Consider the following 67,589-nt stretch of genomic DNA (forward strand, 5'->3'; position numbering starts at 1 on the left):
CCAAATCATTCAATGATCCCTTACTATTCAATGTCAGAGGCCTCTATCTGGCTTCGACCACAAAATATTCAAAGCAACCTTTTAATCTTTGACGATCAGTTCTCTAATGGCCGATCCGACCCTTCTTTCTCATGGGTATCGACAAACGTTTCTAAGCATACCACCCACACACATTTTCCAGTGCACCGAGCCAACTGATCGCAATAAGATCTTTCATCTCATAATTCATACGGACTCAAACAGAGATCCCTACTCATCTCTGGCGTGATTAACCCTCTATGATTTGTTTGTTTTATTTCAAGCACTATTTCTCACCATAATCAATTGGCTGTTCATCCGTGAGTCTAATTCCTTCCTTCCAAGGTTACAGTCATTCTTTCAATTCACTAACGAGAAAAAACTCTCATTTAATCTTCTTAAGATGGTCCAAAGTCACCAAAATGAAAATGGAGTAAATGTGGTAATCTGGTAACTGAAATGACTCCAACCAAACGTGGCACAAGTCACATTTACGCCTCTATTTATTTACTTCTACTTACTCAGTGACAATCTATTCATCTGCTATATAAAAATTCAACTTATTAATACCATTGGTTTTTAAATCCAACCGATGTGTTGAGCACATAAACATTATTAGCTATACTCCAACGGAGTGCTCGATTACAGAAATATCTAAAAACCAAGAATGCAATATCTTTATCTATAAACATAAAAAACTTGTTTTTTTTTTCTTTTCTTTAGACACATGCAATTCTTTAACCTATCTCTTCTCTCACATAATTCTTTACATGAAGGGAAAGAACTCACGTCATCAGTTCATTCACACTTCTTGGCATTGAGAGGCACATCTCCCAATGATATTTCATACTTCCACAATTTCAGAGTCTTCTCAACAGACCGCATATCTCCTGCCAACCTGCAGAGCACTTTTGTTTACTGCACAACCATCATCTGCAAACCCGCAAAACATCTCTGTTTACATCTCATAATTTCTACTCTTGCAGAACTTCACAACAGTCCCAAATATAAAAGCAACCCAACCTGCCAGCTAAGGAGGGTGCATATCGTTCTCCCTCGATATCCTGGTGCAAAAAAACCAAGCCTCCAACACAGTTCATATGTTCTCTAAACCTAACTTGTACAATGTCACACTTTCCTGTGCAGCTTTACTAAACTCCACGACACCAAAACATTTTCATACCTTAACTTGTCCCATTAACGTTCTCTCGCTCGGAACAAGGTGCAGTATCCACCCTGATACCACACCCAACATGCTCTATTCCCATCTAGTGAAGGAAAGATCCTTCCAAACCAAGGCAATTTTTTTTTCAGTCCCTTAATGTGTCCCAGCAACGCCATTTTGGCTAGGGACCAAGTGTAACAAATGCTCCAACACAACACTCAACATATTCAATCCCCATTCCATGGAGGAGAAATCTTTCTCGACTGAGATATTTTTTTTTTTAAACAGAATAATATCAGCACCGTTAGTTTCTTTAAGACTCTCCACTGGACAGTTTAACTGATTTAACACTACTCTCAATTAGATCATGATTTCATTTGTCCCACATGGTCTTCCAACCCAACAACCCACTATTTCGTCCTCTACGAAAATCCTCGGCCAAATTACTTTCTATTCGACAGTTTAAATGCTTCAAAGCTATTTACCAAGCGATTACTTTCATCTTTTATGAAAATTCCCAGGCTAAATGATTTTTTTTATTCAACAGCCTAAATGTTTTAGTATCACTTCCAACCACTTTACCATCTCACACTCTATGAAAACTCTCAGGCCAAATGATTTTCTATTCGACAGTTTAAATGCTTTAACATCACTTCTAACAATTTACTATTTCACATTTCATGAAAACTCTCAGAGCAATTCTCTCCGGCTTCCTTGCCGCATTTCCATTACATTTCTTCATGCGGGTTGTTTAACATCAACAAGTCAACCCATTCTTTTTTTTTTTTCAAAAAGAAAATCACTTTTTTTTTTCAAAAAGAAAATCACTTTTTTTTTTTCAAAAAGAAAATCACTTTTTTTTTTTTCGAAAACAAAATCACTTTTTATTTTTCAAAAAGAAAATCACTTTTTTTTTCAAAAAGAAAATCACTTTTTTTTTCAAAAAGAATATTACTTTTTTTTTTTTCAAAAAAAAAATCACTTTTTTTTTTTATCACTTTTTTTTTCAAAAAGAATATCACTTTTTTTTTCGAAAAGAAAATCACTTTTTTTTTTCAAAAAGAAAATCACTTTTTTTTTTTCAAAAAGAAAATCACTTTTTTTTTCAAAAAGAATATCATTACGTGTTCTAATTCTTAATTTCCTTTGCCTTGCGATCATCCTCAACACTTTTCAAAGGAAATATTACAGTGTCTTTAAAGATTCAAGGTGAGAATGCTACACAACAATCACACGCATTATCAGTCCTCATCTAAAAAGAATTTTGTTTGAAAATAATACATTTCTATACAAATATTAAAATGACGAAACAGTTCCCTTCATTCTTTCTTATCCCCCCCCCAAAAAAAGGGAGCTGCCTAATCCCATTTATAAATTCTCTTTCTTCCTACTGTTGACTATAAATCTACATCATCATCTTCCTCTTGATTCTCTTAAATCATCACACTCTATCCTCCATCAAACTTGTCATCATTAGTGCATTGTGAGGCTTTTGCTAGTTGCTTGATGTTGAATCTGTGTTGCTTGATGTAGAATCTGTGTTGCTTTTACTGAGCCACACCATTGTTTGGACATCCAAAAAAGAACATCGCTGATAATTTCATCCTTAGTCCCAGCAGTATCCAGGTAATTGGATTCCTTTGGTATTTGAGGAAGTTGTCCATAGAGTTGATATCTTGTGTTGTCTCCACGAGATATTAAAAGCAGTTCTTTGCATTCTGGTGTACATAACATCCATTTTCTTCGATCTTTCGATGATAGTTCAGGTGTTACTTTCAATACAACAACCGATGTATGAGAATGAATTCCAATAAACCACGTTTCATCTTGGTTGGAAGATTTGATTTACAGATTGCGTTCATCTTGTTCAGTCGAGGTCAGGACTCACACCTTTAATTAACTCTCTGTGCAACTTTAACAAGATGGGTAAACACATGAACATTTTTTGGACAACTTATGGAAAAGATCTTTCCATGTGGATTCAGTGGAATGTTCTTTGTTTTGTTTGTGTTAAGAAAAAGCTTAATTTGCCATTTGCCATTCTTTCATGACATGACATAACAGTCTAGAAGGAATTTTGTTTAGTTGTGTCAGCAAGGTCATCAGCATAGCCTACATCAGTAATTTTCTTTGCAGGATAACTTTCTGCTGGAAAATGATTGGATCATTCTATCACTCCAGAAAATATCTCACTTCTCACATAATCCTTCACGTGTATAAGAGCCATATGTTTAAGATGAAGTACCGCTATCATATCTGGAAAGCACACTTAGAGTTCCTTTGTAACCTTGATAAAGTAGAAAATCGACTTTGCAATCTAGTAGGAGGTGATCTCTTTTCATCCCTGCAGCCTCTTTCATAGATAAAAGATGTTGCTAGCCTCTCTCTACTGTATTGTTATGTTCGTGGTAGGTGCTCGACTGATCTTCAATCACTCGTCTTTTTACAACCACAGCAAAGAATTTTCTTTTCTCTCTCTCTCTGTACCAAAAATCAAATAGAACTTCCATGAACAAAGTTTTTTTCCTAGAACATCCCATCTGTGGAACAAGATATCACGACTTCATTTCCAACCGACTACAGCATGATTTTTTTTCAAATCTAATATGAAAAAAAAAAAAAAATACTGATTGACCTGTCCTTTTGGATAATCTGATGTGATAGGTAAAGAAAATTTGAAAATTGTTTAAGAAAATGGAAAAAGAACTTGCACAACAAAAAAATAAGTAACAAACAAATCTGAAATACAGTGAACAGTGTAATATGTCTACAGCAATAAATTGACTTTGTTGTTAATCCTGTTTTAGTTTGGTGGATTTAAAGATGCAATGCCTAAAACTAAACGAAAATTCATTGAACAAAGTTTCTTTCCTAGAATTATCCATCTGTGGAACTCAATACTGCAAGACTGCTTTCCAGCTGACAACATGGTTGTTTTCAAGTCCAATATAAACAAGTTCTTGTTGATCCGTCCTCTTAAATAATCAAATTCTACCCAATTTCCATCATCACCGATCATCATGACACCCATTAACCTTTATCCACAAGTCACCTTCAGATCTTCATAAGCGGTGACTCCCTTGTATAAAAAACAATCTCACTCTTGGACAGGATTCAAAAAAGAGTCGTCAACCTAATAGGTCCTGAACCGTCAGCTAGGCTTCAACCTCTGTCCCATCAATGAAACACTGCATCCTTCTGCCTGTTTTACAAGTATTTTAATGGTAGATGCTCTGACAAACTACAAGCCCTTGTACCCCTCGACGTAAGTACCCCCGACAAACCCAACAAACAGCAAAATCCCACCCCTACACAGTAGAAATCCCTAGATGTAAGACGGCCTTCTACTCTAATAGTTTCTTCCCCAGAACTGCTAGACTTTGGAACTCCCTTCCAGATTCCTGCTTTCCCAACTGTACTGAAATGCAGAAGTTCAAGTGTAATGTTAACAGACATCTAGCTGCTCAGCTCCCTACATAGTACCCTTGTAACTTATGCCTCCGATAGTAGCCCCCTACATCAAAGTGGCACTGTGCCTTTTTTGGGGTGAAATTGTAATAAAGAATTTTTTTTAAATAACTTATCTTCAATAAAAATCCCAAATATAATATTCGGTAAAGAAAGTTATCAAATATTTTCGGTGTAAAATGAAAAATTTAAATCAATTTAATGAAAGAATTCTGACATATCAAATGATCAGACATTATGGCTGCAAGAGATTTAATAATAAACAGGGTAGGGACAGTGAAGGCTTTGGACTCTCCACGCGTATGACCCCAAAATTTACCCTATAAATAATTCATTTTCCAATCTGTCTTTTCAATCATGACATATTTTGATTAAAATCATTTTTTATTAAATTCTTTAAACATTTTTCATCGCATATAAATTTATTAGCTTTTTCAGAAAATGCAGATTTGATTCATTGTTTATTTTTGCGACATATCAAATCTTTTCAAGTTATTTAATAATAATAATGGAAAATGTTTTAAGCTTCAAGTTCTTTATATCTTCAAATATTTATTCATAGAGTTTAGTTTGGTTGTTTTGTAGAGTAAAATTGCTTCTGTTTTTGACTAATGCAGAACATGATTAAGTTTTACAAAGGAAGAGGAAAAAAGAACAATAACATCAATGTTTAGTGCATTTTAAATCTATACATTTTCTAGAATTAAAGTTATATTTAATCAAAATTGGAATAAGGATTCTATACATATGGTTTAGTATGATTATGTCTTGATTTTTATCTCCATAAGACGGTATAAAAGTGGTGCAAAACTATTCTGTTTGAGGAAATCATTTTACCCATCCTGAGACAGGTACTGTTCTATTTCTTTCTACAATCAGTAAATTATAAAGCATTTGGATAGAAAACAAAAAGGATTTGCTTTTATTTTAAATGAATTTCTATCCGTGTGTGTGTGTGTGTGTGTGCGTGTTCGGCTAAAACTCTGGAGCTACCAAATATATACCCACAAACTCTCATACCATTTGATTTCGTTTAACCTCGAACTGTTATAACAAAATGTGCTGTAATATTCGTTAGTTTGGTGTCAACAGGGACGAAATTAATGCATGTGGGGTCAGAAAAATTAATTGCTTTTTATTTTTACTAGAAGAAGAAGAAAAAGAAGAAGAAGAAGAAGATTACTTTCTTTAATTTTTACTGGAAGTTGTTTCAAAAACAACACTGAAACTATGCCAGTCAGTTGCTGATGACTTTTTAAAATTCTTTATTTCTATGAGAGAGAGAGAGAGAGAGAGAGAGAGAGAGAGAGAGAGAGAGAGAGGGGACTGTTCTCATCTTAAGTGTTATTCTCAGAATGATGCGACCAGTTTAACCTCCAATCTTCTTAAGTCGTATTTTTTTCAAACTTGAGAATCTGTACAGAATTTTGAATACTAAATCTTTTATTTAATCCATAGAGGCAGATTGTTCTCGTTTCGTCAACCAACCAAGCAGAATTCTTAAAAGGTAAGTTTTATTATAGTCATAGAATTGCTTGTACCCCCCCCCCAAGACTGTCACTAAGAACTGATAAGTTATCACTTTTATCCATTGTGCTATGGGTTCATGCACCCAAACAAGGTCGGAAGTTACACCAGTCGAAATGTGAAGATGAGAATAGAAGCTTGAATTGCTCTTCTATTTTGCTATCTGTGATCCTGGATAACGCTGCTGATCCCTACTAATACTGATATAATCAGAATATTCAATTGGCTTAGATTCGGGCTTTCAAGTTTAAACACACAAGAAGGAGGAGGAGGAGAAGTAGGAGAAGGAAAGAGTTTATTCAAACACTTCAGGTGATTCAGACTAGCTGACCACTTCAGTATTTCAACAATTTTCCCACTCATTTTGAAGAAGGTAGTTTTGTGCTTTCTTTTAACGCTAGGAAAGTTATATTTCTTTCATGTTTCCATCTGTTGACATTTTTTTTTCACTAACTTCACTACAACATTTCTGGTCTATCAAGGATGTCTGTCCCAACATTTAACATGTATCTGTCGTGTGTGGCAACACTAATTGTGTTGCTCATGTCACTCGCAAAAATATCAGCTCAGAAATTTGCCATCCCCCATGACCTAATACAAAAGATGGATGGAAAAGCACCGGTCAGGATTTTCACTAGTGACGAACTGAAACAATACACCGGCGGTGTCGATGTAAGTCTCCTTTTTTTCTTTTTTTTTTTTAATTCCTTTTCTTATCTGTTTGTAACTTAAAATTTTCCCCCTTTTATTTTACACATTCGCTACTTTTTTCCTTTCTTTTTGGGTAATTCTTTACAATGACTCCACCATGAAAAAAATCTTGGAAATCATAGATTGGTCAATATAGTTGTCTCCCTTGTCCCTTTAAGGGCCATGTACATTGTCCAAAAGGTAAACATTACTTCCCCTTAGGGGTCATGTGAACCAGTCCATATAAACTCAAGCATGTAGGGCTCGAGTCTCTTTTTCCATTCTCATTTCTTATGCTAGACGTTTACGTAATAACAAAAAGGCCCCAGATGGTAATCGCAGGCAAAAACCATTCCTCCTACGATGGAAAGAATTAAAACTGTTTGAGCCAAACATGTTCACTTGTTTCCAGAACACTCTACACATGAGATAAGTTCATGCAAAACACGTATTTGCAAATCTTCATTTATCTTTTTCCATTTTTACTATTCTTTATTACTTGCCCAAATAAAAATGTTTAATTAATAAACACGGTTTGTATTTCTTCAAAAACTGTCACTCTCAATTCAACTTATCTTTGAGTAAATTTCCTCTTTTCGCTCATGTGAAAATTGAACTTCCTTCATGTACAAAAAATATCTTGTTTAATTTTTGAGGTGGCTTTTAAAATTTCATGCCTTTTTAATAAGCAATTATTATTTTTTTAATTAAAGACTAGTTTATACTGGTTCCTCAAACAGTGTTGACATAGTATATGGGTATGTCAATTTCCATCTTTATGTCAATTTCCATTTTTATGTCAATTTCCATTTTTATGTCAATTTCCATTTTTGTCAATATCCATTTTTATGTCAATTTCCATTTTTATGTCAATTTCCATTTTTATGTCAATTTCCATTTTTGTCAATATCCATTTTTATGTCAATTTCCATCTTCATGTCAATATCCATTTTTATGTCAATTTCCATCTTCATGTCAATTTCCATCTTCATGTCAATTTCCATCTTTATGTCAATTTCCATTTTTATCTACATTCTAATGATTATGGCTTGTATGCAGGAAAATTTTTGTGAAATTTCATGGCAAAAATTTGGTATTTACATGAGAGAATAAGCAACTATGATGATGTATTTATGTATTATTTATTAAAAAAAATTGTTTTTAATAAAAATAATCTGCCTTCGACGACATGCTGAACTCTTTTTATGTCTACATTTTTTGAGGATTATAACAACAAAAAAAAATGTCATTTAACTGTTAAAAGCAATATATTTATGTTATGTTTTTAATATGTTATCTTCTTAACTTTGCAAGTAGTGACCCCAATGCAAGGATGTAGAACCGGGGCGACAGTAAACAGCCCTAACACACCATCAGGAAAAAGCAAGTTGATCGGCAAGTTTATCATAAGTCTGGGTCATTGGTTACCTGACTAGGGTATTAAGACAGGGCTTCCGTGTCTTCTATTCTCCTCTAGAGTCATACGAATCTGAATAGACTACACTTTGAAAAGAAAAGCCAAAGAGTTAATGAGCAGACAATATTATTGTTTTAGTGTCAAACGGAAAAGTGGGAAAAAAGAACAAAAGATCATGTGGTTAGATTAAACAATGATTGATCGCGTCCTTGTCGTATAGTCGGGGACTCAACATATTAGAAAAAAACAGAACTAACATGGTGACTAAACCCCTCTTATAAGTATATCACACACACACATACACACGCACACACATATCATAGGACTGCGCGACAGCTCTTCATTCCGACCAGACTAGCACATCCCCCTAACCAGAAATCGAACCTTCAACCATCAAATTGGTAATCGTCAATTTTATCTAATGGGATAAATGATCATATGATTGATAGAATATTAAGATTAATTAGTGGTATTAGTATGTATGGAGAGAGAGAGAGAGAGAGAGAGAGAGAGAGAGAGAGAGAGAGAGAGAGAGAGAGAGAGAGAGAGATATGTACACGCTTTGCTACATTGGCATGACAATGTTTTAATCTGTACTTATTTATAACTAAGTTCTTTTCAAGCATGAGGAATAATTGAAGGTATTTGGATTAACTCTTATTTTTTCTTTTTATTCTTTTGATTTTCATCTTTAATGTGATTTTATATTTAATGTGATTTTATATTTAATGTGATTTTATATTTAAAGTGATTTTATATTTAAAGTGATTTTATATTTAATGTGATTTTATATTTAATGTGATTTTATATTTAATGTGATTTTATATTTAATGTGATTTTATATTTAATGTGATTTTATATTTAATGTGATTTTATATTTAACATGATTTTATATTTAATATGATTTTATATTTAACATGATTTTATATTTAATGTGATTTTATATTTAATGTGATTTTATATTTAATGTGATTTTATATTTAACATGATTTTATATTTAATATGATTTTATATTTAACATGATTTTATATTTAATGTGATTTTATATTTAATGTGATTTTATATTTAATGTGATTTTATATTTAACATGATTTTATATTTAATATGATTTTATATTAAACATGATTTTATATTTAATGTGATTTTATATTTAATGTGATTTTATATTTAATGTGATTTTATATTTAACATGATTTTATATTTAATATGATTTTATATTTAACATGATTTTATATTTAATGTGATTTTATATTTAATGTGATTTTATATTTAATATGATTTTATATTTAATATGATTTTATATTTAATGTGATTTTATATTTAATGTGATTTTATATTTAATGTGATTTTATATTTAATATGATTTTATATTTAATGTGATTTTATATTTAATGTGATTTTATATTTAATGTGATTTTATATTTAATGTGATTTTATATTTAACATGATTTTATATTTAATATGATTTTATATTTAATGTGATTTTATATTTAATGTGATTTTATATTTAATGTGATTTTATATTTAACATGATTTTATATTTAATATGATTTTATATTTAATGTGATTTTATATTTAATGTGATTTTATATTTAATGTGATTTTATATTTAACATGATTTTATATTTAACATGATTTTATAGTTAACATGATTTTATATTTAATGTGATTTTATATTTAATGTGATTTTATATTTAATGTGATTTTATATTTAACATGATTTTATATTTAATATGATTTTATATTTAATGTGATTTTATATTTAATGTGATTTTATATTTAACATGATTTTATATTTAATGCGATTTTATATTTAACATGATTTTATATTTAACATGATTTTATATTTAACGTGATTTTATATTTAATGTGATTTTATATTTAACATGATTTTATATTTAACATGATTTTATATTTAATGTGATTTTATATTTAATGTGATTTTATATTTAATGTGATTTTATATTTAACATGATTTTATATTTAATATGATTTTATATTTAACATGATTTTATATTTAATGTGATTTTATATTTAATGTGATTTTATATTTAATATGATTTTATATTTAATATGATTTTATATTTAATGTGATTTTATATTTAATGTGATTTTATATTTAATGTGATTTTATATTTAATATGATTTTATATTTAATGTGATTTTATATTTAATGTGATTTTATATTTAATGTGATTTTATATTTAATGTGATTTTATATTTAACATGATTTTATATTTAATATGATTTTATATTTAATGTGATTTTATATTTAATGTGATTTTATATTTAATGTGATTTTATATTTAACATGATTTTATATTTAATATGATTTTATATTTAATGTGATTTTATATTTAATGTGATTTTATATTTAATGTGATTTTATATTTAACATGATTTTATATTTAACATGATTTTATAGTTAACATGATTTTATATTTAATGTGATTTTATATTTAATGTGATTTTATATTTAACATGATTTTATATTTAACATGATTTTATATTTAATGTGATTTTATATTTAATGTGATTTTATATTTAATATGATTTTATATTTAATGTGATTTTATATTTAACATGATTTTATATTTAACATGATTTTATATTTAACATGATTTTATATTTAATGTGATTTTATATTTAATGTAATTTTATATTTAATGTGATTTTATATTTAACATGATTTTATATTTAACATGATTTTATATTAAACATGATTTTATATTTAATGTGATTTTATAATGTGATTTTATATTTAATGTGATTTTATATTTAACATGATTTTATATTTAATGTGATTTTATATTTAATGTGATTTTATCTTTAATGTGATTTTATATTTAATGTGATTTTATATTTAATATGATTTTATATTTAATGTGATTTTATATTTAATGTGATTTTCTCTTTAATGTGATTTTATATTTAATGTGATTTTATATTTAACATGATTTTATATTTAACATGATTTTATATTTAATGTGATTTTATCTTTAATGTGATTTTATATTTAATGTGATTTTATATTTAACGTGATTTTATATTTAATGTGATTTTATATTTAACATGATTTTAAATTTAACATGATTTTATATTTAATGTGATTTTATATTTAATGTGATTTTATATTTAACATGATTTTTTATTTAATGCGATTTTATATTTAACATGATTTTATATTTAATGTGATTTTATCTTTAATGTGATTTTATCTTTAATGTGATTTTATATTTAATGTGATTTTATATTTAACATGATTTTATATTTAACATGATTTTATATTTAATGTGATTTTATATTTAATGTGATTTTATATTTAACATGATTTTTTATTTAACATGATTTTATATTTAATGTGATTTTATATTTAACATGATTTTATATTTAATGTGATTTTATATTTAATGTGATTTTATATTTAATGTGATTTTATATTTAACATGATTTTATATTTAATGTGATTTTATATTTAATGTGATTTTATATTTAACATGATTTTATTTTTAACATGATTTTATATTTAATGTGATTTTATATTTAATGTGATTTTATATTTAACATGATTTTATATTTAACATGATTTTATATTTAACATGATTTTATATTTAATGTGATTTTATATTTAATGTGATTTTATCTTTAATGTGATTTTATATTTAATGTGATTTTATATTTAATGTGATTTTATATTTAATGTGATTTTATATTTAATGCGATTTTATATTTAACATGATTTTATATTTAACATGATTTTATATTTAATGCGATTTTATATTTAACATGATTTTATATTTAACATGATTTTATATTTAACATGATTTTATATTTAACATGATTTTATATTTAACATGATTTTATATTTAATGCGATTTTATATTTAACATGATTTTATATTTAACATGATTTTATATTTAATGCGATTTTATATTTAACATGATTTTATATTTAACATGATTTCATATTTAATGCGATTTTATATTTAACATGATTTTATATTTAACATGATTTTATATTTAACATGATTTATATTTAATGCGATTTTATATTTAACATGATTTTATATTTAATATGATTTTATATTTAATGCGATTTTATATTTAATATGATTTTATATTTAACATGATTTTATATTTAATGTGATTTTATATTTAACATGATTTTATATTTAACATGATTTTATATTTAACATGGTTTTATATTTAATGCGATTTTATATTTAATGTGATTTTATATTTAACATGATTTTATATTTAACATGATTTTATATTTAATGCGATTTTATATTTAACATGATTTTATATTTAATGCGATTTTATATTTAACATGATTTTATATTTAACATGATTTTATATTTAATGCGATTTTATATTTAACATGATTTTATATTTAACATGATTTTATATTTAATGCGATTTTATATTTAATGTGATTTTATATTTAACATGATTTTATATTTAATGCGATTTTATATTTAACATGATTTTATATTTAACATGATTTTATATTTAATGCGATTTTATATTTAACATGATTTTATATTTAACATGATTTTATATTTAACATGATTTTATATTTAACATGATTTTATATTTAACATGATTTTATATTTAACATGATTTTATATTTAATGCGATTTTATATTTAATGCGATTTTATATTTAATGTGATTTTATATTTAACATGATTTTATATTTAATGCGATTTTATATTTAACATGATTTTATATTTAACATGATTTTATATTTAATGCGATTTTATATTTAACATGATTTTATATTTAACATGATTTTATATTTAATGCGATTTTATATTTAATGCGATTTTATATTTAATGTGATTTTATATTTAACATGATTTTATATTTAATGTGATTTTATATTTAACATGATTTTATAGTTAACATGATTTTATATTTAATGCGATTTTATATTTAATGCGATTTTATATTTAATGTGATTTTATATTTAACATGATTTTATATTTAATGCGATTTTATATTTAACATGATTTTATATTTAACATGATTTTATATTTAACATGATTTTATATTTAACATGATTTTATATTTAATGCGATTTTATATTTAACATGATTTTATATTTAACATGATTTTATATTTAACATAATTTTATATTTAATGCGATTTTATATTTAACATGATTTTATATTTAATGCGATTTTATATTTAACATGATTTTATATTTAACATGATTTTATATTTAATGTGATTTTATATTTAACATGATTTTATATTTAACATGATTTTATATTTAACATGATTTTATATTTAACATGATTTTATATTTAATGCGATTTTATATTTAATGCGATTGTATATTTAATGTGATTTTATATTTAACATGATTTTATATTTAATGCGATTTTATATTTAACATGATTTTATATTTAACATGATTTTATATTTAATGCGATTTTATATTTAACATGATTTTATATTTAACATGATTTTATATTTAATGCGATTTTATATTTAATGTGATTTTATATTTAACATGATTTTATATTTAATGTGATTTTATATTTAACATGATTTTATATTTAACATGATTTTATATTTAATGCGATTTTATATTTAACATGATTTTATATTTAACATGATTTTATATTTAATGCGATTTTATATTTAACATGATTTTATATTTAACATGATTTTATATTTAATGCGATTTTATATTTAACATGATTTTATATTTAACATGATTTTATATTTAATGCGATTTTATATTTAACATGATTTTATATTTAACATGATTTTATATTTAACATGATTTTATATTTAACATGATTTTATATTTAACATGATTTTATATTTAACATGATTTTATATTTAACATGATTTTATATTTAATGCGATTTTATATTTAATGCGATTTTATATTTAATGTGATTTTATATTTAACATGATTTTATATTTAATGCGATTTTATATTTAACATGATTTTATATTTAACATGATTTTATATTTAATGCGATTTTATATTTAACATGATTTTATATTTAATGTGATTTTATATTTACATGATTTTATATTTAATGTGATTTTATATTTAATGCGATTTTATATTTAATGTGATTTTATATTTAACATGATTTTATATTTAATGCGATTTTATATTTAACATGATTTTATATTTAACATGATTTTATATTTAACATGATTTTATATTTAATGCGATTTTATATTTAACATGATTTTATATTTAACATGATTTTATATTTAATGCGATTTTATATTTAACATGATTTTATATTTAACATGATTTTATATTTAACATGATTTTATATTTAACATGATTTTATATTTAACATGATTTTATATTTAACATGATTTTATATTTAATATGATTTTATATTTAATGCGATTTTATATTTAATGCGATTTTATATTTAATGTGATTTTATATTTAACATGATTTTATATTTAATGTGATTTTATATTTAACATGATTTTATATTTAACATGATTTTATATTTAATGCGATTTTATATTTAATGCGATTTTATATTTAATGTGATTTTATATTTAACATGATTTTATATTTAATGCGATTTTATATTTAACATGATTTTATATTTAACATGATTTTATATTTAATGCGATTTTATATTTAACATGATTTTATATTTAACATGATTTTATATTTAATGCGATTTTATATTTAATGCGATTTTATATTTAATGTGATTTTATATTTAACATGATTTTATATTTAATGTGATTTTATATTTAACATGATTTTATATTTAACATGATTTTATATTTAACATGATTTTATATTTAATGCGATTTTATATTTAACATGATTTTATATTTAACATGATTTTATATTTAACATGATTTTATATTTAACATGATTTTATATTTAACATGATTTTATATTTAACATGATTTTATATTTAATGCGATTTTATATTTAACATGATTTTATATTTAACATGATTTTATATTTAACATGATTTTATATTTAACATGATTTTATATTTAACATGATTTTATATTTAATGCGATTTTATATTTAACATGATTTTATATTTAACATGATTTTATATTTAATGCGATTTTATATTTAACATGATTTTATATTTAACATGATTTCATATTTAATGCGATTTTATATTTAACATGATTTTATATTTAACATGATTTTATATTTAACATGATTTATATTTAATGCGATTTTATATTTAACATGATTTTATATTTAATATGATTTTATATTTAATGCGATTTTATATTTAATATGATTTTATATTTAACATGATTTTATATTTAATGTGATTTTATATTTAACATGATTTTATATTTAACATGATTTTATATTTAACATGGTTTTATATTTAATGCGATTTTATATTTAATGTGATTTTATATTTAACATGATTTTATATTTAACATGATTTTATATTTAATGCGATTTTATATTTAACATGATTTTATATTTAATGCGATTTTATATTTAACATGATTTTATATTTAACATGATTTTATATTTAATGCGATTTTATATTTAACATGATTTTATATTTAACATGATTTTATATTTAATGCGATTTTATATTTAATGTGATTTTATATTTAACATGATTTTATATTTAATGCGATTTTATATTTAACATGATTTTATATTTAACATGATTTTATATTTAATGCGATTTTATATTTAACATGATTTTATATTTAACATGATTTTATATTTAACATGATTTTATATTTAACATGATTTTATATTTAACATGATTTTATATTTAACATGATTTTATATTTAATGCGATTTTATATTTAATGCGATTTTATATTTAATGTGATTTTATATTTAACATGATTTTATATTTAATGCGATTTTATATTTAACATGATTTTATATTTAACATGATTTTATATTTAATGCGATTTTATATTTAACATGATTTTATATTTAACATGATTTTATATTTAATGCGATTTTATATTTAATGCGATTTTATATTTAATGTGATTTTATATTTAACATGATTTTATATTTAATGTGATTTTATATTTAACATGATTTTATAGTTAACATGATTTTATATTTAATGCGATTTTATATTTAATGCGATTTTATATTTAATGTGATTTTATATTTAACATGATTTTATATTTAATGCGATTTTATATTTAACATGATTTTATATTTAACATGATTTTATATTTAACATGATTTTATATTTAACATGATTTTATATTTAATGCGATTTTATATTTAACATGATTTTATATTTAACATGATTTTATATTTAACATAATTTTATATTTAATGCGATTTTATATTTAACATGATTTTATATTTAATGCGATTTTATATTTAACATGATTTTATATTTAACATGATTTTATATTTAATGTGATTTTATATTTAACATGATTTTATATTTAACATGATTTTATATTTAACATGATTTTATATTTAACATGATTTTATATTTAATGCGATTTTATATTTAATGCGATTGTATATTTAATGTGATTTTATATTTAACATGATTTTATATTTAATGCGATTTTATATTTAACATGATTTTATATTTAACATGATTTTATATTTAATGCGATTTTATATTTAACATGATTTTATATTTAACATGATTTTATATTTAATGCGATTTTATATTTAATGTGATTTTATATTTAACATGATTTTATATTTAATGTGATTTTATATTTAACATGATTTTATATTTAACATGATTTTATATTTAATGCGATTTTATATTTAACATGATTTTATATTTAACATGATTTTATATTTAATGCGATTTTATATTTAACATGATTTTATATTTAACATGATTTTATATTTAATGCGATTTTATATTTAACATGATTTTATATTTAACATGATTTTATATTTAATGCGATTTTATATTTAACATGATTTTATATTTAACATGATTTTATATTTAACATGATTTTATATTTAACATGATTTTATATTTAACATGATTTTATATTTAACATGATTTTATATTTAACATGATTTTATATTTAATGCGATTTTATATTTAATGCGATTTTATATTTAATGTGATTTTATATTTAACATGATTTTATATTTAATGCGATTTTATATTTAACATGATTTTATATTTAACATGATTTTATATTTAATGCGATTTTATATTTAACATGATTTTATATTTAATGTGATTTTATATTTACATGATTTTATATTTAATGTGATTTTATATTTAATGCGATTTTATATTTAATGTGATTTTATATTTAACATGATTTTATATTTAATGCGATTTTATATTTAACATGATTTTATATTTAACATGATTTTATATTTAACATGATTTTATATTTAATGCGATTTTATATTTAACATGATTTTATATTTAACATGATTTTATATTTAATGCGATTTTATATTTAACATGATTTTATATTTAACATGATTTTATATTTAACATGATTTTATATTTAACATGATTTTATATTTAACATGATTTTATATTTAACATGATTTTATATTTAATATGATTTTATATTTAATGCGATTTTATATTTAATGCGATTTTATATTTAATGTGATTTTATATTTAACATGATTTTATATTTAATGTGATTTTATATTTAACATGATTTTATATTTAACATGATTTTATATTTAATGCGATTTTATATTTAATGCGATTTTATATTTAATGTGATTTTATATTTAACATGATTTTATATTTAATGCGATTTTATATTTAACATGATTTTATATTTAACATGATTTTATATTTAATGCGATTTTATATTTAACATGATTTTATATTTAACATGATTTTATATTTAATGCGATTTTATATTTAATGCGATTTTATATTTAATGTGATTTTATATTTAACATGATTTTATATTTAATGTGATTTTATATTTAACATGATTTTATATTTAACATGATTTTATATTTAATGCGATTTTATATTTAACATGATTTTATATTTAACATGATTTTATATTTAATGCGATTTTATATTTAACATGATTTTATATTTAACATGATTTTATATTTAATGCGATTTTATATTTAATGTGATTTTATATTTAATGTGATTTTATATTTAACATGATTTTATATTTAACATGATTTTATATTTAATGCGATTTTATATTTAATGCGATTTTATATTTAATGTGATTTTATATTTAACATGATTTTATTTTTAATGCGATTTTATATTTAATATGATTTTATATTTAACATGATTTTATATTTAACATGATTTTATATTTAACATGATTTTATATTTAACATGATTTTATATTTAATGCGATTTTATATTTAACATGATTTTATATTTAATGTGATTTTATATTTAACATGATTTTATATTTAATGTGATTTTATATTTAACATGATTTTATATTTAACATGATTTTATATTTAATGCGATTTTATATTTAACATGATTTTATATTTAACATGATTTTATATTTAACATGATTTTATATTTAACATGATTTTATATTTAACATGATTTTATATTTAACATGATTTTATATTTAATGTGATTTTATATTTAACATGATTTTATATTTAACATGATTTTATATTTAATGCGATTTTATATTTAACTAGATTTTATATTTAACATGATTTTATATTTAACATGATTTTATATTTAACATGATTTTATATTTAACATGATTTTATATTTAATGCGATTTTATATTTAACATGATTTTATATTTAATGCGATTTTATATTTAACATGATTTTATATTTAATGCGATTTTATATTTAATGTGATTTTATATTTAACATGATTTTATATTTAATGCGATTCTATATTTAATGTGATTTTATATTTAATGTGATTTTATATTTAATGTGATTTTATATTTAATGCGATTTTATATTTAACATGATTTTATATTTAACATGATTTTATATTCAATGAGATTTTATATTTAATGTGATTTTATATTTAATGTGATTTTATATTTAACATGATTTTATATTTAATGTGATTTTATATTTAATGTGATTTTATATTTAATGTGATTTTATATTTAATGTGATTTTATATTTAACATGATTTTATATTTAATGTGATTTTATATTTAATGTGATTTTATATTTAATGTGATTTTATATTTAATGTGATTTTATATTTAATGTGATTTTATATTTAACATGATTTTATATTTAATGTGATTTTATATTTAATGTGATTTTATATTTAATGTGATTTTATATTTAATGTGATTTTATATTTAATGTGATTTTATATTTAACATGATTTTATATTTAATGTGATTTTATATTTAATGTGATTTTATATTTAATGTGATTTTATATTTAATGTGATTTTATATTTAACATGATTTTATATTTAACATGATTTTATATTTAATGTGATTTTATATTTAATGTGATTTTATATTTAACATGATTTTATATTTAATGTGATTTTATATTTAACATGATTTTATATTTAATGTGATTTTATATTTAATGTGATTTTATATTTTACATGATTTTATATTTAATGCGATTTTATATTTAACATGATTTTATATTTAACATGATTTTATATTTAATGTGATTTTATATTTAATGTGATTTTATATTTAATGTTATTTTATATTTAATGTGATTTTATATTTAATGTGATTTTATATTTAACATGATTTTATATTTAACATGATTTTATATTTAATGTGATTTTTTATTTAATGTGATTTTATATTTAACATGATTTTATATTTAATGTGATTTTATATTTAATGTGATTTTATATTTAATGTGATTTTATATTTAATGTGATTTTATATTTAATGTGATTTTATATTTAATGTGATTTTATATTTAATGTGATTTTATATTTAACATGATTTTATATTTAATGTGATTTTATATTTAATGTGATTTTATATTTAATGTGATTTTATATTTAATGTGATTTTATATTTAATGTGATTTTATATTTAACATGATTTTATATTTAATGTGATTTTATATTTAACGTGATTTTATATTTAATGTGATTTTATATTTAATGTAATTTTATATTTAACATGATTTTATATTTAACGTGATTTTATATTTAATGTGATTTTATATTTAATGTGATTTTATATTTAATGTGATTTTATATTTAATGTGATTTTATATTTAACATGATTTTATATTTAACATGATTTTATATTTAATGTGATTTTATATTTAATGTGATTTTATATTTAATGTGATTTTATATTTTACATGATTTTATATTTAATGCGATTTTATATTTAACATGATTTTATATTTAACATGATTTTATATTTAATGCGATTTTATATTTAACATAATTTTATATTTAACATGATTGTATATTTAACATGATTTTATATTTAATGCGATTTTATATTTAATGTGATTTTATATTTAATGTGATTTTATATTTAATGTGATTTTATATTTAACATGATTTTATATTTAATGCGATTTTATATTTAATGTGATTTTATATTTAACATGATTTTATATTTAACATGATTTTATATTTAATGCGATTTTATATTTAATGTGATTTTATATTTAATGTGATTTTATATTTAATGTGATTTTATATTTAACATGATTTTATATTTAATGCGATTTTATATTTAATGTGATTTTATATTTAATGTGACTTTATATTTAATGTGACTTTATATTTAATGTGATTTTATATTTAATGTGATTTTAACATTAACGTATAACATGATTTTATATTTAATGCGATTTTATATTTAATGTGATTTTATATTTAATGTGATTTTATATTTAATGTGACTTTATATTTAATGTGATTTTATATTTAATGTGATTTTATATTTAATGTGATTTTATATTTAATGTGATTTTATATTTAACATGATTTTATATTTAACATGATTTTATATTTAACATGATTTTATATTTAATGCGATTTTATATTTAACATGATTTTATATTTAACATGATTTTATATTTAATGCGATTTTATATTTAATGTGATTTTATATTTAATGTGATTTTATATTTAATGTGACTTTATATTTAATGTGACTTTATATTTAATGTGATTTTATATTTAATGTGACTTTATATTTAATGTGATTCTATATTTAATGTGATTTTATATTTAAAGTGATTTTATATTTAATGTGATTTTATATTTAATGTGATTTTATATTTAATGTGATTTTATATTTAACATGATTTTATATTTAACATGATTTTATATTTAATGCGATTTTATATTTAACATGATTTTATATTTAACATGATTTTATATTTAACATGATTTTATATTTAATGCGATTTTATATTTAATGTGATTTTATATTTAATGTGATTTTATATTTAATGTGATTTTATATTTAATGTGATTTTATATTTAATGTGACTTTATATTTAATGTGATTTTATATTTAATGTGATTTTATATTTAATGTGATTTTATATTTAATGTGATTTTATATTTAATGTGACTTTATATTTAATGTGACTTTATATTTAATGTGATTTTATATTTAATGTGATTTTATATTTAATGTGATTTTATATTTAATGTGACTTTATATTTAATGTGATTTTATATTTAATGTGGTTTTATATTTAATGTGATTTTATATTTCATGTGATTTTATATTTAATGTGATTTTATATTTAATGTGATTTTATCTTTAATGTGATTTTATATTTAACATGATTTTATATTTAATGTGACTTTATATTTAATGTGACTTTAAATGTGATTTTATCTTTAATGTGATTTTATATTTAACATGATTTTATATTTAATGTGATTTTATATTTAATGTGATTTTATATTTAATGCGATTTTTTATTTAATCTGATTTTATATTTAATGTGATTTTATATTTAATGTGATTTTATATTTAAAGTGATTTTATTTTTAAAGTGATTTTATATTTAATGTGATTTTATATTTATCATGATTTTATATTTATCATGATTTTATATTTAACATGATTTTATATTTAAAGTGATTTTATATTTAATGTGATTTTATATTTAAAGTGATTTTATTTTTAAAGTGATTTTATATTTAACATGATTTTATATTTAACATGATTTTATATTTATCATGATTTTATATTTAACATGATTTTATATTTAAAGTGATTTTATATTTAATGTGATTTTATATTTAAAGTGATTTTATTTTTAACATGATTTTATATTTAATGTGATTTTATATTTAATGTGATTTTATATTTAAAGTGATTTTATTTTTAATGTGATTTTATATTTAATGTGATTTTATATTTAATGGGATTTTATCTTTAATGGGATTTAATCTTTAATGTGTAGATTTCTTTTTACATCAGTTGATTTCAATTTATTTAATTTTAGTTTGTATTTATTTCTAAATTTATTTTAACTTTATTTTATTTTTATCTAATTTTGTTTTTTTAATCTTGAATTTGTACATTACATATAATAAAAATATGCTTCTGTATAATGATAGATTCCTTCGTAAGTGCTTATATATACATATATAATAAATGAAAGATGAGGAATAAAATTTATATAACATTATCATCAGAATAGTAAGGAAAAGTAAAAGGGGAAAATTAAGTAAAAAAAAAGAAAACACTTCTTCAAGCCATGGAATTTTGAAGGTAAATGCTTCACATCAGAAGAGAACAAGGGTAGGATTATACAAAATGCAAACTGGCTTAATATCATGTAGGTATCAAATGAGAATGTAGGAATACGATATTATTAAATAATTAAAAAATATGAAAAGTACGTACAATATATAAAAGTGAATCAGAAGGGTAGTATATATATAAAGGTAATATTAAGAAGGAAAATATGAGTCATTATGAAATGATGATCATTAAAGAAGAGCAAATAATAAAAGAAGAAAGATAGATGAGAAAGTGGAGAAAGAAGGAAAGGAAGATAGAAAAAGCAAATAAGGGATACAGAAATACGCATATAAATAAAATAATTTGGAAGTGAAGAAAATAGGATCCAACAACTTGAAAAAAGTTTTTAAATAATTTGGAAGTGAAGAAAATAGGATCCAACAACTTGAAAAAGATTTTAAAATAATTTCAAGTGTTCAAATAAAAAAATAAAAATAAAAAATAAAACAAATTTATATAAGTTCAAATGAAATCTTTAGAGTAGAATTCCGGAAAGCGAAGAATATGACAACTGTTTACAAATTAAAAAGAAAAAAAAATGCATGGAGAATCAAGTCTATATAATAAATTCGTATTCCTGTCTGTTTGTTTGTTCACAACGTGATTAATATATACAAAAGGTCCATTACTTTACTATTTCATTTATTTCTATATATAATTTGATTCTTACAAAATATACGATTAAGAGGTAACCTCATTTGCATGTTACATTAAGAAAAATCGATTTTATTAAATAGCTGTATGTTAGTCACCGTTTATAGCGAGAGAATTGTTTTACGTGTTTTATTCAAGATTGTTATTCAGAGTTGATTTATATTGATAATATATTTAATTTATTTTGAATTATTATTATCGACATTGATTTATTTTAGAAACCGGAAGTCTCAAACGTTGGTTTGTGTGTTTATATATACACTAAAAACTTTCGTTAGTCGCATCGGTACCGGGTCGAAACCAGTACCATCTGAAAGAGCGATGCCTTGGTTGCATAATATCTGAGAATTAGAAAAATCAAATTAATTCTGTTGTGGACAACTGAACCATTTCTTGCAAGGGAGGTCACTTTTTGCAACGCCATTTTTGCAAGTCACGTATTCATTTATGATTATAAACGTTAATTTTTCAGAGTCATGACGTCATTAGTTGTGATACAATTAGCGAAAGCGTTTGTCACTTACCATTTTCCTTACTTTCCCTCTTTCGCATTTCAGGTTCGAGCCTGCCTACGCAGTTATTTATTTATTTTTTTGTGGTTTCATGGACACTCGCTGTTATTTTTATTGAAACCAAAGTTGTATTGATTAACTTTTTTAAAGGGGAGGGGTTCCAGGTTGTCACCTAATTCTTCCGTTCTTTTCTGGAAAGGTTGCTCAATATCCTTAGTATAGCAATTCTGTCTAAACTGAATTTAATGTCCACCCAAGTTATGCCTGGTATCCATTTATATATATATATATATATATATATATATATATATATATATATATATATATATATATATATATATATATAAACCAACATTAACGTATAAATATATGCACATGTGTAGAGAAGCACTTTAAGTTGACTTATGCCTGCTAACTCCCAATATTATTAATATTATAAAGCTATTTTTACTGGCTACAAACCAAATCGAATTTGTTCCACGAGTCAGAATTCCTTATATACTCAGTTTTAACTCTGTAGACTAACAATTAACAGAGTAGTTTGATAGAGAGTGTTCCTCACTTAGATACACAGACGGACAAACAAGTTATGTATGGATGTATATATATATATATATATTTAGAAACATATACATACACACACATATATATATATATATATACATACACACATATATTCATATATATATACATATACAGTGTCGGCAAAAAGAAAGTTTGCACTTGTAATTTTTTCAAAAACTGCAAATTTAAGCTAAATTTAATGTAACTGTTTAAACAAACTATACCTCATTTGATTGGCCTTTTATTCTTCTATAAATTTTACCTGTTCATATTTGACTTTTAACTGAAATATTTTAGTGGTCACGTTAATTTAAAAAAATAACTTAAAATTGAGGAGGCAAAAAGAAAGTCCACAGCAACAAATTCTCTTACAACCAGCTTAAATTATCGCCCCTAAATCAGTTTTAAATATTTACCAACAGGCAATAAAGCATCTCTAATCGTAATTGTTGTCGTTCAAGGTTATACAACATAACATTTAATCTATATGTCACGATTTTCTCTTAGTGATCGTCAGGAGCTCATTAATCTCCACCTTTCTGGCTTATCCAATCGAGAAATCGGCCGCGGATTGAAATGTGATGAGAAAATGGTACGAAAGACTGTGCAAAAGCACCAAAACACCGGCAGTGTTCATGATGCCCCTAAATTTGGTCGTACTAGAGTTACTTCTAACAGGGTAGACAATGCTATCAAGATCCGCAGCCTAAGAAACAGATTTGAAACACTCCCCAAATCCAACAACAGTGCAATCTTGTTAAAAAGTGCCCTCTTTCTACTGTCAAGAACAGATTAAAGGAATTTCATTTGCGAGGATATGTTGCAAGAAGCAAGCCAATGATTTCTGTAAAGAACAGAAAGCGCCGTCTGGACTTCGTCAGATACAATGACGATCATGACTCTTCATATTGGTCCAAAGTGCTTTTTAGCAACAAAAGCAAGTTCAATAGGCTAGGCAGTGATGGTAGACAGTACGTCTGTCGGAGGAAAGATGAAGAATTTAATCCTAGGTGCTCATTTTCAACACTGCAAGGTGGTGGAGGTTCAGTTTTGGTGTAGAGCATTATTAATACCAATGGTCCAGGTTTGCTTGCAAGGTCGAATTAATTCAACAAAGTACATTAATATGTCAACTGAGCATTTTCTACCCTACTTTGGTCGGAATTTGGATGATAATCTCATTTTCATGCAGGATAATGCTCCCATTCACACAACTGGCAATGTCAAGAGGTTCCTGGAAGAGCATGATATTCCATGTTTGGATTGGCCTGCACAATCTCCAGACCTAAATCATATCGAAAACGTATGGCATTACATCAAGCAACAGCTATGCAATGATAAAATTTCAAATTTGGAAGAACTTTTGACAAAATTTAAAGAAAAGTGGAATGCCCTTTCTCCGGAATATTGTTGCAGTCTAATTCAAGGAATTCCCAAAAGATTGCAGGCTGCCAAATTGCAGAAGGGCTATGGTACTAAATAATAACTAGTTCATTGTGTTCCTGTTGTATTTGTGTTGCATAAATGACACTCACCAAAAGATTGGAAAGAAAACTAGATGGCACATATACCTGTATGCTACGAACAGTATTAAATATATCTTGGCAAAATCATCCCACAAAGCAGCAACTTTATGGCAACCTACCTGCCATATCTAATACTATCAGAGAAAGACGTCTACAATTTGCTGGTCATTGTCTGAGGAGCAAGCATGAATTGGTGAATGATGTATTGCTATGGACTCCATGGCATGGACGCACAAGCAAAGGACGACCTCGATCCACATACACCAGCAAATAGCACACAATGCCAACTGTGAACTTGAAGATCTGAGACAGCTGATGGAACACAGGAACTCTGGAGAGGAAGAGTCACATTGGTCCGGGCAAGGAGCCCGTCATGATGATGATGATGATAAATGTCCTAAAGTTACATTTAAATAATAATTTTCCATTGTGCGGACTTTCTTTTTGCCTCCACAATTTGAAGTTAGTTTTTAAATTGACGTGAACACTAGAATATTTCAATTAAAAGTCAAATATGAACAGGTAAAATTATAGAGGAATAAAAGGCCAATCAAATGAGGTATAGTTTGTTTAAACAGTTACATTAAATTTAGTTTGAATTTTCAGTTTTTGAAAAAATTATTAGTGCTGTCTTTCTTTTCGCCGCCTGTGTATATATATACACACATATATATATATATATATATATATATATATATATATATATATATATATGCATTTATATATACATATATATATTTACATACATATATACAGTGGGTATGTATATATACAAATATATGTGTGTATGTATATATACATATATACATACACACACACAAACATATATATATATATATACAGTGGGTAGCAAAAGTATTTGGTACATTAGTATTTTTCGTATTTCTCAAAAAATAGCAAGTCAATTTGAATGAAATTTACACTCAATCTTTGAATACATATTATCTATCTAAAAATATATGGAAATAAAGATATACATATCTTATAGTTGACAAATATTTATTAACGAAAAATCAAAATACCCATATACAAAAGTATTGAATACATTCATTAATCTTTAATTAAATATTGTCGGATCTACCTTACAGCCTTCAAACGTTTTCCATAACTGCCTACTTGTTTCACACAAGCATTTGCTGGTAGTTGCAGCCATTCTTCTTTGCAAATTTTCTTTAATTCTTTGATATTCTTGGGATCTCTTGCATGCACCCTTCACTTCAAAGTTTTGCACATATTTTTTCAATGGGATTTAGGTCGGCTGACTGGCAAGACCACTGTAGAATACCATAGAACACCAGAATCCCATTATCCTTGAACCGTTTCATAGTTATTTTAGCTTTGTGCTTGGGATCATTTTCTTGCTGGAATATAAAGTCACGGCCCAATCCGAAATCTGCGGCACTCTTGTAATAGATGTGTTGATAAAATCCTCGTGTATTTTTGCTGCATTCATTTCCCTTTCTATGATTTCCATTCCTCCAACACGATTTGCAGAAAAGCAGTCCCAAATATCACACTTCCACATCGAATGTTATTAGATGGTTTAAATTCTGTGCCTTTTTTCCTCCATACACGAGTGCACATGTTTCTTCCAAAAAAGCTCATTTTTTGTTTCATATGACGAAATAACTTTATTCCAGAAGTCATCCAATTCACATTGATATTTATAAACAAATTTTAAACGATTTTTCACATATCTAAGACTAAAAAATGGAGTCTTCCTCGGTGATTTACAATACAGTTATGATTCAATGATCTCTTGACTTGATTGTATCCTTGCTTACTTCAATACTTGCTTGCTGCAAATCCTTCTGAATTTCTGAACAAGTCAGAAATGGTTCTTTCTTCACGTTATGAGCAATGTAACATTAAATTTACGAGGCTGACCACTTCTTAGATGATTTTTGTATTACCACCCGTTGTTTTCCACTTTCTCACGACAGCCGCAACTATAATCACCACCAAATTTAGTTCTAAAGCTATTTTTCTGTACCCCTTTTCATCTTTATGCCTTGCTATTATTTCTTGGCGTATATCATTAGTCAATTCCTTTGTTTTAACCATTTTAAAACAGTAGAGAGTAGAAAACGCATTGTGGATGCGTTATCGGCAGCTCCTGTTACTCTCGCTTCTTCTTATTTATCCCTCAGTCCTCATTTTTTAATGAGTGATTTTTCTGACAAAGGGAGAAGAAAAAGCTGTTTTCTAGGTTGGCAGTATTTTGCGCGAACAGTTGGCAGAGATGGCGGAAATTTTCTGTTTCTATGTCTATCCTTGTAGCCATGTCACTAGTAAGGGTGCTGGAGGTAAACGTTTTGTCTGGGCTGACGTTATCCGCCTGATAGTCAGGGACCCGAACCTTAGATTAACCACTAAGGAGGCTGTCCTATCAGCAGGTGCAAAGTACTGGGGCTGCTGTATTGCCATTTGGTGAATGGATTCTGGACCACGCAGTAGCTTCTGGTGGGGCCTCTCGATGTCATACTAGTGGGTAATTGTTACGGCTTTACCTTATCATTAGCTAAAAATGAAAAAAAAAAAAATTCTTCGTTTCTTTTTCTCTCTTAGTTTCCCCTCTCTGTTCTGCTCTAAGTAAATCTGACGACCTAGTCCACAAATTCCAAAATTTCATCATAACAAGTTTCAAGAAAAAATACACAATTAAACCCGGTTCTCCAACTTCCAACGTAGACCCCTACTACCATGTCTCCTTCTCCAACATCAGGGGTCTACGTTCTAACCTTCCAGAGGTTGAAACCCAATTACAGGAGACTAAACCAGACCTTCAGCTAACATTCACGTATGTGGAGACTTCAATGTTCACAATGTCGAATGGTTGACCCACTCAAACAAGACCGATGATGAGGGGAGGTTCTATCATGATTTCTCCATTGCTTATGACCTCACTCAGATTGTTCAGGAACCCACCTGTGTGCCCGACAATGACGGCCAGTATGCGAGCTTACTAGACCTTTTTCTCACAACTTGCCCTGAACTATGTTCAGTTTCTGTTCTGTCGCCTCTTGGATCTTCCGACCACTCTATTGTATCAATTAAGATAAAAATGAAATGTAATATGTCCCCAGACGTACCTCTCCATCGTACAGTATATCGATACACTAAGGCTGACTGGGATAGCTTCCGTACATTTATATCTGATCTACCTCTGCATTCCATGTTTAAAAAGGATGTGTCCTCTATAGTATTAGACCTGACGGAATGGTTAATTGTAGGTATTGACCGTTTCATACCCTCGAAAAAGTTTCAGCAAAAACCTAACAGCCAGCCATGGTTCTCTCCAGAATGTGCTGCTGCCATTGCGCACAGAAATCACTTTTTCCACTGCTTCCAACGTAATAGATGTATGGAAACTAAAGCCGCTTTCAGGACTGCCAGCAACCATTGTAAGAAAGTAATAAAGAACGCTAGAGAGTTGTATGCTCAATCTGTTAAGTCCAAAGCAGCTGAGCAGTGGCTTGGTTCCCACCAGTTTTGGCAAATAGCAAACAGAATCCTGAACAGAAGCGTGTGCTCCATCCCAACTATTATCAATGGACCTGAGGTAATCTCGTCAGCATCAGACAAAGCCAAACTCTTTGCCAAGAACTTTGCAGCTAATTCTACCCTTTGTGACCAAGGCCGCCAACCCCCAATATTTCCTCCTGTATCAGAAAGCACGCTATGTGATATACGTATATCTGTACGTGATGTTGCCATGCTAATCAAAAACCTTGATTCGAGTAAAGCAACTGGCCCTGACGGTATTCCAATTATAGTACTCAAAAAACTTCAACCAGAACTAGCGCCCATACTTACAAAGCTGTTTAAACGTTGTCTTAAGGAGAATAGTTTCCCATCTCCCTGGAAAATTTCATCAGTATGCCCTGTATTTAAGAATTCAGGTGATCGCTCATCCCCCCTCAGTACAGGCCAATAAGTCTCCTGTGCGTCATGAGTAAGTTGCTAGAATCTGTGTTAAATACAGAAGTAATCAACCATCTCAACAAAAATAACCTTCTTAGTGACACTCAATATTGTTTCCGTTCTGCTAGATCTACAGCAGATGTGCTTACAGTTATATCTCATAGGATTAGCAAATCTCTCGACGGAGGCCACCTTTCTAGGGCAATTGCTCTTGACATATCTAAGGCCTTTGATAGGGTATGGCATAAAGGTTTACTTCATAAGATCTCTAGCTATGGTATTGCTGGAAATTTCTTCTCAATTATTAAATCATTTCTTCTGATAGGTTCTTAAGAGTAGTAGTTGAGGGGCAAAAATCAGAAGCTCACAGTATTAATGCCGGTGTCCCTCAGGGGTCCATCCTGGGCCCAACTCTTTTCCTGATCTACATTAATGATCTTCCAAATCACATCCTTACATCATTTGTAGACATTTATGCTGACGACACTACCATTTATGGTAGCACATCTAAGACAGTAAACGACCAAGTTCTCTCTGATTCTCTCTCCTCTGATCTTGAGCACGTAGTACAATGGGGAAAGGAGTGGCTGGTTACTTTTAATGCATCTAAAACCAAGCTTCTCTCTTTACATCATCAACATTCTGATCCACATCTGGCATCAATTGAAATGAATGGCTCTCGTCTTCAGGAGGCCTCAAGTTTTGACAAGCTTCTGGGCTTGACCTTTACTCCTGATCTTAAATGGAACACGTACATCAAATCTGTTGCCAAGGCCGCTGGAAAAGTGGTGCCATCTTTCTATCGATCCGGTAAATATCTCGCTGCTGATGCTATTCTCTATCTATATAAGAGCCAGGTACATCCAAGGATGGAATATTGTTGCCACATCTGGGCAGGAGCTGCTAGAAAGGACTTGTCCTGCCTTGATAGAGTTCAAAATAGACTTCGTAGCCTCGTAGGAGATGTCCTTTTCTCTTCCTTGCAACCTCTATCTCACAGAAGAGATGTTGCGAGTTTGTCTCTGATGTATCGTTATTTTCATGGAAGGTGTTCAACTGAGCTTCAATCTATCGTCCCCCCTCGCCAAACTTTCACAAGAAACACTCGTCTAGCTGTACACACTATCAATAATTCCCCCCACTCTTTATCTGTGCCTAAACCTAAACGTAAATTCCATGAACAAAGCTTCTTTCTTAGAACTGCACGCCTGTGGAATTGTCTTCCGTTTTCCTGCTTTCCGGCTGACTACAATATTATTGTTTTCAAGTCTAACGTAAATAAGTTCTTGATGAGCCGTTCTATATAAGTTATCAAATTTACCAAATTTTCATTACTAATGATTACTATATTGTCCAATGTCTACTGTACACTCTTTAACCCTTATCCTTGAGTGGCCTCTTGGCCTTGATAAGTGGTGATGCCTATGTAAAAAAAAAAAAAAAAAAAAGGAATGGAAGCGGCAACATATGCAGTGTCTGAGAGCTGTTATCAACTGACCTGTAAGGAGCCGGAACCTGCAGTGCCTTCTCATTGATTGAACTATTGTAGCAAGATGAAATGACTGCTTAAGAATGAAATTTGACCGTGTGTTAACTACATTTGAATATGAGTAATTTGATTATTTGTTAATAAATATTTGCCAACTAAGTATGTCTCCATTTCAGTTTTATTTTTAAATAAATAATATCTGTTCAAAGATTGAGTGTAAATTTCATTCAAATTAATTTGATATTTCTTAAGAAATACGAAAAAAAAACAATGTACCAAATAATTTTGCTACCCACTGTATACACACACACGTATATATATATTGGAATTGTCACTTCTTGCTTTATTGTTGATTATTTTCCCATGTAGTTTTTAAAATATTCTTTTGTTTTTGTTATTTTATTTAATCCGTTTTATAATTTGGTTTTATTTGATTATTTATTTATTTATTTATATATATATACATTTATACACACATACAAGTCATATATATATATATATATATATATACACATACAAGTTATATATATATATATATATACATTTATACACACATACAAGTTATATATATATACATTTATACACACATACATATATACATGTGGAGATATGATCAAGATGGATCAATTTCTACCTTCTGTGGGAACGAAGGTGACTCTTCAGATCAGCCCTGCTCTTACAGAGGTCACACTTTAGCTGAGATTAAGGGACACCAACCGGTGCTGCTTTACTGTGGACGGTCATATGACGCTTCAAACCTCCAGTTGATTTGCAGACCATATAGCAAATAGAACATTTGTGTTCCGCAGTGTATTCCCCATCAAAGAAAGACTGATGTGATCGCTTGTGACTAGCTAGACTGGTTTCAGATAAAGTTATTTTACCACAGATCACAGAGATGGTTCAGCACAGAGAAAATAAAGTTATTTTACCACATAGATCACAGAGATGGTTCAGCACAGAGAAAATAAAGTTATTTTACCACATAGATCACAGAGATGGTTCAGCACAGAGAAAATAAAGTTATTTTACCACATAGATCACAGAGATGGTTCAGCACAGAGAAAATAAAGTTATTTTACCACATAGATCACAGAGATGGTTCAGCACAGAGAAAATAAAGTTATTTTACCACATAGATCACAGAGATGGTTCAGCACAGAGAAAATAAAGTTATTTTACCACATAGATCACAGAGATGGTTCAGCACAGAGAAAATAAAGTTATTTTACCACATAGATCACAGATGGTTCAGCACAAAAGCCTCTGACAGATTTTTCTCCCGGATATCACACTTCATTTTTGTATGTTCATATATTTTCTTCTCAAAACTATCACAGCCATGATAAACCATGGAGCCCAACTTTTCACGATCACTAGAAGCACTCTCCCAGCTAAACACATCAATACCGAGAGCTTTCAGATTATCCTTGATGTTGTCCTTAAAGCGTTTCCTTGGTTTGTGTTGTGAACGCTTTCCTTGCATAATTTCACCATAAAACAAATGTTTCGGTAATCTCTCATCATCCATCCTTGTTAGATGTCCAGCCCACCTCATCTGGTTACGTATAATCAATTTTTTAATGTATTGTACGTCAGCTCACATGAGGACATCCACATCATGTGTAAAAGAGTTCCACCTGATGCCCAGAATGTGTCTCAGAAATTTCTGGTGTACGCTCTCCATGACTTATGTGTCTATCATAAGTTGTCCAGGCTTCAGAACCATAAAGCAGAGATGGTAAAATACAAGATTGTATTTTAATCTTTGTACGATGAGTTATACGTCTGTCAGACCATACTCGCTTTTCTAAGCTACCAAAAGCCTTAGTGGCATGCTGTATTCTATAGTTGACCTCAGCATCAAGGGTTCTGCCTCTGGCAAGAGTACTACCCAAATACACGAATGTGTCCACCACGGCAAACCTCTAGTTGTTGAAAAAATATTTGGTTCTGCATATAAACTACCGGGGGAGGTGTGACCATGACCTTAGTCTTGTTATGGCTAATAGTAACACCAAATATGCACGGGCCCTGAAAACATGCCCATGTTACCCTGCATGTCTCTCTCACTATGGGCCACAAGATCAGTGTCATCGAACCAGGTGCTGAAAGACCCTCGTAGAAGCATGAAAACGACGAAGATCAAAGACTTTACCTGTGGTTCTGAAAAGGAAATAAACACCCAGAAAACAACATTTAAAGGCATAGGAACGCACAGTTGCAAAATAAATAGAAAAAAGTGTAGGTGCTGGTATATCACTCTGCTTTATGCCATTGTGAACTGAGGTGGGTTCTGATAGACATCCATTGAAGTTTAGGCAAGCCTTCATGTTAGTTTAGAGCTCCCTGAGTAACCATAGAAATTGAGGTGGGTATCCCAACTTTTCTAGAATCGTCCATAGGGCAGTTCTGTTCAATGTATCAAATGCGTTGGTCAAATCAACAAAAACCTGATAAAGCAGAACACAGTGTTTAGTACAGTTCTTCTGCAACTGCCGGGCAGAAAAATCATGTCTATGGTTCCTCTGCCCGGATGAAAGCCACTTGGACTTTCTGGAATGACAGACGGACAAATATAATTTAAACTCCTCACATAGACAGGCAGACAGACAAACAAGTTACTTATGTATATACATATATACAAATATACACATACATGCATACATATATATATATGCATATATATACATATATATATGCATACAAATATATACATACATATATATACACATATATACATACATATATATACATACATATATATACACATATATATACACATATATACATATACATACACATACATATATATACACACATATATATATATGTGTGTATCTAAATACATATATATATATTTTTTTCTTAGAACTGCACGCCTGTGGAATTGTCTTCCATTTTCCTGCTTTCCAGCTGTCTTCAATTCCAACGTGAACAAGTTTCTGATGAGCCGTTACACTTAAGTTAAAAAATTTACCGAATTTCAATTACTATCGATTACTATATTGTCCTTTTGACTACTGTACACTCTTTAATCCTTATACGTGAGTGGCCTCTCGGCCTTGATAAGTGGTGACGCCTATGTAAAAAAAAATATATATATATATACACACATATGTATACATTGCATATCAAATTATTAACGAGTTTACATTTTTTTAAATATTTAAGGACCAAGTGAATAAAAATCCATGAAACTTTGAGAAAGTACTTATGATATTATTCAGCTACTCCAGTCCGAAAATAATCTATATGCCACGACTTTCTCTTAGTGATCGTCAGGAGCTCATTAATCTCCACCTTTCTGGTTTATCCAATCGAGAAATCGGCTGCAGATTGAAATGTGATGAGAAAACGGTACCAAAACACAGGCAGTGTTCATGATGCAAAAGCACCAAAACACAGGCAGTGTTCATGATGCCCGTAAATCTAGTCGTACTAGAGTTACTTCTAACAGGGAAGACAATGCTATCAAGATCAGCAGCCTAAGAAAGAGATTTGAAACAGTGTAATCTTGTTAATGTTTTCATGTTGTCCATTTCTATCAGTTTTGTATGTGATGTTGCTTTAATGGAAGCTTTGGCATGGCTTAAACTTTGCCACTTATTTCAGAAGGCGACATGGAGTACTTGTCTACCCATGGTTCTTAACAACTTCACGTTTAATTTGGAGTAGAGAACGCTGTGAAACAACTCTAGATTTACCTTTATCAGCTCTCTTATGTACCTTTGTAGGGTACTTGACAAAGTTCTTCACAGTTTGATAGTACCTTCCTATGATTTTAGATATTTCGAGAGTAGTTTTAACTTTTTCTGTTCTGTAATAGGACTCTTTTTAGAACTACTCAATTCATCTTTACGACCCATTTTCTTGACAAAACAAACTGCCTTGTTAATAATTTGACACACCTTAAGAATTCCACTTTTGAATATAAGCGTTGTTGCCTGAAGAGGTCTCTAGTTACTAAAAACTAGAAGACCGAAACATGCTCATGAATGTGTACAAACAAATTATTGCTTATGTAAAGACAAATTGAAAATGTACCTTGCTCTACTTCCGTATTGAGCACTCTTGTATTAACCTCGTAATATTTCACTGGTTACTCTATCTTTGAAAAATAGCAACCTATATATATATATATATATATATATATATAAACTCTTTATTTGTTTTTACATAAACAGTAATATGTTGCTACACAGTCATGAGCATATTTCGGTCAACTAGCTACTGGTAATTAGAAACCTGGTTCCCTAAAACAACAACAAACTAACGCGGTCAGACAAGCTGTTTTTGATCTCCCCAACTGTCTGCCTGCAAACACGCATCTGCTCTTGGATTGTCGTCTTGTTCTGTGAGACGAATCCTCCACGAAGAATTGAAATTTTCTCCATGCAAACTGGTTATGGTGCAATGAAAATGTCAGGTCTTATTCTTCACAGCATATATATATATATAGCATTATATTGTGTATATATACTACATATATATAGTATATATATAGTGTATAATATATACTACATATATATAGTATATATATAGTGTATAATATATACTACATATATATAGTATATATATAGTGTATAATATATACTACATATATATAGTATATATATAGTGTATAATATATACTACATATATATAGTATATATATAGTGTATAATATATACTACATATATATAGTATATATATAGTGTATAATATATACTACATATATAGTATATATATATATATAGTGTATAATATATACTACATATATAGTATATATATATATATAGTGTATAATATATACTACATATATAGTATATATATATATATAGTGTATAATATATACTACATATATAGTATATATATATATAGTGTATAATATATACTACATATATATATATATATATAGTGTATATATACTACATATATAGCATGTATATAGTATATATACTACATACAATATATATATATATATATATATATATATATATATATATATATATATACTAGCAAAAGTACCCGTCGCCCGTCGTTGACTGGGTTCAAAAACAGCCTACAGAAAATGGACTCTGATTTATGAAAGTATGATAGCTTATGAAAAGGAAGGATTGTAAAGAGATAGCTTCGAATTTGGGGGTATCAAAACCAAAGCAAAATATGATGAAAGTAAAAATAAAATAGATAAACCCATAATTTATTATGCCATACCTGTTCACACTGAAACACTTATCACAATATTCTGTGGATCTATATTAAAAAACCTTGTTAAACTTTGTGACATATTTACATTCTATGGAGGTCAGGCACGAACGAACACCCCCTAATTTTATTATACCATATTTCTTCAAACTGAAACATAATTAAAGTATACTTATGCAGATAGATATGAAAAGTCTTTATTAAAGTTTGTGCCTATTTCTATTCTATGGAGGCCAGGCGCGAACGCAGATCCCAGAATTTTATTATACCATCCCTATTTAAGTTAAAACATACTTTCCTTTTCATAGCCTATCATACTTTCATAAATCAGAGTCCATTTTCATTGTAGGCTGTTTTTGAACCCAGTCAACGACGGGTACTTTTGCTAGTATATATGTATATATATATATATATATATATATATATATATATATATATATATATATATATATATATATATATATATATACGCACACACACGAACTTAGGGACACATACATCACACATCTAACTTTACATGTAGAGAGTTATCGCTAGGTACAAAATTCAAAACGCGTCTAATGATTTGGGCTTCTATTGTAATTGACTTTTTAAATGTTATGTTAACCATTGTTTTAAAACTGTTTACCGATAGTTTGTTTATTTTGAAGGTTTGAAACTACCATTCGTTATAGGATTAAAAAATAAACAGTAGACAATGTTGCATCGTTAATTTATCTTTTGTATTTATGTGTAGCTCATGTTTCAAATTGTTTTAATGGATATCTCGTCGTTTCCACGCGGCTACTTTTAATTATTTTCTTTTTACAAACGAATTTGTACGCAGGGTGAAGGTAACTCCGATATTCGAGATCATCATGTAGGAGAGTGTGTGGAGGTAGATATATGATACGGACGAACGTAAATATTTACTACCTTGTATAATCCTGCCTTGACAGAGTTGTAGAGGACTAGAGCATATAAATCCTAGTCCCGTTACAAAAGAAAAATAATGAAACGAAGGGAATTGAAGGAAACAAAAATTCAATTGATGGATAAGATAAACGTGTCGTTTATTTACTGTTGAAAGAATGAATGTTTTAGATATAACATGTGTTCATGTCCGCGCGGGTGTAACCATCGTTTGTTGTGGGACTGGTGGTGCTAGAGAAGGGTAGCACAGAAGGGAAGATAAGGGCAGACAGAGCCCTATCAAATGTGCCGAGAACGGACGGATCCCAAGGAGGCCTATTGTTGCCGGCCCCTATGTCTGCGGCGGTGGCTGGATACAGGGGGGACCTCTGATAAGAGGGTGCCCACTGGCTGAGGGCACTCCTGGCAGTGCATCACGAAGCCAGTGTCAGGAAGGGAGTTGGGGGCGACGGGAAGTTGCGACCCGCCAACTCTATAAGCACGAAGAGATGGATCAGAGAGAGAGAGCGCCCTAGGTCACGATGAAGATAGATTAGTTGGAACTAGGAATAGAACACCAGGGTAAGCTCTCGGACTAAATCTATTATAAGAGATACGAGAATAAGTCGACGGAAAGCACGAGTATCGGCCGCTTAGTTAAATGCTAGTTGTCTGGAATACGCATTAGTGGAAAGGAAAATCTAACAGGGATCGCATGTTAGGAAGAAGATAAGCACCCATAACGTTTCAGAAGAAAAGCACAAGAAGGAAGAATTCTTCAGAATGTCTTCTCGTTAATTCGAAGGACGCCAACGGTAGTGGTGTGCACGGGCGGAGGCAACATTCTGTAACAGTCAAAATAATTGACTGAAGGATCTAACAGTTGTAGGCAGACATGCCTGAAGGTCTCAGTCACAACAGGTGACTAGAGAAGAAGTGAACTCGGAGGTCGATAGAGTGGGCGATAATACCTATGACAGGTAGGGCCCTGAGAACTCTGGTGGTGTGGTCGCTTAGGGAAGATATCGGAAGTGTCCGATCAAGATGGAGAGCCGTGGAAAATGGGCAAAAAATATTAGCCTATGCAAATGGAGCGGTCTCTCCGTACTCAAAATGAACTTCGTGCGACACTTGTCACCCTTATCCAAACAGTTTTTGAACTCCTGAAAGAAGGAAGTGAGTAAAATTCGGCAGAAAAGCCGGGAGGTCTCAGTCAAGAATGGTTGACTGGAGAATAAATAGACTTGGAGGTCGACATAGACGGGCGGTAATACCTATCATAGGTAGAGCCAGGGGAGCTCTGTTTGGTGTGGTTGCTGAGGAAAATGTCGAAAGTATCTGACAAAGATTGAGAGCCGTGGAAAACGGGCAGAAGACATTAGCCTATGTAAATGGAGCGGTCTCTCCATACTTAATATGAAAATAGAGCAACACTTAAGCACCCTTATTGGGCGTTTTGCACACCTGCAGGAGGAAGTGTTAAAAATTCGGCAGAGAAGCCGGGAGGTATATCAGTCATAAAGGCTGGCTATACAATCCAAGGGACACAGGGTGTGCCCCCTCCCAAAATGCCACGGATGGGCATGCGCACTCTAGGGTTGAATGCCGCAAACATCCTCAAGTAATTGAAGTCTGTTGTCTGACGGTCCGCAGTGCATGATTTGAACCCCACGAACCACGAACCACGAACCAAAAGAGAAAGATTACGAGATTAGCCCTATAGGGGTTAGAGCTGAGGTAACTCCGAAAGAAGGTGCTTCTTAGAATAGTCGAAAAGGGACAGTTAAGACTAGAGTAGTCTATCGGAATCGCCTGGTTATGATTAGACAGCTTACAACATCAGTTGGACCACATAATTAAGCAGGAGTCAACGAGCGACCCTCCCAAGTGGGTAATGGTGGGGGGTTTGACGAGTGGAGTAGGGGTTATAGTAGTATTAGTGGTGGTGATGTGTTATTTGAAGAAGTGGGTGTATGGAATTGAGTGTTCGAAATGCCTCTTGGCGACCCATGGCGCCGCGGGGAGCGGCCCTGGTCAGGAATCACAAGGGGTCAGAATTAACCCAGCCCAGCCACAGACAAGAGACGAGGAACCGCCCCAAATCCACCCCTACGACAAGAAGCTGAACCTACAGAATATTTTTAAACACTATTAAGTGATGTCAATGTAGGACTAATTGCATGCTTAATGTTCCAAAACGAAGAAAAAAAAAAGAGACACTTTTTATTATTACCAATTTTGTTACACGAACTTTATACTTATGAAACCACCACTATGAACTGTTATTGAACATTCTGAGTTAAGGCAGTAGCCATTTATATGAACTTTCAACTTCTGCATGACATTTATTTTTATTTGTTTTGCATGTAATTCAGCAATTTCTCGCTTTCAGAGTAGGCCAGAATTGTGTTATGAGATGAAAGAATCTCTTTGAGTGTTAACGGACATGGGGCGCCATTATCCTGTGGAGAGCGTCGCCCCATGGGGGGGCGAATGTAACACTAAAGAGAGGCCACATCAGACCTGTAGGGTTGATGTGACGTTTCTTTTGGTTAAAAGTAATTTTTTGTTCCCGGACGATGATCGGGTGTTGAAGGAATAAAAATTATTAATTTTTTTTTTGTCAATAAATTCTGAGCTAAGTCTGTTGTTGAGATGGCGGCGGCAAAAGTGCCTTTGTAGCGAGAGGTTAAATCACATTCTAGACTTCAAAAGCGAAAAAGAATGCATAAAATATTTTAGCCAAAATACACAGGCGTTTGATCTGAAATGGCCGAAATCATAGTTGTGCAGGAGCCGGAGGGTTGGGGATTGCACACCCGCAATTGGCAAAACTATGAGCCAAGTTTGATCTATGAGTTTGACAGTTGAAAAGTCGGGTTGTTTTTGATCTGAGAGAAACACACGCAGTGACTCGGCATTATGTTTTAGAACAAAGAATAGGAAAAAAATGAATTGTCCGAAATTTCAAAACAATAATATGACGTATCGAGAATTGTCATTTGGTGAATCAGGTCGAACGAAAATTGAAGTTATGAAATATTTTGGCTCGGATGGGAAAATGTGTTGTCCGATAAGTTCAAAGCGACAAATGCATTCTTGGTCTTTTGACGTAAACAAAATGTCTGATATAATGGAATGGCAGACAACCAGAACTTAATTCAAAGATAAACTAAAATTCCTTTGAATTATCAAAGCGAAAAATGAGATCAATAGATAATTTTAAAACAAATAAAATCGCGTGATTTACTTTAAGTCAAAGGAAAAATAATTTTCCTGGATATGAAAAAATTCCATTAGTAAGCCAGGGAGGAGTTAAATAATACAACGTGTAAGTTGGGCGTTAATTAAAGGAGGAGTCAATCCAATTTTGGAAATGGACCAATGAAAAAGGGCCCTGTCGAAGTATAATCAACCAATGAGAAAAGGCCCCGTCGAATTATAATCAAGCAATTTGATTGGTCGATGACGCACATGGGTGTCGTCATCATTCCATAATTGTATTATAAAACAAATGAAAAATCAGAGATTAAGTAAGAGAGAGTCCGAGTCAGAGTCAAAGAGAGCTAAGTCGAGTTGTTCCGTCTCGGCAGAATCACCTCTCCTCTCTCTCCCCCTCGCTTGTTGCCTGATAACTCAACGCTTATAGCGTGTCGATCACTTAACGAGAATTACGCAAAGTCCGCGATACCGACCAGGTATTTCAACAACAGAAGCTCAGTTGTAGAACTAACTGCTTGCTTGAATTAATTGTCAACTATATGTATATGCTGTAAATACTTCTTTTATGAATTTCCGAAATATATATTATATTAACCAACCTCCGGAGTTTTGTTGCTGATGTGCGTTGATCCCTATATGTGTATATTTCTTTATTTGCCATTTGTGACACCGTATCCGTCAACGGACACCCAGAATAACTAGACGATCCACGGAGAACAGGCCTTGAGGACCGAGCATCCGAGAAGAATCCCCAACGCCTTAACGAAGAACTCACTGGGTGACGCGATGTACTAACGGTTGGCAGACCTGGTTGCCCAGTCAACATATCATAACTGTACCGACCAGGGTGCAGATCATAACTGGGCCGCGATCAGAGGTTCAAGGTCGAGTAAGACCACGTGCAAGGTCACAAAGATTATAATGAGCAACTTTAAATCATCCCATGTCAAGATTATAGTGAAAGAACTAGAACTAAAAACATATGGGCTTTTTGAAATTAACAAAAGTGGGGAACGATTTGTGGAATTGTGTACGGAAAAATGAAGATATTCCAATAAAAACATGAGAATCATCCAAGAATATAGAAAGTGTAAAGTTTCTACTTCCTTCAGCAATGGTCAACACTTGCAGTGGTACAAAACAGTAGTAAAAGTTTGAAATTTCCACGTTTTATATTAATTATGTTTCATATATATATATATGAATGATCATTTAAGTATCAGACGAGCCAAAGATGCGTTATTTGGATCATTTGAACAACTGAGAATTATTCGCATTATGTTTCGGCCGTTATAACCTCCAACCTTCTTCAGATATATCTTGTACTTGTGAATCTTTTTGTTGGGAATCTGCATGGAATTTCAAACTAAACCCTTTATTTATTCCACTGGTGTTGCATGCTTTCTTTTTTGTCAGCCATGACTGGGTAGAAGTCCAAGCAATTCGAAATTATATTTTGAGTGTCGCCCACATTGAGAAGTGAACCTTCAACTTCCAGAAGAGTGTAAATGTACAACTGAATTTTACCAAATACTTCAAAGTAAAATTGCTAAGGGAACGGAAGCATGCTACTACCGTGGGTTAAATAAAGAAGTATTTGAATTTTTAATTAGGAGGTGGCGTTCACATTGTGACCCAATACCTCTTTAAAATACGCAAAAGAAACTGAAAAGTGTGGAATATCCACTTAATGATATATAATAACTATTGTCAAAACTTAATGATATATAATAACTATTGTCAAAACTTAATGATATATAATAACTATTGTCAAAACTTAATGATATATAATAACTATTATCAAAACTTAACAAAATTTGGAGGCATCTGAATTTTTATGAAAGGCTTCCGTCTTCATATTTACCATCTAAAACAAAATATATCCCACACATTTGGATCCCTTATGCACGTGGTACAAAATTCATAAGGATCGGTTAATTAGTTTACGTTGAATCCTGTATGTGCAAATACGTGAACACTCCTAATATTATAAAGATAGAGATTTCTTAATTGTGTGTACATATTTTATCTGTTTCTATTTTTAAATCATTTAGTTCCGCAATTTTTATTACGTTTTCTTATGTCTTTTGTTTCTATTAATGTAATTTTTTTTTTTTTTCAGTCCGAGAAGCCGATATACATTGCAGTTAAAGGTGTTGTCTTTGATGTAACCAACGGCAAAAGTTAGTGTTTTCTTTCTAATTTGAGGTGGTGTGTGTAAGAGTTAATATAGTTGCACCGTGGTGATATACCTGGATAAAAGTTTTCATCCTAGATGTCGATAGTCAAATTCTGTTTTAAAAAAAAACTCCTGTCCAGTGTGATTTGATGAAAGTTCCGTATAACTTGATATTTCGGGAAAGAAAAAAAACCTTCTTCAGATGTGTGTTTAAGTTTAATTTAAACGTGACTGTTGCCAGTAAGTGATATTTGAAAAAAAAAAAAATAAATGAAATGCATTTGAAATCCAAATTATTATTCTTTGTTCCTGAATTTAATTAGTTAATATTTTCAAGACAAGGGAAGTAACTCAATTAAAAAGTAATCATTCATCATCATCATCATCATCTGTTTTTAGATTACTTGTTTCTAAGATTGTAATATGATGATGATGTTTTTAGATTACTTGTTTCTAAGATTGTAATATGATGATGATGGCGGTAACTTTCTGTCTCTTGGGGCAATGGCGTTTTGCACCTAGTCTGATGCACTACATCATCTGCTGTGGCTATAAAATCCAATTCTATATTTGTAGCTTCGGTGATACTTGCTGGAGGTGTGATCAGTGGTAGGGATAGAAGGAACGGCAGAGGGGGAATTTATCCTTTGTCGCCTGCGGGTTCTCTTTTCTTCCCACCATCTTTTTCTTTTCTCTTCTGCTGATTTGATGCTATTCTTGACCTTTGCTCACCAGGCAGTGTAATCGAATATCTCTGACTCAAGAGGTTCTGCTTAAATGCCAAAAGTTTTCAGGTCTCTCTTGCAATTGTCTTTGTAGTGCGTCTTTGTAGTGCATCATCTGGTTGGCCGTGTTTTTGGTATGAGTACAAAGTTCAATACTCAGTACCGTAAAGAAGAGTGCTCAGCATGAAGGCCTTGTACATTCTCATTTTTATGTTGAATGTCAGCAAGATGTTGTCCCACACTCTCTTGGTTAGGTGGGTCAAAGCAGTCACCGTTTTACCTATCCTCATGTTGAGCGCCGCGTCCAGAGGCATGTAGCTGGAGATAGTAGGTGAACGTATCTACCACTTCCACGGTATGGTCGATTGCATGATGATTGTCGGGGTGGTGTTGACATCTTGGGACATGATTCTGGGGTTCTTCAGGCTGATGGTGAAAACGAACTCTTCTGCAATGCGGGAGATGAGTCGCTGAAGACCTTTTTCAGTGAGATGTGAGAGCTGCATCATTTGCGAAGAGCATCTCTCTAATGAGTCCTGGCCGCACCTTTCAGTCGGACGAGATTGAATTGGTTGCTGACTTGTGGAATGCATAGAATAGGAGCAAAAAGATTCCAAAGAGAATAGGCGCCAAGATGATTCCTTGCTTCATGCCGCTCTTGATTGACAAGTGGTCTGAGGATGATCCACCGTGCTAAACAGTGCCCATATTGTGGAATGACATGATCATCTTCAGGAGCTTGAGAACACATTCAGTTCTGAGACTCGTTTGACTAACCAAATAAAATGGCTTGGTAAGTCGACGAAGGCGAGATATAACAGATGTCTCTGTTCACGGCACTTCGCGGCGACTGATGGAGAATACAATGTCGATTGTTGGTTTCGCCAGAATACTTGGTAAATTCAGTCAGTCAACCATTGAAGGCCATTGAGGACCACTTGTGCAAAGGTTTTATGTACAATAGTGTAGAGGGTGGTCCTGCGATAGTTGTTACAGTCACTGCAGTCATCCTTGTTATTATAAATTGTGACAATCCGCATATCCTGCGGTATCGTGCCTTCTCTTTTCCTGCCTTCACAATCTCTAGTGGAATTCTGTCGCTGTCTGGAGCCTTTCTGCAGGAGAGTGAGTCAATACTTTTCATCAGTTCATCGTGGGCGGATGATGAACAGCATCCCAATTTCTTTTTTTCGCGTTTAAATTATTTAAATAAACAATTGTTAATACTTTTTTTTTTTTTTTTTTTTTTTTTTTACACCGTTCATTTCCGTATTACAAATCAATCTACTTTAATCCATTGACAACCATAACAGCATTTTACAACGGTGATTTACCCACTGCCTTCCTTTTTTTTTTAATTTATTCTCCATTTTTTAATACACCTTTCTTAAAAACATTCATACATTTTCTACACTACCAACATAAATAAATAACCCCGAAATGTTTTTTTAAAATTACGTTACAAATAAATAATCAACGCGACAATAAAACGTATTGTTTTACTGTGTACGTTTTCAGCGTCCCAATTGTTTTTTTTTTGTGTTTAAATTAAAAGATGTATCAAAATTTGAATTTAACTAAGTATCATGGTATCTGTTCAGTGCACATTTATCTATAAGTATGGCAAACTACTTATAATTCAATGGTTGTAAGTTTTTTTTTCAAAAATAAACAATTATAAACAGAACGACTCAGAAATCTATCTATATTTTTTTCTTTTAATATACTTTCATAGAAATGTTTCTATGTCACAAAAAACTATTTTCTTTACGTCACAAGTGTCACGCTCATACATTAATTCCATAGCTAATATAACATATTGATCCAACGGGTCACGAGTAGTCTAGTAGTTAACTAAAGACGATCATCCCATAAGAAAATCGAAACAAAAAAATCATTGGGAAGTAATTAAAATGAATTTTTAAAAAAATATGCAAATTATCTAGTTTGCAGATGAATACAATTCCATGGCCCATATATAACAAAGTTGTGTTTTCTTTTTAAATAAATAGAAAAAAGGGGGTTTTAATATGAATATCAATACACAAAAAAAAATGTTATCGGCGTATATATATATATGAGAGAGAGAGAGAGAGAGAGAGAGAGAGAGAGAGAGAGAGAGAGAGAGAGATTGTGTGTGTGTATATATATATATATATATATATATATATATATATAATATTTATTATCCCTTCTTGCTCTCTTCATTCATTATCCTTAATCAATACACTCATTTCTGACTGAAATAAAAAGAAAAATATATAATTAGCAATTTTACCTAAATGCTATATCAAGATATTTGGACAAACAAACTAATGAACAAAACTCGTTTATTATGTTCCTGATACTTGTTTGACTTTCATTTTTTCTCATTGCAGAATTCTATGGGACGGATTCCGCCTATAATGCTTTGACGGGCCGAGACGCAACTCGTGCCGTTGCCAAAATGAGTTTAGACGAGGAAGACCTGGAACGAGAGTATGACATTGTGAGTTTTGTACATCTTTTGTTTTGTAATTGAATATTAATCAAAAAGTAACTTTCTGTTATTCTGTAACGTGGTTTCTCGCTTGACTATGATATAAGCAACGCGATTTTTATATACCAACATGTATTGTGAATAGTTATAAAGCGGTGAATGCGAAAAATGAACAAAACGACTTGTTTATGAATGCAAAGGTCACCATTTAGCAAGTACTAAATTCACCAACAGGTGAATGAAAAATTACAAACGTGGAAAGTAGTTACAAATTTAAATTAGTTGTAAAACATTAAATTGTTCGTTAGTTTTAAACAAATAGTTCACAAGCTTTAGAAGTGTGTATGTGTTTGCTATTTTTTGCTGTCTTTGCTGGGGATGGAGCATCCTATCCGCTATTTGAGACACTAACTGGAGGATCTGTCAGTGTGGATATGTGTGTCAGTTCATGAGACATTGTGCGTATACGTGTATTTATTGTCTTCCCGAAGAATATGAGGTAAACGTAAAGTCCACCCACATCGTCTTGTATCTGGTTCAGTAGGTCTCTCATTTTGGCTTGCGAGTTTGCTGTCTTTACTAGAAATCGACTTGGTTAACCGTTTCGAACGAGCGGGAATCATTTTCGTTGCTTCAAAACTCTTCAGTTATCCTTTTCATGCAAAATAATGTTTTTCTTTATTTCGAGAGAAGACATAACACGAAGCTATTGATTTGATTGTCTCCCATGTCCACTGGATACAGAAAAGAAGAAATCAAAAGGAAATAGTAATCTAAACGAACGGAAACAAAGCTAATAACTTTTTACCTACATAAGATATCCCCTTAATTTTTTTTTTCATTTCGCTCGTCTTCCGATTTTATCAAACTCAGATTATTTTATTTGCATAATTGACAAAATACAGAGTGTTACATCATATTCTTTGCAATTTATAAAGAAGACAGATGAAATATTTGTTTTATTCTAATTAGTTGTTTATTCATTTAATGCACCGGTATATGGACGCTGTTCGTTGCACGAAGCACATCAACACAACACTAGATGTTTACTTTAGATGTTCTCGATGTCCCACTCCTTTTTATCCAACACTGTCCCTGTAAATTTTTTGTGTCATCCACGAATTGGAGGACGCGATGATGGATCTTTTCCATACTCAGTTCTATGGTTTCGAGGAGTCTGTGCAACCAAGATACATATTGTGCCATTTTATAGGATTTCACTTAGCAGTGGTATTATCATTACATCTGATTTATTAAAACTTCAATTAACAATCGTTAAAAAGCATCTGGTCAAGATATCTTAACTGTTTTCGCAAATATTTTTTTTTTTATTTGTAAAAAAATTAATTTTTCCTCACCGGAATTTTCAATAATGAATTACTTAGCATTTCTGGGCTTAAGTCTATACGAATATGTGCATAGGGGTACAGAAGATATCCACTCAAAATAGCTATGTTGGGGAAGGGGCATCAGAATAAAGGTTCAGATTCAGTCAAGGGTCGCAGCATCTACTTTTCTTTGGAAATTACCGTTAATACATGACTATTTACATCATTGCGATTGGGCAAAATACTAAAACCTATGCAATAAGTAAAAAAAAAAAAAAATCTCTCTCGGGCAACGTTATGTAGAAACAGCTTAGCTAATTAAATATATTTCGAATATTTATAATTCACTTATGTATTTGCAGGAAGGACTCGATGATGAATATTTGCAAAGCCTTGACAAGATATTTGAAGATGTTTATATGGCTAAGTATCCGGTCGTTGGATTCATGGATTATCTTCTGTCAGTGGAAAAGTTTAGCAAGAAAATGAGAATCAAGGGAGAATTATGAAATCGACGAGTCCAGACAGAAAGTGACGCCATCTTGTTTTTGCGTCGAGTGTCCATCTAAATCCTACAAAGTCATTCGAATAAAAATGTGATTTGACGTTTTAGAAAAGGTTTTGTTTTCTTAGTTTTATCAAATCAAAATAAGTTTGAACAAACCCCAAAAGCAGTCTCAACCAGTTAGTGTTATGGTTTCCTGAAATTATAAGATTTTCAAAGAATAAGATAATGCATTTTGACTTCATTATGAAACAAGCACAACATATTATTGGTCATGGTAAGGGTGTAGCATGGACATCAACATATCACGTGCTTTATGGACCATTAATTGCATAACTGAATAGAGCGCAATTATGTTCTGTCACTCCAAAATAAAAATGTTAACCAAAAGTAAAAAAAAAATCACAGTAATTTAATAATTGTGGATTAAATGTTTTAATTGAACACGTTGAAATGTTAAGACTTTTACCTGAAGATTGCTCATACTTCAAAATCAAAATAAAATTTGGGATCTTTCAATTATAAAAAAAAGTATCAAAATTAATTAATCTGGCATTTAAATTAAGAAAGACAGCATTTTTTAATTGCCCTTATAAACAATAGCACACTAAGCATAAGCCTGACAATTTGTATTAAATACTATCCTTCAAGTGCCATGTCTTAGAGTCCATAGATTATTTTTCCACTTAAAATTTGAATTTTCTGTTGAGAAACCGCTTTCTAATAAAAACAAAAAAACACACCTACTGTAACAAGCAATGTCTTGATAAATTTTATTCGGACTGTCAGAAGCCATGTTTGATAAGTAGTTTGGATTAAATGCAATCGTACAGATACATGCCACGGTTGCCCAAATTCGGGTGTTATTTCAGAAGACAATTCTGCGGGCTTAACTATAGTTTCGTCTTGTTAATAGCTCTTTTGTGGTGAAAGAATAGAAAGTCTTTCTAAGCTTCAGGTTTGCCTACTTACATAACTACACACAATAAGATATGCCAGCTGACTTTTTTTGCATCCGTTAGGTCAAGCATTGAAAAAGAGAAAGAGTTTGTGTGTGTTTGGTTCCTAGTTAGTTTCGGACATACACGAACTACTGAACAGCATATTTACGCCACTCACCAAGTGCATACACATAGGTTAGTACATACACTAACAAAACAGACCCGCTAACATCTTTACCTTTGTACATGGAATGAATATAAACACATTCAAAAGAGAAAGTTGCAAAAAGAAATAAAGACAAACACGAAATTTTATTTATTTTTTATGTTCATGACAAAAACGAATACAAAATAAATATTGTAAAAATGTTCATGACCATATCGGTAATGACTAGATGTCCCCCGCCCAGTCTTGTAGAGGATAAAATCTTGGTTAACCTACGAGTCCAAACAGGACATCATCTATATGAAATAAGTTTTTTTTAAACTACACATTGGAAGTAAAATTAAAATAAATCGCGTTAAAGCAACATATAAATAAAACAAATAAAAATTAGCATTTTAATGTTCAGAAATGTTTCAGTTAAATTTAGTTCACCTTATTTTTACTGTTTCGTTAACAAAATGAAGTAATTTTTGTATAAATGTAAATAATAAAGTTGGACAAAAATTAGTTTTTAATGCAACAATTTGTGTATTTGATTTGGTCACGTTGACTTTTTTCTTTAATGTTAGCTGTAAATAAATGGTACACCTCTGTATTCATTGTTGCATTATATCTTTGGATTGACCTATACAATTAGTGAATTTATCACCTATGTGTGTGTGCGTTCTAATATTCAGTGGTTCTTAATTAGTATCAAACAACTATCGAAAAGATGATCAATTAAAAGGAATACTGGTGCATAGTCATAGTAAAATTGAGAAAATCTCGCATTGCAATCTTTTAAAGTTTGCATTTCAGGTGTAATGATGCCGACAACGAAAATATGAATTTAGGTTAAAAAATAAAAAATTAATAAGTTTGAAAACGAGCTAATGAATATAATGTTGAAGAATTTAAATATAAACCTTTCCAAACTATAAAAAATATAAACTTTAGAAAATTTTTGACGATCCCAAGCAGCTACATACCAATGACCAGCAGTGGATAACCCTAAAAATACAATCGAGTGAACAGATTTACTTCATGAATTGTAGACTACTCCGAGGAACAGGAAGGACTCGTTATGGATTTTTTTTTTTTTTTAATCCTTAGGCGGGGGTGGAATTAGGAAGAAGCCATGTCATGGATTGACAAGAAATCCTACAAAAGCATGAATAAGGGGGTATTTATGGATGTACAAGATCGGATATTTTTCTAGATAAAATTTTCTATCATTGAAGGAAGAGACAAAAAAAAAAAAAAAAAAAAAAAAAAACTGGCATGTGGCATTAAATTGAAAATAAAGTAATTGCAGACTACAGAGTGAGAATGAAGATAGAAAACTAAGCCATGGATCGGGGGGGGGGGGCTAAAATACTAGCAATTGTAGGACTAAAATTGTCAAAAGAAATTCAAAAAGTAAACATCGAGACCATACAATGAAAACAGCCGAAATCTTAAATCATTGAATACGAAAAGCAACATAATTCACGAACTTACCTGCAAGTAAATTTTAACTAGAAAAATAACATCACATGAGGCCAAAGACGTCTGGAAAGGTCAAGGACAAATGTATTGATAACGAAAGCAATAACAGACAATTACCACAACACGGGGCGGGGGTACAAATTCGATTATTTTAGAATAAAAAAATTTATCATGTTTAACAGCTAATATCACACACAAAATTAAATAACGAACAAAAAATAGACATACGAGAAAGGAAAGCAATTTCACTTGTTGACATTCATGGTTGAAAAATACAAAAACCATGTTTAAATATAAACAACTAAATTATGCTTAGCGAAAACATGTTAAATCATAAATTAATTTGGTTTTTAATGTTGAAATAAAATAGGAAAGATAATATCTTGTCAATATTAGGTAAAATACAAGCAAGTGTCAGAGTTATTAACAATCAATACTATATGCAGAAAAATTTCATTTAATGTACAAATTTATATAAAAAGTAAAAAAAAAAAATAAATAATGAAACGGTAAATAAAGTTTTTATTCTGATAAAAATCCAGCAAGATTCTAAAATGCAAATGTAAGCAAATAAAATAAACATGGATAGATAACTCTCGTCTTTCGGTTTCACGTTGATACCGAAACCCAAATGACAAAACCCAAGTGCATTGTATTATTAATATAAATTAATTTTGCACGTACCTAATATAAGATAATGCCAACGTTACAGAAGATAAGATTTGATCTGATATTCTGTAACATTATCTACGAGCACTCTGGACTTTTACCAAAAGAAAAACAAGCCAAATGTTTTGCTATAAAAACAGGACATCACTTGGTTCTGAAAAGGCGGTAAGATGCAAATTTTGACATTTCGATGTAAGATTAGAACAATTCTTAAATCAACAAAAACTTTACCAATGCATTTGACGCACACATAAAAATTGTATTTTTCAATCAAAGTTTCAATAAGGTATTTCCCTATATCACGCATTATACATGTTTCAATATTCATCAATTTGAAATGGAATTATGTTAAAAATTTATTCAAATGAACCGCAATTTGCACTCAAGTGACCCAGCGTTCAGTAAATCTATCACTCGTTCCCGCCACGCTTTACTTTTGGGTTTTATCTCAATATTTAATCGGATTTGTTAATACTTGATCCAAACAAAATAACCAGGGCTCAACGAACAAACAGATCCAATTTTCCTTAGACTAACTGATTAAACGCAACATGAAACAGACGTGAAATTTGTTCCTTTTGGATCATTCTTCCATTTGGCGGACCAGCAATTAGACCTCATGTTCCAGGGTGAACAAAAACTGGATACAATTGCAAGAGCTTTCGACACGCGATATCAAAATTAAAATTGGTGAATATAAATAGATACGAAAGCAAAAAGGAATATTGAAATGGTTTCGATTTGAAATTCAGTTTGCAACATTATCACGTGCATGATGACTCTTGCAAATTGAAAGCACTTACAAATATACAAGTAAATAGACATCTACAACAATAATTCAAGCATGTTTACAGTTTCTGCTTTCGCCGACGGCCAGCACTCTTACAAAGAGTACTACAAGATATCGATAATATATACTATTTTTTTTTGTATTGGTATTTTGTGTTTCAAATATAATTTTGCCTTTTAAGTATTATGCCGACCGAAGGGAATATTAGAATTTTAATTTTTAGGAGAATTAGCCACAAATCTCGGGATTCCACTTTTCAAAGGATTTATTTTATAAACATGTTTATAGTGCTCAATAACAATGAGCTACATTTAAGTAAAGTTTTTATTTATACAAACACTGGCTGCATATGTGATAGAAGATTATGTTTTTGATGCAGAAAAGTCTTGCCAGGCCTAATTGATGGCCTGATAAGAATCCATTTGATGCACTTATTAGCTGAAACATGTGCGCACATATGTAGCCAATATGTTTGTAAATTGTTTGACATTTGTTGTAATGCATAGGATATTTGTTCAAAATTTAAAGAAAAGTTTGCCACAAGATTTTCCCTCAAGATGAATTCTTTAATTTTGTTTAAAAATCATTTTAATAACGTTTCGTCAATTATCACGATTTAAATGACGATTTTTTTTTTATAGTGTTGTGAATTCAATAAAATGAACTGACCTTGTTTTTATTGAATGTCAACATTAAACAATCATTCAACACCTCAGCTGATCGAAAGTCATAAAACAAGTTATAACAAGATTTGAATTTTTTTTAAGATGACAATTTTGATTAGTCGGATCATTAGTCTCGTCTTGGATGTTATTCTCACGTTTCGATCAATATAACCTCTAACTCTAGAACATGCCTAGGGGTAAATTATTCTCGTTTTGTCAGCCATCTATTATATAAATCTCACCTGTCTGTTAGGGTATATGTATGTATGTTTGCCTAAAAAATTTTCAGCGGTACTGGACCCCCCCCCCCAAAAAAAAAATTGGTATCGTTGGAAAGAGCATTCTCCTGCATAATATGTAAAGATTGTCCAAAATGATTACGTCTAAGTGAGTGAACTGCTCGGTTTTCTGCAAGGAGGGTCATAAAATTTCAAATTCTAATGTAATTATTACATAATTTACAGTAAATCCAATGTAATTCTCTACATTGGAAAACATGACTTATCTCACCGGAAATGACGTCGCTTTCTTTAATGGTGATATCGATATACTTTAAATAAGAGACCAGTTATGGATAATTTGATAGTATAATACAGATTAAAAGACTCATTTACAAGTTAAAAAACGGTACCAACGTGATTATCGAGTTTAAAATAGTAAAATAACAAAGAATCACAAAAATCGAAAATGAAAAAAACTTATGCTGTAAAATATTTACCGATAAGAAGAACCAAAACGATAAATTTTACTATGAACTCCTGCACCAGAAATGACGCCATTTTTGTAGAACTTCACCTGCCATTTTCTTTTTGTATCAGTAACAATATCTTAACTATTTGTGGGGAGGGGGGGGGGCGAAATAGGAGATCGCTTCAAATCTAACAGATACTACACTTTGATGTTAGCCAAAAGACCAAGTAATCAGTGGGGTGGTGTATATAAACTCAATCCCGGAAATGGCTGCAACGTTTTAGACATTACTTTATTTACTGCATATTTTTAACAGAATACCTGGTGTCACCCGGGATTGAATGACATTGCTAGAAATAGATACTAGTACAATATCCAACCAGTGTTTCCCAAGATTAAATATAGGAGGAAATATATACTAGCAGCGTACTCGGCGTCGCCCACGATTGAATGCGCCATGCGGAAATGTATACTAGCAGAATACCCGGCGTCGCCCGCGACTGAATGCGACACGTGGAAATATATACTAGCACAATAGCCGGGGGGGGGGGAGCTCTAATGTGGGAAAAATTGTCGAAATTAGTAACATATCCAAGAATTATGAAAAATGATGAAATGCGAGTCATTTGATGTGTGTGTGTGTGTGTGTGTATAGTGAAATAGGCCACACAATGTATCGAAGTCATTTTAGCAAGACCAAGGTTATAATATAGGTTAAATCATAAATGATTGTCGAAATTAGTAAAATATCCAAGAATGAAAAATGACATGCGAGTTATTGAATGTGTGTTTGTAATGAAATAAAATACCCAGACAATGTATTCGAGTAAGAGGAGGAGGGGGCGATAATGTGGGTCAAATCATGAAAAATTGTCGAAATTAGTTATATCCAAGAATTATGAAAAATGATGAAATGCGAGTTATTAGATTGGTGTGTTTGTAATGAAATAAACAGCGTAGACAATGTATCAAAGTTATTATTTTAGTAAGACGGGGGGGGGCGGTAATGTGTGTTAAATCATGATAAATGATTGTTGCACAGTATTTAATGAGAGTGATGGAGATATATACTAGCAGGATACTCGGCGTTGTCCAGGATTGAATGAAATAGATGAGAATACATACTAGCAAAATACCCGGCGTCACTTGGGATTGAATGAGATAGGTGGAAATATATAGAAGCAGAATACCAGGCATCGCCTGGGATTTAATGAATAGTGCAAATACTAACAGAATACCTGGCATTGCCTGGGATTTTATGAGATAAGTACAAATACAGAATAGACGAATACTTGGCGTCGCTCGAGATTGTATTAGATAGCTGCACATATACACTAGCAGAATACCCGGTGTTGCCCAATATTGAATGAGATAGGTGAGAAAATATATTAGTAATATCCCCAGCATCGCCTGGGATTGAAGTAGATTGATGGAAATATATATTAGAATTCCTGGCGTTGTCCGGGATTGAATAAGATACTAGCAGAATAACCAGCGTCGCTCTGGAATAAATGAGGGTGATAGAATATAAAGTTTGTACCGGAAATGGCTTAAACAATTTTCTCAAAATTACTTTATTTTTTGAAGTCGATTCTGGATATGGCTTAAACAGTTTACGATTTAGATTAATGCATATATGTAACGTGAGCGTCTTGGGGAGCGATTTGCTCCCCATTGGGGAGGTTGAGACCCCCCTGGGCCCTGAGGAAAACTGGGTAAATCTGCTTCCAGTTAGCCCTGAGGAAGGGTTGTGGGAATATTATAACACCCTGGGGTGTAGTGCACGGTTAGAAGCTGAAAAAATATTAGTGTTTGTGTCTGTACCCTTCTGGGATCGAGGAACCAAGTACGAGGTTTATGAAGTTATCACTCCACCCATTCTCTATCCACTGAACACACCCACGTTACAGGGTGGAGTCGGAATATGTAGCGTTTAATATGGCAAGGGATAGATTTATGCTTTTGAATCAGCGAGAGGCAGGAGAATGCCGGATCAATGGTCTTGGAATTTGCCAGTCACAAACTCCGTTGTATGTAACTGGAGATCATGAGTTGTATGTTGGAATTATTTCAAGGGGATGAGAAAGTGATAAATCGTGTCTGCAAGGTTGAGGTGGCAAGTGAGAGTCTTTTACCACTGGCTGTAAGAGTAGCCGAAGTCATCTGGTTGGTATACACACAATAGATGGAATTGTCCAAGGTATGCGGTAACATGGCTGCTGGGATAATTAAGGAGAGTCCGCCTTTAACTATTGTAGAATTGGACAGGATGTGAAGCCCAGAGAACGGGCATAGGGTTACTTGCATATTATCAGATTGAGGAATGTATTTATTAAAAGCACCCGAGGTAGAGTGGGCGAATGTCTAATTGAATAACCTTGCTAACCTCTGGGATCCCTTGATCCATTGTTCCCCATCGAGTACCCGACTTGGGAGAAGTTAGACAAATATATTTGAGTGAATTGCAAACCTGATTAGACGGTATGGAGAATATGGAATCTAGGAATAGACTTCGCAAGGTAGTGATTACAGGAGCAGGAGTGAGCATGCTAGCAACGATATGCGTGTTGTTGGGGGCGATTATATGGTGTGTAAAAAGAACGAATGCGAGGAGGAAACGAGGCAATAAGCATCCCGAGGCTGGTTGCACTATGGCAAGAGAGACTGGTCTGAGCCTGCCTGTGATTATTCCGGAGATAAACGAGGTGCATCCCAAAAACCTCCCTGATGCTGAAATCTAAAGGAACTGAAGACGATACAAAGACTTCTCTTTTCTGTTTTATCAAAATTCTTGCAGGACGCTGAGCTGTGAATCGTCAAAAGAAATGCCAACAGTAGCTTGAATGAGGTGAAAAGAAGTCCTCAGCTCAACGAAATTCTTAGAGGATGCTGTACTGTGAATTATAAAAGGTGAAGTTTCAACTGGGACTGGTTAAGGTGAGAGAAATCCCCCCCCGCCCAGCTTAATAAAAAGCGGGTCCTTAAGTATCCTGATTAGGGTTGTATGCCTTTTATTTAAGAGACTGTGCTGTTAATAAATAAGAAAAAAAAATCTTATGAATTGTGACAAACTGGAGAAAAAAAATCTTGTAAAATGGCAATTGAATTTCTGAAAAGAAAAAATGATAAAAGGGAAATAACTCTTATAAACCCTTGAGTAACTTTTTGAAAAAAAAAAAAAAAAAAAAAAGAAGCTTTTGTAAACAGGGGAAATAACTCTTATGAAAAAAAGAATGACAATTTTAATTACGTTGATAATTGAGAAATACAGGACTCACGAACTGGGGAAAAAAAAAACACAAAAAAAACCTGCGGTGATTTTTTTTTTTTTTTTTTTTTTTTTTTTTTGAGTTATTGTAAATTGTGAAAAATAAAAAAGAACAGATAAAAACTTGCATGTAAAAAGAAAAGGAGACTTAATTACCGGAGTGGGACCGTGGACTTCTCCATTTTATTATCTCTTATGAACTTTTGATTTTCTTTAAAACCAGTGAAATGACTTATGAACTTTGTACGGAAAAAGGGGGAGAACCCTGGTTGAAGGGTGACTATCAGACTGTATGTGTTATCTTTCCTGACAGGTAAACCAATGATGGAGAGAGGGAGGTGTGAAAAAACTGGTGGCGAGCTGTGAAAAGGGCGGAGCGGTGCGTTGAGAATTAGACTCCATTAGTTCTAATCGAAGCAATGGGTCTAAGGGGAGCGAATGTAACATGATCGTCTTGAGGGAGCGATTTGCTCCCCATTGGGGCGGTTGAAACCCCCCTGTGACCTGAGGAAAACCGGGTAAATATGCTAAGATTGTCTAATTGAATCCCGGACAATGGCAGGTATCAAAAATACTTGAATTAAATTAAAATATATATTGTTGAAACCAGACATGTGTTTTGTTGCTTGAGAATGAGAAGGCCGGAAATGGAACTAGACCTATCTTGGCCTCGAGGACACTGGTTTTCAGATGAGGACTTTCTGAATGATGGGTTTTGAAGATGATTTAATTTTGGTCTCAGATTGCGAAACTCTGGTAATATTGGGGAAGTGTACACACGCAATGTATCTGAGATTCCGCAGGAAACGTATTGCTGATTGGTTGGGTGGATCGCAAGACCCCAACCTGTGACCTTACTGTAAAAAGCCAATACCCGCTCGGATTAGACAGATTTTGTGCTGAAATCTTAGAAGAAACAGCTCCACCATCCTGACTAGCAATCCAGTGAGATCTGTGAACTTTAATGTTTTGGTGACTAAACAATGTACATAAAAATAAAAAAAATCTAACTTTTGTGAAATTAATTTTTAGTAGATAGAAACCCTGGTTCTGTGTCTTTCTGGCGCATGCAAAGCTTCGCTTCTTGCTGTCAGCAGAATTCTACACAGAGGCATTGAGAATTCAATGTGGAGATCCCCGGCAAACTGGACATCACGAGCCACAGTAAAGGTCAGTTGCTTGACCTGAGAGCGGGAGATTCGATCACATATATATTGTTGGTTTTCTCTGAAAGTTTACTAGGCCAGTTTCTGTAGGAGGTGATCTATATTTTTTTTTATAATTTTTTATGTTATCATCCGGGAATGATGTGATGGTTCTAGTGGTGGGAAGAAAGCATGATTATGTTAATTTTAAACGTGCTTTTGAGTTCTCTTTTGGGGGTTGGGTTGGAGAGAGTAACGTCCGTTTTGAGGTAGTAAAAAAAAAAAAAAAAAAAAAAAAAAAAAAGTTTGTGAAATTGTTTCATATATGTATTTAAATTACCCGTCCTAGTGTAGGTAAAATTTATTTTATATGTGTTGTATATTACCTGTCCTTGCAAAAGGAAAATTATTTGATATACATGCTGTAAATTACCTACACTAGGTAAGATACAATTATTTCATACGTGTAATACCTGTCCTAGGTAGGTAAAATATTCTTTTGCTCGAAATAGCAAATGATTGCTATCTAGCAATCATTTGCTATTTCGAGCAAAAGAATATTTTACCTAAAAATTCCTCTCTTAAGAATAATATATTCAAAATCAAATTCAATTTTCTCATTGTTTATACGGTCCCGAGCAACGCCAGGTAGCGCTGCTAGTCTATTATATAAATCTCACCTGTGTTTGTATGTATGTCTTAAACTTTCGACAGAGGCGACGGATTTTCATGAGATTGGTATCATTTTGAAGCTCGACCCTTTGGACAACAAATATCGAAAAATTTGCTGAAAACATTAATTCCTTTACCCTCAATTGGGCACTTTTCTACAAGGAGGGGGTCGCTTTTTCGCCGATATTTTCGAAAGTCATCCCCCTTTTTTCGATTGACTAGCCTTAATTTAAATCTACCCAGACTAGTACATAAGTAATTCTTAATTATTGTATCGCCCGAGGAATGGATCTAAGTTCCAGAAATATCACTAAACTGATAATTGAGCACTATCTATTGGACCACAATTCTAAACGATTCCAGTATTAATTGGTGGAGTCTAAAACATTTGAAGTTATTACTTATTAACTAGGGATGTGATAGCATATTCTTTTCATTGTTTGGACTCTTGAGTATATATCCGTTAATATCTTATGTTTTTATATAGACGGATGTAGTTCTCGGTTAATTGTGTCTGTGTCGGATATATACTCGAGAGTCAAAAAAATATTCTATTAACAATAGCTAAGATAAATGTTGGCACCCTGAAAACATCGGTTCGTTTTGAATTATATTATAAAAATTAGACAAATAAGTTTCTTTTCTGTTAAGTAAATTATCTTAAACAATAAACAGGCTTTCGACTTTATCTTCCTCAGGTTCTGGCATTCTGTAAATAATCCTTGGAGATAAAATCTCCCGTGAATACTATTCAAGTGTTAGTTACGGTTGGTTTAAATTGTGCCACACATGACAGCGTGGTATGTGTTAAGTTAAATGTTGGCAATAAAAACGCATTGTTATTTAAGTCCTATAATAACAAATGCTTTCTAAGTGTCAGCATTGATCTTATTAACCTATACCACGCAGTCACGTTTAAACCAACCATGGCCTACATCGACTACTAACCACGAAAGATTTTCTATCTCCGACAGAAATGACGATTTACAAAAAAGTCAGAACATAAGGAAGACTTATTCAAGAAACATTTTGGAAAACATCTTAATTTGACTTTCTAATCACAAACCTTTGTCATTAACTATTAACCCTGAAGTGTAGGGGAGAGTGTCACATCGTATATCATAGGATAATTCTATTTTGTATTATTAACTTATATTTAGAAAGAGGTGGGATCAAATACCTTTTAGGATTTAGCCTTGCAAACATTCTTACTATTATGCCAAATAAGTTGGTGCACATATACATGTGTGGTCCGTACAGATTCCAGAGTTCTGTAAGGTGTATGTCCCATTAGAATTGTCCCCTCCCCCGATTTGTTTATTACAAGAGGTAGATTTGGAATGTTCTCAAATGTACACCCATATGGCATAGCGAAGCCATACATGTACATCAGAAATCAATTGAATCATTGTAATTCCAGATTCAGAAAACATCCAATATTTGATTTTTTCTGCCTTAAAGCTAATAAAAAGAGCCGGTATTCATGCAATTATGAAAATAGCAAAAATGTTAAAAGATTGACAAATAAGTAACTGAAATGCAATTTGTCAATTTATGGCAAATATACAAGGATCTAAAAAAAAAAAAAAGAAAAAAAAAAAAAAGAAAAAAAAAAGTGATTTGCAAAATTTTGACAGTCTTGCAGATTTTTGGACAACAAAACAAAAACAAACAATGGCATTGTGGTAGTCAGTGAACAGACTTGTATCTTTTATCCTTTTTGAATATTGTCATACTTCACAAAAAGTGTCCACTGACTGAAGTTGCTCACTATTTTTGGTGATTGTAGTATCGCAACAGAAGCACTCATGAAGGTGTACTGCAAAGATGCTCCTATTTTTGATGAGACTGACAAAGATTCACAAAGTTGTCCAAACTTTCACTGAATCTATTGTCAACTTCAATTCAAATTGCCAAAATGAACTTATTTGGTGAATAAAGTGCAGCAGCACACGCGTGGATCATGCAACCACAAAAAATTAGTCAAAAAATAAATTTTACACCGTTTGTCATTATGGATTTCCAAAATCTGCTGGAAATTTCAAATTTAACACAATTGAAGAAAGTGTTAAATCACAAAAATTAAATCTATAAATAGTGAACGTGTGTGTACATTTCCTCCCTATGCACTAACTCAATTTTTAGTATACAGACTCGAAATTTGGTATACAGAGTACTGAGATTTGGGAAAATCTATGTGATCGGTTTTCAGCCAGAAATTTGGCTGTTAAGTGGCCAAAGTTCAACGATTTGACCTTTGAGAACTACCAAACTCCGACAATTTTGGGTCTAAACATTTGAAATTTTAAATATAGATTCCTTGTACATGGATCTAACTTAACTTGATTTGAGCCCAAAACAAGAAATGTTAAGGGGGTCATGATAGGGGTCAAAGTTAAAAAATTGACTGCTTTTTTTTTTTTGCTCAGTATACACCTCCAAACACCCGGGCAACGCCAGGCATCCATGCTAGTATCGTATAATTTGAGTAGGTCCGCAAGAGTAGTACATAAATGCTTATAACCTAGCTATTTTGATGTGGGAGTTTAACTACGTGCAGTGCATCTGACAATTCAATAATTATGAACCATTACATCAACAGTTATCAGATTAAATATGAAACCGAGATTGAATGTGTCATTGGAACAGTCAAAATCATTTTATGGTGAATGCAAAAGTGCTGGTCTTTAAACATTGTCAAAAAAAGATTCAGGAGCTTATGAAGTTGTTAAGCTGTTGGAACATCACTTGTTTGGAGCTTCAGCAGCTGTCATATGGGTTGGTGCCGATATATACCAGAATACAACTTGAAGATTTTTGCTACAAGAGTTGGACTAAATGTAATCCAATGTTACACATTTGTATTATGACAATATGGTTGAAACATTGTACCAAAATAAACCTGATGCTATGGAAAATAAAAGCTTTTACTGCTAGAAACTATGATAGAACACTTAAAGCTTTCACAAATGAAGATGAACAAGTTTCATTGAAACTTCGAAATCATGGCTTTTTTTTTTTTTTTAAGTGAAAGCCATAGAGATGCCGAATGCGAGTGACTTCTGAAACTAAAAAACGATATTATCAATTTTTTGATGCTTTTCAAACTTTGGTGTTAAAGAAATTGATTTACTGGGTGTTTGTAAATCATGAGCAATAATTTCATCAAAATGCTCCATCTTTGATAAATGAAAATTAGATGCTATAAAAAAAAAAAAAAAAAAAAAAAAATTAAAAAAAAATTCTAAAGAGGTAGATGAATCTGAAGTTGATTTACAGGGTTATTCAAAAATCAAGAGACTTTATTCAAAAATATAAAGACTTTATTCAAAAATATAAAGACTTTTTCAGATATAAAAAATTATTTAAATTTTACCCTTAATGGTAGAATCAAATCAAGGTATGGAGAACAATATGAACTCGGATGGTTCTGCTAACAAGAAACCCAGAGTAATGATGAATGAATCTCTTTTTGAGTTAATAAAAAGGCTTGTTGGGCAAAATGTACCTGCAACGGAAATTATGCAGATGACAGGGCAGAGCAAGTCTACTGTGTATAAAGCAGTTTCAAAGATAAGAGAAAATCCAGATTCCTCTTATTCTGAGAATTATGGAAAATCAGGGCGACCTACAACACGGCATCCTGACTTGGTAAACAAGGTTAAAAATATTATTAATGAAGACCAATCGTTAACTCAAAAAGGGATTCAAACAAAGTTTGAAGAAAAATTTGGATTTACCCCGAATCACACCTCCGTTTGCAGACTTTTGAAGGAAGCGGGGCTAACAAGAAAAAGGCTGAAGAGGAAGGCAGCTGTCGTTAACACGAATAATCACCGTGAAAAAAATGAGAGAATACGCCAGGGCTTTTGTGGGATATCGAAACCGCGAAGTTTTGTTTCTGGATGAAACAGGCTTTAATTTGCACACATCCAAAAATTATGGATATTCGCAAATTGGTGTAAGCCCAGTTACTTATGTGCCCCCTTCTAAAGGACAAAACCTATCAGCCTACTGTATTATTTCACAGTTCAGCTTATCCTATTACAAACTGATTGATGGATCGTTTAATGGGGAGAGGTTTCTTGAGTTTCTCGTCGGGGCTGTTAATGAGGGTGTTTTAAGGAGAAATGTAGTCTTAGTAATGGATAACGCCCCAATCCACAAGACAATTGTTGTTAAAGAGTTTTTAGAATCTCACCAGATTAAAGTTGTATATCTTCCCCCCTACAGCCCCGACCTTAACCCTATAGAAAATTTTAGGTTTTTATTTGAACATTACACTTCCAGCGATTTTCTTCCAAAATTATGAATTTCAATACAAAAAAAATTGGGCATAAATTTAAAATTGAAAGTAGCTATTATGCACACTTTGAATAGAGTTGATTTGAGGCACTATACGCGCAGCGTTAGAAATAAGTAGAATATTGTCTATGACTAATATTTCCCATAATTTCAATGTTCTGTCCAAAATTTCCAACATTTTTGGCATTGTTTTTGTTTAAGAAATTGACAAGCCATATATCCAATCTAAATAGCAAAAACGAATTCAACCATCAGTTCAGCGGGGTATGGAGGTATAACTGCAGGCGAACGATGGCATTTATGAATCATAACTTTAAAATTTATATTTTTGTAAATATTACACTGGGTGATAGTTGTGGTAGCATCCCCCGCCCCATGTAAAAACAAATTAAAGAACGGCAATTGTTAAAAAAAAAAAAAAAAAAAAAAAAAAATTTAACTGATTCGTTTTCAGCACCCCTAAAAACCTGCGTTGTATTTTTTTTTTTACTAAGAGATTCGTTCATTTTTTCTTTCAAAAAATTTAGGACGCTAATAATGCTGTTAGTAAGCTTACATGAGCGGTTTACAGAAACATACTTTTGTTTTTCGGTCTTTTTTTTTTGAGTGGGGTATTCAATTATAGAACTTGTATAATTTTCAACAGGTGCTTCTGTAGTTTAATCGTTTTTTTCGTAAGTCACGTGCTGACATTAACCAAGCAGAAGAACCGTTTAATATTTCAAAAATTTTGTGTACATGGGCGGGGGAGTGTTGTGATGGCCGCGTCAACATTCCCAAATGTAAACAATTTTTGCAAAATTGTAAACTGCAGAAGCACCTGTTAAACTATAAAAGTTCTATAATAAAAAACAAAAAAAACAAAACGAAAAACAAGTTTTTGTAAACCGCTCGTGTACCGACAGCATTATTAGAGTCCTAAATTAATAGATGAAGGGGGGGGGGATGAACGAATCGTAGTAAAATAAAAGCGCCGGTTTTCGGAGAGGGGGTGCTGAAAACGAATACCAGTTAAATTTGTTTAAGGATATGAAATTACTAGATGGCCAGAAAGTGGGTGCTCATTTTACGTTAAAAAGTGATCCCCCCCACTTTGTGCTATATAGAAGGGGGCCCTCATATTTGGGACTTATAACAAATGTAATACGGGGATCCATAACGGATAGTGGTGAAAATTCTGATGGGAAGATATGTTACATCATGACGACGACTGACAATTCTGGGAGGTTTCATTAATACAGGCTGTGAGATATATGCAACTAATATATATATATATATATATATATATATATATATAGATATAGAGAGAGGAGATACTTCACTTATGATGGTGGTGGGGAGGACACATTACTTGGAAGGGTTCTACAGAAGTTTGTTCAAACAAATTTACCTTTGTTGTAAGAAATGAACAGTTAAAAATTATTAATGGTGATTTCTTTATTCATCTGATCGGCCGATCGATGACGTCAGGAATTCAAACTTGGATCTACAGGTTCTAATCTTCTACCCTTCGCTTCTAAGGGGCTCTCCTCTCCAACTGACTCATCAACTGTCGACTTTCAACTGACTAAATCCGAACCCTCAGATTCCTATATTGAGAAATCTTTGTTTATGACGTCAGAAGTGTTTTTCGAACGTGACTAATTTTCATGTGGCTTCGCTAGAAGTGTTTGGACAAACATGTAAACAAAAAATCCTCAATTCTAATCTAACCTATTTTTAAACAATATTTTAATTTGCATTGTCCATTCTTTAATAGACATTTAATATCTAGATTTCTAAAAGAATGGACAATCGACTCTTTCCGATATAAACAATATGCAACTATTTGTAAGAATTAACAATAGACTTAATTTCTAACATCCCATTATTATCTTTAAAACTTGCCTACAGGGTAGGGTTCTAGCCTTATCCTAATATCATTTTCACTTATCTAGTAAGTCTTACATAAGGGGACAGCCCTTCATGTAACATTCGAAAAATAAATTTCTTCATATGAAAACTACCAAATTTAAATGTTATATTCGTTTTTATCACTACCGAAAACTTATCAGGTAGTCATTTTAAAGTTAAAGCGGGGGGGGGGGCTGGAAAAAAAAAAGCAAAAACCTTTACATTGACCCGCAACTCTTACCCGGATTTTGTTAAGTGAACATGTTAAATGTTCACTTATGATTTAGGAAGGCAAAAAAAAAAAAAAAGTATTTTTTTTTTCCACAAATATAACAAAAGTAGTGTACGTTCGCACTGAACGTTGTCATAAATGATCAAACTCGGTTAGATTTAAAGATTTTGTAATATAAATTAAAACAAAGTTAAGGTTTAAATAGAAATAATTTCATAATATCTATGTACAGAAGTGGCACGTTTTATAATGGCGAACTCTTCGTTTAATGGCGGAAGAACCGAATAGCGGAATTTTAGAATGTAACTTCTCAGCCAATCAGCTTGACCTGATTTCTGAACGGGAGAAATCATTTGTCTAGAATGTAGGTGGTGAGAATATGTGAGTGTAGGAATTCCGTAGTCAGTTAATGACGACTAAGACCCAGGAAAATAGGTTAAAGTAAAATAAAAGCACACTATAGAAGGGGGTTGTAAGATGACTTGGCTAAGTGGAAGTGAAAATCTAGCTACTTCCTCTATAGGTTACGACGATGATGAACGCTACGGAATAAATGTAATATTACAAAATTATGTCATTGCGTTCTATAGTTAAATAACGTAATAGCTAATTGCGTAAACGAATCTTTACGTGCCATCTGTTGTCAACCTATGGTAGTTTCGTCCAAGGGGGGGGGATTGCGACTTATATACAAGATATTTATAAAAATGATTATATCGATTTTAGTTGACAAAATACATTGAATGGCATCTAAAACAAAAACTATCCAGTTATAAGAAATTCAATTTCTTTTGTAAAAAAAAAAAAAATAGTTAATTGATTTAAATTTTTATTTTAAAACATCGATCGAAAATTTAAGATCGTAAGACATCCCAAACCAGTAAATTAAAGTTGTTAGTTTCAGAATTTTATTTTATCAGCAATCAAGCGGTGCCGGGATGCAGGGTGGAGGTTTGGCCCATTTTGTCTTTGTAGAGTGGAAAGCCTACACTTGACCTGGTGTGGCTGGCGGTGGCGCTGAGAGCCTTTGTCTCGTCATCAACTATCCCACTGTCACCTTCTTTGCCCTGACAGGAAGGAGGGGGGGAGTTTTTTTTAAATGTTTACTTTAGAGTAAAGCCGGCCCCAGGAAAGGAAGAAAGACTTCGTGCTCAGTAAAAAAACTTTTACGTTAAACGATTTTCCGTGTTTTTCCTTTAGAGAAAAGGTTTCAATTTCATGACCAGTTAATTACAAGGTAACAAGGTCTTACAAACTAGGAAACAGTTTTTTTTTTATTGGGGGGGGGGGTGAATTTTTCTCCAAGAGAAAAATTCACCGGCCTACCTGACGAGATGAGCAGATTATCGGCACATGTGATCACCAGAAGAGCAAATTCTCCTTGTTTCTAATTTTCTTGAACAGTCTTGGAAGACAATTCAACCGAAATTCCCTTTAATATAAGAACATTAAGTTTTAAACGAAAGAAATACCTTTTAAACCAGAATGTTTCAGAAGATTGGGAGAACGTTTCAAAAAACCGGAGAGGAAAAGGACATTTTAAGGACTTTCATTTTTCTTGCTTTTCTGTGTCAAGTAAAATTGTCTTTTTTTACAAAAGGTAAAAAAAAAAAAAAAATGAATATTTTCCGTTTTAATTTGTTATACTTTGGACGATAAACCAAATAATTTTAGAATTGTCTGTTTTTTGTTTTTTTGTTTTTAACGTACGTTCTATTATTTTTGTAATTGTTACCTTAAGGTTAATGCTTTGGTAATAAAATTATGTCGAACGTAAATACAAAATAGAAGATCATAACATGCATATATCAATTATAATTTAAAAATTTCATGGAAACATCACTTAATACAGCAAAAATGAAATTTGTGCCACATAATACATATAGCTGCTACAGAAAAATACAATTTCTGCAGCGTAAAATATTTAGCGATTAATCAAGGGATGTTGGGCAGCGGGATAAAGCCATAACTTAAAGTCAAATCTCAATTCAAAATTCCACCATTCACTAAACAGTAATTAATGCACTAATTACAGAGTTGTCCGAATCACCCGGGGCTTGTATTTGGAGGGGGTGGGGGTATATTCAGAAAACCCAGGTACTATTTTTCAGTAAAGAACTGAAAATAAAATATTTTTAAAATTAATTGTAGCAGTTAACAAACTACTTACTATAAGCGGATCAATGCCCGGTGCCAAAGTGATTCGACCACACTGACCAATCGGTTGGCAGGACACATTGGTTTGAGCTGTCCCCTTAAGGACTATTTTTAGCCTTTTGGGATCTCGGCTGCGATTGCCAGTGAGACGCCAGCAAGCGACCTATACAGACCTCTCACTCACCCCTCCCACTGCTACTTGTTGACGACTGTAGTCTGGTGGCAGAAGACACCTTCAAGCAGACATTTACACTTTCTCTTCAGTCTGAGATACAATTTCACCTTTTCTAAATAAGCCCTTTATTATTGTTTTGTTAAAAGCAATGTCGTTTGGCCTTGTGCATTTCTCTCCTAATAATTACTTAAACACATTTCCCTCCTA

At 30.5% G+C, this 67,589-nt stretch overlaps 1 protein-coding gene across 1 annotated transcript; it reads left to right on the forward strand.

The window, feature by feature from the left end:
• Positions 1-6,457: 6,457 nt before the first annotated feature.
• LOC145260582 (uncharacterized) lies at positions 6,458-49,353 on the forward strand. The gene is made up of 4 exons (XM_080118859.1): positions 6,458-6,850; positions 43,054-43,114; positions 46,214-46,323; positions 48,005-49,353. Exons 1-4 carry the CDS (start codon positions 6,662-6,664, stop codon positions 48,149-48,151), a joined length of 507 nt encoding a protein of 168 aa, XP_079974985.1. The 5' UTR covers positions 6,458-6,661; the 3' UTR covers positions 48,152-49,353.
• The last annotated feature ends 18,236 nt before the right edge of the window (positions 49,354-67,589 follow it).

This window comes from Euprymna scolopes, chromosome 36 (assembly GCF_053919585.1).
Source record: "Euprymna scolopes isolate OS-2025 chromosome 36, ASM5391958v1, whole genome shotgun sequence".
NCBI lineage: Eukaryota > Metazoa > Mollusca > Cephalopoda > Sepiida > Sepiolidae > Euprymna > Euprymna scolopes.

What these genes read in the sequence shown, in the direction of transcription:
- LOC145260582 (XM_080118859.1), top strand. Translation starts at nt 6,662, where the DNA reads ATGTCTGTCCCAACATTTAACATGTATCTGTCGTGTGTGGCAACACTA. An exon ending in AATACACCGGCGGTGTCGAT is followed by an intron (nt 6,851 to 43,053) that starts GTAAGTCTCCTT and finishes TTTTTTTTTCAG; the next exon opens with TCCGAGAAGCCGATATACAT. An exon ending in TGGAACGAGAGTATGACATT is followed by an intron (nt 46,324 to 48,004) that starts GTGAGTTTTGTA and finishes ATGTATTTGCAG; the next exon opens with GAAGGACTCGATGATGAATA.